General features: G+C 47.6%; 2 protein-coding genes across 3 annotated transcripts; one reads left to right on the forward strand and one right to left on the reverse strand.

Annotated features, from left to right (window-relative positions):
- The first annotated feature begins 22,021 nt into the window (after positions 1-22,021).
- LOC123149155 (disease resistance protein RGA4) lies at positions 22,022-27,067 on the forward strand. 2 transcript variants are annotated; one of them, XM_044568686.1, is made up of 3 exons: positions 22,022-22,298; positions 22,380-23,560; positions 24,612-27,067. In XM_044568686.1, the coding sequence occupies exons 2-3, from the start codon at positions 22,695-22,697 to the stop codon at positions 26,809-26,811; spliced, it is 3,066 nt and encodes a 1,021-aa protein (XP_044424621.1). In that variant the 5' UTR covers positions 22,022-22,298; positions 22,380-22,694; the 3' UTR covers positions 26,812-27,067. The 2 variants fall into 2 exon arrangements, with proteins under 2 accessions (XP_044424621.1, XP_044424622.1); XM_044568687.1 differs by lacking the exon at positions 22,022-22,298 and having other exon boundaries at positions 22,376-23,560.
- Positions 27,068-34,388: 7,321 nt separating this feature from the next.
- LOC123149154 (uncharacterized) lies at positions 34,389-43,815 on the reverse strand. The gene is made up of 9 exons (XM_044568685.1): positions 43,372-43,815; positions 39,520-43,066; positions 39,234-39,428; positions 38,850-39,041; positions 38,468-38,659; positions 38,075-38,275; positions 37,079-37,901; positions 34,957-36,995; positions 34,389-34,769 (listed from the first exon to the last, which is right to left on the reverse strand). Exons 2-8 carry the CDS (start codon positions 43,037-43,039, stop codon positions 35,030-35,032), a joined length of 7,089 nt encoding a protein of 2,362 aa, XP_044424620.1. The 5' UTR covers positions 43,040-43,066; positions 43,372-43,815; the 3' UTR covers positions 34,389-34,769; positions 34,957-35,029.
- Positions 43,816-72,089: the final 28,274 nt, after the last annotated feature.

Genomic DNA, 72,089 nt, shown 5'->3' on the forward strand with positions numbered 1-72,089 from the left:
ATTTAGTACCGTATAGGCGTATATTTGCTACTCACCAGATGATAATTCAGAAGTCATCAACCATGCAATAGAAACCACACATCAATGCTCGGGGTGATTCAGTATTAGAAAAAGGACATATGTTTCTCAACATTCCACTTTCTGCTAATTAATTCTTGGAATTGATTCCCTTGCATAAACACATAGCAAATCAAATTGACTTGCGAATTTTGGATTTATTATCATCACTGATTGGCCAGACCCAACTAAATCCAACATGTGATACTTACTTTAATCCTTGCGATCGCCCCAGTGCCTTCTCGATGACAGGTTTACTCATTACATGCAAGAAGGAGCAACAAAATGATGCACACCACTACCATGATTTGATTTTGATTAGTAAATGCCCCCATATATAAATGAACATTATGTACTACTTGACTATAAAGCAGAAATTTTATTTCCAATATTTATAAATTAATGTCGGGGCAGATTTTTTTTTGCAAGGAGAATCAAATAACACATCAATAGTTCACCTCATTAATTTTCAAATCTTTAGAAATTAATGCTAGATCAGAAAATCTCTGCGACAAGACTAGAATAGGAAGACATAAATGACTATGAGAGGAAGGAGGTGAGAAAACATCCATATAAATACAGTACACATCGTATGATAGACCGCCAACCAGATTAAGAAATAGCCATGGCTCGTAAGGCTTCCGTCCTTGTTGTGGCATCCATCCTCATATTGGCGCTCCTCATGTCTTGTGGTAATAAGAAGATAATGGTACCTTCTCTCCATATAAGAGTTTTGTACATTTAAATAGAATAAAACAATTTTCTTTTCGTTTGCAGACGTGGTTCAAAGCACATGCCATGACTATACCAGCAAGGTCCGTTGTGGTGACTCCCGAACTTGTTCTTGGTGGTGCAAGTACAACGGTGCTAGTGATGGTCGCTGCAATGAACGTTTATGTGTGTGCACGGACTGCGGGCGGCACGTGATGGGTTCTACTTGATTAGTTCCTTTGTATCCGAAAAGTTATTTGGTGATCAGGGGTCTCGTACTCTCAGAATAAATAGTATGTTATGATGAACCGAGCATAGCTTTCATGGTTAGTGAAGGTGGTTTCACCCTTGATAATCTAGGATTGAATGCTAGGTTTGATTATGGGGGTGGGGGCCATCTTAGTGAGTTTCACCTTATTTTTGTTATGTACCCCTTTAATCATGTGCCCCCCCCCCCCCCCCCCCCCCCCCCCCCCCCCCCCCCACCCCACCCCACCCCACCCACCCACACACACAAATATTTCTCAATCCCTTAACATCGGCCATGTTTTTATTCCATCCCACAAAGATTCACCATTCTTAATTACATAGCCTAGCAGTCCACTTATTCCTCCCTACCATAAAAGTTCTTTTTTGGCAGCAAATACTACCTCCATTCCGAAATATAAGATGTTTTGGTAGGGTAGTTTATCCTACCAAATCTTCTTATATTTTAGAACAGAGGTACTCCCTCTGTAAACAAATATAAGAGTGTTTAGATCATTAAAATAGATCCGTTCCCTTGCGTCGCCCTCTCGAGGGCGACTCGGGGGCGGCCAACCCCCCATTCGCCTTCTCCCCTTCTTGATTCCTGTCCTCGCCGCCGCCGGAGACGGGCGTCGGGTCCCCCGCGCGGCCGCTAATGAGGGTGGCGGCGAGGCCCTCGGCCGCGACGCCGCTCGGGCTCGGGCCTAGGGTTTGAGGCGGTGGCCTCTGCTGGTGACGGTGGCGTCGTCCTGGCGGCGGGCGACGCTCGCCGGAGTTGAGGGCCGCGTCTACTCGGCCGCGCGGGCGGCAAGTTGGCGGTGGACGTGGGTGCCGCGTGGAGGGATCCCCTGCTGCTCTCCTAAGCCAGATCTGAAGACGGCGCCCCCGTGCTGCTGCTTTCTCCTCGTCAGTCTGACCGGATCCGGTGGCGGACTGCGCGGATGTGGGGTTGGGAGCTCTGGATCGGAGTAATTTCTTGGCCGGTTGCGGCGGCCACGACGCCAGCGGCGCTCCAGGCGTTGTTTCCTTCTTGAAGGCGGCTTCGAGATCCAACTCTCTCTTCCTCGTCCTCCCCCTGCACCCGGGTGAAAACCCACAACTTTGGTTGGGCGGCGGCGGTGCCCAGCTCCGTCACCTTCTTAAAGGCGCCGCTTTGGGTCCGCGGGGAGGTGGGACAGCTGCAGCGCATTCTTGAAGTTCCTGATGGCGGCGGTTCTCTTTAGTGGTGTCGCTTCGCCATGGCGGTCGGCTGGTCTGGCTCTCGTGGTGATTGTGGTGCTCAACTCTTCGCCGTGTCTTCCTGGGGTGCTCCCGTCCCGTTCAGAGAGGTTGGAGGTGGAGCAGCTTCATCTTGCACGGAGCTTCGGTGGAGATGTCAAGTCATGCCTGACCGACAGGTGCTACGCTTTGTCATGCCTGGTCGGCAGGTGCTACGCACGACAGATCTTCCAAAGACTTCAAGTTGTGTCGGCTGGTGGTACTTGGCAGCATGGTGCTGAGGTGTATCAGTGGCGACCGCGACGTGCTCAGTTGTTTGAGCGCAGGGAGGAGGTGTCGTTGGGCGCCGTGGTGGCGTCGACGATAGCTGGACCGAGCAAGGTTGATGCATCAGTACAATTCTGAAGATGGAGCGGTGGCAGTTGGCGGCGGTGGCCTCTTTTTTTCGAAAAGGGGCGCTTTATTACTTAAAAGGTTTAAGCATTAGACCCAGCCTCTGCATAAGTAAGATGCACACAGCCACACAAAGTCCTCTGCAAAAACGAAAAATAGATAGGCGGAATACAAATATAGAGTCTGTATAACGCCTAAAGCGGAGGTGGGCCAATCCTATGATCATGTTGCCACCCATGTTGGATAAAAGTATCCCTCGCCGTATCCTCCAATCGTGTACACACCTCCGTAAATAGGTCTCGATTCTCCACGCGTTGTAGAAAGGACCATAAACGAAGAGTCCCGGTACATCTGTAGATAACCTGCATTAGAGAAGTACTTTTATCGTTAAAAACCTTATCATTTCTACATAGCCAAAGCGACCAAATAACGGCTAGCGCTCCCACCCTAAGAAGAGTTCTTAACCTGTGATCAATCCCATGTAACCAGTTGCCAAATACATTGGCAACACTACAAGGAGGATACAAGCCAGAAGCTATCTGGATGACTGACCATATAGACCGAGCCAATTTGCATTGGAAGAATAAATGTTTTTTTGTCTCATCATGATGGCAAAAAACACATCGCGGACTTCCATGCCAATTCCTCTTGATAAGGTTATCTTTAGTAAGAATGACTCCGACGAAGATACCATGCAAATATTTTATTCTTAAGAGGTATCTTCATCTTCCAGATCTTCTTATTATTATCAACTGGCACATCAGACTGGATTAACGCTCTATACATAGACTCCACTGAGAATTTTCCATTCTCATGTAGGTTCCATCGAAATACATCAGACCCATGTGACAATTGCACCGTGGACAACCGTTGAAGCAGGATGTACCACGATTGGAGTCTAGGTCCAATTAAATCTCTTCTGAACGTCACATTTGGCGGAAATGATTCCATTACAGTGGCAATAGTATCACCCTTGTGACGCACAATGTTGTATAGAGTCGGATATTGTTCCCGGAGTGTGGCATTTCCTAGCCACTTGTCCTCCCAGAATCTAATTTCCGAGCCGTCCTTAATCGAGAAGTATCCATAGGAGAAGAAATATTTCTTCGTAGCCATTAGACCCGCTCAAAAGTGAGAATCCCCAGGCTTCCAGTATACTTGGGATACCGCCTTGGAGCCCACATATTTCCTCCTCAGGAGGGTTTGCCATACACCATTTTCGGTCAGTAATTTAAACAACCATTTGCCGAGGAGGGCCCTATTCTTAACCTCAAGGTCATGAATGCCCAACCCGCCTTGGTCTTTGGGACGACAAACCACACTCCATTTAGCAAGTCGATATTTCTTTCGCTCGCTATCTCCTTGCCAAAAGAATCTTGATCGGAAATAATTCAATCTATGTAAAACTCCTTTTGGCAACTGGAAGAAGGAAATCATATATAGTACCATATTACTTAGTACTGAGTTTATGAGGACCAATCTTCCACCTAGAGACAACAATTTACCTTTCCAACTGCTAAGTCTTTTTTATAGCCTCTCCTTGACATGTTTCCATTCAGCATTTGTGAGTCTCCGATAATGTATCGGTATCCCCAAATACGTGATCGGAAACTGGCCCAACCCACATCCGAACAGTTCAGCATATAGGTGGGCCTCGTCTTGAGCCTCGCCAAAACAAAACAATTCACTTTTATGAAAGTTGATCTTCAGACCTGAGAGCTGCTCGAATGCTAATAAAATTAATTTCAGATTTCTCGAGGTCATGATCCATGAAGAGAATCGTATCGTCGGCATATTGAAGTATAGAGAGACCACCATCAACTAGATGACTTACTACTCCATCAATTTGGCCATCAACCTTGGCACGCTCAATCATGACCGCTAGCATATCCGCCACTATATTGAATAGCATGGGCGATACCGAGTCACCTTGTCGCAATCCCTTCTTTGTTTGGAAATAGTGTCCAACGTCATCATTGACCTTAATGGCAACACTACCTCCAGAAATGAAGCTATGGACCATAGCGCACCACTCTGCAGAAAATCCTTTCATTCTGAGAGTCTGTTGAAGAAATGGCCATTTGACTTTGTCATATGCTTTTTCAAAGTCTATTTTGAGTACCACCCCATTCAACTTTTTCCGACGTAATTCATGGACTGTTTCATGAAGGATAACAACTCCATCTAGGATGTTTCTTCCTTGCATAAAAGCAGTCTGTGAAGAACGAATCACATGTTCAGCAACCGAATTTAGCCTAATAGTCGCAACCTTCGTGAATATTTTAAAACTAACATTAAGGAGGCAAATAGGTCTATATTGTTGTATCCTTTCAGCCTCATTAACCTTACGTAATAAAATAATCTCACTGAAGTTTAAGCGAAACAATTCCAGATGGCCAGCATGTAGGTCGCTAAACAAAAGTAGGAGATCCGACTTGATGACTTCCCAGAAGTTCTGGTAGAACTCAGCGGGAAAACCATTTGGACCCGGGGCTTTGTTGTGCTCCATTAGGAAAACCGCCTTTCTAACTTCCTCCTCGGAGTATGGGGCTGTTAGAAGATCGTTTTCCTCATCAGAGACCTGGGGAATGTCATCCGTTCGGGACTCATCCATTGAGAAGTTACCTTCCTCTGGGGCTCCGAACAAATTTTTATAATAATTAGTGATATAAGATTTAAGTTGCTCATGTCCCTCAATCATGTCCTCATCCTGTTGTAGGGAATGAATAATTTTCTTCCGATGTCTGCCATTGGCAACTCCATGGAAAAATCTAGTATTCGAATCACCTTTCAGGATAAATTGAGAGTTACTATGTTGGTACCATTTGAGTTCCTCCTCACGCAGCATGCTAGCTATATGTGCATTCGAATGACTCTTGATCTCGATTTCATGCTCAGATAGTGGTCTAACCTCTGCCAAAGCTTCTAATTCATCAATGATAGACGAAAGACGAAGCTTCTCCTTTTTGAGGATACCCGCAGTGTGCCTAGCCCAACCACGAAGGAACTTACGTAATGCACGAATTTTGTTGTTCCATTTGTGTATTGGGGTAAGCCCGGCAACTGGTTTATCCCACACCTTCTTGACCATGTCATGGAATCCATCCCGATGCAACCAACCCAGTTCAAACTTGAACTTGCGTCTGTGCTGCGGTCGTGGCAATCTAGTAGTTAAAAGGATGGGTGCGTGGTCTGAGATAGCCTCTATACGAGGTAGAGCGCGTACAGAAACCATAGGGAATCTAGATTCCCAGTCGGTATCCATTAATACGCGATCTAGTTTCTCATATGTCGGTTCTGGAAGACTGTTCGCCCAAGTGAACTGTCTTCCAATCATGGAAACCTCTCGCAAATCTAGACTGTCTATGACAGCGTTGAAAAGGAAAGGCCAATGATTATCAAACCTACCTCGGCTTTTCTCATTTGGAAATCGTAGCAAATTAAAATCCCCATCGATAAGAATGGGGTAGGGATTCTCCTTCGCCAGATTAACCAATTCACGGAGAAAATCAGCCTTGAATTCATCCTGGGCTGCTCCATACACAGCGACGAGGGTCCATGTGAAGTTGTTGGCTTTGTTCCGGATATGGAGTTTAATGTGGAACTCATCATCCGAACTAGCCAACACATCAGTCCCCGTGTTTACGCCAAGTAAAATGCCCCCAGAACGACCTCGAGGTGGCCGAGAAATCCAAGTATAGTCTATCCCACCAGAAAGACGGTTAAGAAGACTTACTGAGAAATCACGTCTCCCCGTTTCAGATAAAGCCAAAAAGTCTAAATTGTGTTCCCTATTACATTCCGCAATGAATAGATGCTTAGCCAAGTCACCAAGACCTCTGCTATTAAAGAACATGCCATTCATGAGGAAACAATAAGAGATTTAGAAAATTTCGCCCTCTTAGAGGATTTACGACATTTTTTCGAACGGTCCGACTTGGATTTACGACCGGAAGCTGTAAGCTCAAGCAATGAGCTAAGCCGGGGTTCCTCCAAGCCCACGTCCGAAATCTCCCCTACTACATGAGCGAGTAGCTGACCATCTGATGTGGCATGCGGCTCCTCCTCATCTAGATGTGAGATAAAAGATTTGCGAGAAACTCGTGGAGTAACCTTCAATCGGTCATATTCCAAATGTTTCAAAGCATTTGTCGAAATAGAAATATCATTCCCATTATTTCCTAGACTAACACCCACATTATTCAACTTGGAAACGATGGATGTATTAGAAAAAGATAAAAATGATTTGAGTGATGATGAAGTACCTTGGTTGTCGAGGTTCTGCGCCGCTTTACGCCGCATAGCCTTGACCAAAGAGTCCTCGTCAGTGCCCATCCTTCCATCGTCGGCCACCGCATGACGGCCACTTCGGCGTGTAGGTGTCATTCTTGGTGAAGGGTGTCGCGCAAGCACCGCCGCTGAAGGGGGGAATGTGAGTGTAGTAGCAACCACCTCTCCGGCAGTCTCGGCCGCCGTAACACACGGCGGCACTTCCGAAGATGGCTCGACTGGAGGAGCGTGCATGGATGAGGCAGACACGTCCGGCTCCGCCTGAGACTGAGGAGCGGGCGCGGACTCGTCCGGCGCGGACAGAGACCGAAGGGCAGCCGCGGGTGCAGCTATGCACGGCTGCACACTTGGGGATAGCCCTTTACGTCCAGGTTCACTACATGCATGCATGGGTAGCTCCACTTCCCCAGTACGTGCATGCATGGGTATCTGCACATGAGCTGCATGCCAATTGGCCTCAACTGCGAATCGTAACGAGGACCAACCATTTAGTCCCGGTTGATGGCATGAACCGGGACTAACGGGGACCTATTGGTCCCGGTTCGTGCCACCAACCGGGACCAATGGTGGTGGGCCAGGAGCCAGGCCCATTGGTCCCGGTTCGTCCCACCAACCAGGACCAAAAGGTCCAGACGAATCGGGACCAATGGCCCACGTGGCCCGGGCGGCCCCCTGGGCTCACGAACCGGGTCCAATGCTCCCATTGGTCTCGGTTCTAGACTGAACCGGAACTAATGGGCTGACCCGGCCTGGACCGTTGCCCCCTTTTCTACTAGTGTAGTATGACGTAACCCAACTTTGCTCTTTTTTGCTGCTATATTATTATTTTCGTATTGATGTCCTATAGGCAGATCATAAGTGATGCTTCTTTATTTTGTATATCAGCCTTTCAAAAATAGATTCTTGGCATGTTGCTACATGACGTCATTTTACGCCATGGTCCAGTGGCAGTAATGGCCTACAAATAAATATTTCTTCCTTCTAAAATTATTGATTGTAAATACCTCCTACCAATAATTTACTATATTTATTTGCTTCTCAAATATTGCATTAATTCAAATGGTAAATGAATCCAATTTGTAGTGCTCCAAAACATCAATTTGCTTCTATATAAGTACTGCCAAAAGAGATCGTTGCAACCCACAGAAATTCAGAAGAACAACATAACATAGAGAAGGAAAAAAAGGACCTCATGGAAATATTCAAGAAGAACACAAGTGCCCAGTGCTTGTTGGCTCTTGTGCTCATGGCTACTATCATTTCGTCTTGTGGAGCGTTTGGCCCAGGTACATGCATCTGTGACCTAACTATAAGTCACTGTGTTTTGCTATGCAATGCTAATTTTCTATGTATTTCACAATATTGAGTTGTATGGATCTTACTGCATCTGGTCGATGGTGAAGCATAGCTTTGCCATGTTGTTGTCTGGGTATTCTTCTAAACAATATTGTTTTTGTCAACATGCAGAAGGAGGGTGGTGCTTCATGCCTTTCGTGAGATGCGATCTGGACTTGTGCAAGCGTAGCTGCAAAGGTCTATTTCCCTATTGTGAACAGATACATGGAGTTTCTTCCCAATGTTGTTGCTCTCCCAAGAAACTTAGTGCATCTATTGATAAGAATAGTCGTCCTTGAGATGAATTCCTAAATAGTAATTTATATGTCACTGGTCTTTGATGGATCCAATTCCGGCTGATTGAATAAAATTTATGACCATTATTGAAGAAATACCACTACAGAGATACCACTACAGAGATGTGAAACCGGGATGCTTCATTTGGATGTTCCTTTCAGACCTCGACATTGATATTGAAACCAATTCTGAAGCTTGCTTAGATGTTCATATTGTTGACTTGACACCTAGCCCACATGTCATACTCTGACCTCCACAGTTTTTCATGATTTGAACGTGGGAAGCCAGAAAGAAATGGGCTAGCAGAAAGGATGGGCTGTCGGACCAGTTTAGTGGAGACCATCGGCTTCTCCCTTGAATGAAGAAAGAAGAAGAAAAGACAGAGACACATGCCGTCGGCCTCCACCACCCGGATCCCCAAGCTCCACGCCGTCAGCGACGAATCTCTGCCATCTCCATATCCATCCTTCGCCCTGCGCGCCTCCCCGCTCTTCTCCATCCTCCTTCTCGCACATGGCTTCAGTAAACCGCGATTTTTCTTTCGCTGTAAGCAGGGGAGGGGAGAGGAGAGGAGAACCGGCAACGGCCAGAGTCAGCGATAAGCTGTCACAGTTCTTTCCACCAAGGCATAAAATCTTTGAATGATGTGGTGCGGCCTTCCAATGTGAATCAGAAGTCACTTCAATGAAATTATATTCTTTTTTTTAAAAAAAGTACATACTCTTCAGTCGATGTGCAGGCTGTTGAGTTATGAGAAACTGAAACTTGCCACATCACACTTGCATCATCGGGTAATTTCCCTAACATCTGCATCAATTTCATATACATGGTCCTAGTATCCAGAAGAAAAAATTAAAACTAATTTTGTTTCTCCAATCCCAGATATGGTGACCGGGAAGCGAGGATTGCAAGGCACAGCTTCGAGGGCACCTGATAAACCCTGCAGAAAGATTCTGAAACCTTCAGCTAATGCACAACAGTGTTCATTAGGGACATTGTGTAATTCATTAGGCTCTAAATTTTTGCGTGAGATTCACTCCAAGACTTTCATGCATGTAACATCCAACATTCAATACAGACAACAAAGGCAGGGCAAGAGTTCATTGTCAGTCAGTACAGACAACATTCAGTACAGATGTCTATGCCAGTCATATAGAGGCATTAATGGTTCCAATGATTGTGCCGGAGAACCACGGGCACACGGTCGGAGTACGGAGACGGGAGAATGGTTGCGGCCCAAAAGCAATCGAGGAGGTCTCCAAAGGACTACAAGTGGGCATAGTGATGACCTGTATAATTTACTCATTCCAGTTCTTTGCCTCAAGGTTGGAAATCCATAAAAGTATCCTTGTCCTGTTTTGGAAATTCAGAAGTGTGTTTTTCCCTCTTCAACTTGTTGAGTATCAGGCGTTCGGCAGTAGGAATGAACCCCAATCTGCAAATTTCATCACCCTGCAGTGCAGAACATATAACATAAATCGTAGAAATGCCCTTTCACTTTCAACAGCATCATAGAACCTTTCACACACACATGCGCGCACACGCGCGCGCGCACACACACACATGGTTTTTTTAGATGAACAACACACGTACACATGTCAGCGAAAAAAAAACGTGCACAATCGAAATGGGCCCAGAACACGAGAAGCCGTAGAGAAAAATGGTTTAGCGTGAACGATGGGCCGTCGGCCCACTGAGGGTACCTACGATGGGCTTCTCTCTCCCTCACTCGAAGAAAGGGGAAAATGACAGAGACCAAAGCCATCGCCCTCCACCACAGCTCCACGCCGCCGTCGACGAACCTCCGCCGCCGCTCTATCCATTCTTCTCCCTTCGCTCATCCCCGCCCTACTCCGTCCCCCTTCGCGCTGGGGGCTTCAGCGACCGCGGTTTCCTCTCCCCGTGAGCAGGGGAGGAGAGAGGAGCAACGGCGGCTCGGCCGCGGCCGGAGAAGAGGGATGTGGAGGTCCCGCGCGCATCGGCCATGGGGCTTAAGCCGTTACAGTTTGGTGCATTAAATACTCGAAACCCGATGCAAGTCTAAGGTTCTTCAACTGTGGTTTGGTTCAGAATGCGAACTCACTTCAGGCGAATCTCTTCGATACGAGTACGCTGTTTTGTTACCAGGCGAATCACATTCAGTAATTTCCTTTGACATCTTCATTGCTTCCGTATGAACTAATGTTCCTTTTTTCAGTAAAAGTGGAAGCTAATTTTCTTTCTGTAATACAGATATGTTGATCGGGAAGGGATGAACATTGTGGAGACTGACACCGGATTGTAACTCAGTCTTCTATTTGTGTATCCACCAGGGAAGGCAAGCATCAAGATGGAACATGCTTACAAGTTAGTAACCCATTCCTAACATCTTGGTAAGTATCATAACACTGTGTAACTCCAATTGTTCTGCAGGCAAGTGTGACAATATTCAGTCTTAACTCTTCTTCACATCACAGAACAAGGTACCTGAATTTCTGAATCATGGTGGTGCTACCCTGTCTGTGGTCTCATGGTAAGTCATACAACAATGTGCATGATTGTAGATGCGTCTGCTTTTAATGTTATCAAAAGTAAAAGGGGAGAGTTTTGAATCGCCCTTCCGCACATTGTCCACCTTTTGCACATTGTTTACATAAAAAAAATACATTGGTTACTACATACCCACAAAAAAAATTACACTGGTTACTACAACTCTGCTGAAGGGCTGTCTATGCTTAGAATCCATCTACGTTTTGTACCTTGGCCAGTCCTGTTGTTCCACACTTCCACTAGAACATCTCCCAATTACATGTTTCACACAAAATGGCGTATATGGCGATTTCACTACTGGTAAGAAAGGGGGTTCAGATATAAAATCCTAGATAGCTGGAGAGTGGACTTGGTAAATAAAATCCCAAAAGAAGCTTTCATTATCTCCCAAATATTGTTGCCACAAGATTATCTGCCTACTGGCTCCTATATGTTTGCAAGGGTGATTCTAGGCAGAAAATTTGGCCTGAAGCGAAAGCACGAGGGGAGGGAAATGAAAGCGGTTGGTGTGCGGCCGCCAGTTTTACATCTCCTGGAAATGGAGATGCAAATTTACATCTTCTGAAGTTGGAGGTAAATTTTTTTGCATCTACATCATCTGTTGAAGGTGAGTTTCGGATCTGAGAGATGTATAAGTTAGTTATTTTTGCATCTACATCATCTGTTGAAGATGCTCTTAGAGCATGTACAGCCGGGCACACCAAACCCTCCTCAAACGCTCGGGTTGACCGACACTCCTCATATTCAGCCAGACGCCTCAAACGGGTCTCTAACGTCTGAGCTGACCGGCACTCCTTATATCCAGCCCAAAATATGCGACGGATATGGGGGCGCTCGGACGCGCCCGCCATGCAGTACTGATGATGCGGTCCCACTCAACCTGGCAATCGGGTTAGGTATGGTCAGGATTGACCTCTACCAGACCCATGCCCAATAACACTACTGGGTCAATGCTACACCCATGACCCTACCCATGGGTTTGGCCATAAACCCACACCCGGACCCATCGGGTAACCCAACCCTATTGGGCACCCATCGGGTCTGACAAGGTTTAGTTTTATTTATATATTCTTTCTGTCCTAAAATAAGTGTCTCAACTTTATTCTGTAACGTAGGGAATATTTTATTTGACAGACGTGCAGGTGAAGAGGGGCGGACGCGGTACCCAGTGACGAACCAGCAGTCTCTACTTTATAGCCGGAGCTCCCCTTCCCTTGCTTGCATCACTTTTGTTAGGGCATCTCCAGCCGTGCCCCCAGGAAGGCCTCCCCAGGCGATTTTTTCGCGCCGGCGCCGAAAAAATGGCCCAATCGCGCCCCCAGGAGCCCGATTTTCGCCGGCTTGGGCCGAAAACAGCGCCGGCGGACCCAGGCCGAACCCGGCGCGCTGGGGGCGCCCGGGGGCGCCGGGGCGAGCTGTTTTGGCGCGAAAAAGACGCGGGCCAGCCGCGTCAGCGACTCGGCGCCTTGTCTTCCCCCAACGGCCTCGGTTCCCGCGGGGAATCAATGGCAAGGCTGCCGCCGGTCAGCCTTGCCATTGATTCCTCACGGGCGGCGCGTTCACGGGCCGGCGCGCCGACGCCTCCACTCCCTCGCACGCGTACACACGACACGGCCCGGCTATAAAAGCCGGCGGCCTCCGCTCACCTGCGCCCACACCAGCCCCGCCCCTTGCCGCCGTCCAGCCCTTCCTCTCTCCCCGAGCGCCGCCGCCCAGCCCCTCCCTCTACCTCTTCCGAGCCCGCCCAGCCCCGCCTTCGCCATGGCAGAGCGCTTCCCCGGAGATACGGCGGCGGCCAACGGCTTCGGCCGCCGTTCGCTGCGCAAACAAGAGTCGTGGCTCCTGTTCCAGGCGAACATCCCGGCGCCGCCGGACATGCGCGCCGGGCCGACGGGGTGGAGACTCAGCGCCGGGGGAGTGCCCATTCCCCCGGTGCCCGACGCCGCTGTGGACCCGAGGTACTTCGCCGAGGAGGTCGACATCGTGCACGCGTCCCTCACCGACGCTGAGCTCTCCCTCCCCCAGTACGCCGCCGACAACCACGCGGCCTGGGCGACGTATTTCGAGCGCCGCCAACAGCAGCGCTTGGCGTCCACCAACGGCGCGCCGGTGGTTGGCGGCAGCCGGCAGAACAGCGAGGGACGCTACCTCTGGTGGGGCGTCCCCGGCCGCACACTCGAGGGCGTGCTCACGCACCTCGAGGGCGGCAACAACCCGTCGTTGGCGTACCCCCCGGCGAGGGCGGCCGCCCCGACGCAGCACCGCCGCGCCGGGCCATGGGCTCCAAGAAGGTTCGGCGCATCCTCTTCTTCCTCCTCGTCGTCTCGTTCTTCTTCCCACTCCTCCGGCTCTCCGGCGCTGCTCGGCGTCAAGGCCGAGCCCGCGGCGGAGACGCCGCTCGGCCGGCGCACTCGACAGCGCCGGCATCGTCATCAACGAGGGTGGCCGGCGCGCCCCCTCGTCGAGGGCTCCTCCGCGCTTCGTCAAGCCGAAGACGGAGCCGGGGCTGGCGTCGGTGAAGACGGAGCCGGGTCTGGCGCCGGTGAAGATGGAGCCGGGTCTGGCGCCGGTGAAGGCCGAGTTCGCCGACGACGACGCCGCCCTCGAATGGGCGCGCCAGGACTCCATTGCGATGGAGAAGGCGCGGCGCGAGAAGGAGAAGGAGCGCCAGTGCGCCGCCCTACGCCGCTTCGAGGAGCGCCGACGCGGCCGCGAGGAAGGCGGGGTCGTCGTCCTATGCGACAGCAGCGACGACAACGACGCGCCGCCACCTGTTCGCCATGGCGACGCCGGGCAGGGGTCCAGCAGGGGCGCCCGCGTCAAGGAGGAGAAGGCCGACGACGACGATGGCGGTGACGGCGGCGACGACTTCCCCCTTTCTTTTTTTAGATTAGGTTAATGTAATGTTTGGATGAATTTCGCCGAAATTTGTAATGTTTGGCCGAAATTTAACTAGTTTTTATCATAACTTCGCCGAACGTTCTTTTTTTCTGTTTTCTAATATGCGCCTGGGGGCGGCCCTGGGGGCCGACGGCTGGGGGCCGACTCGCCCACAGGGCCATTTTTTGCACCGGCTCACCCTCAGGCGGCGTTTTTAGACGCCCCTGGGGGGCCAACGGCTGGAGATGCCCTTACCACACTGGTGATAGTTGTGCTCGCATGGACCAGAGTTGGTCCTCGTTCCTTTTTGAGTACTCTTCTTTTTAATGATTGGTGCTAGTGACACGCTACATGTTAGTGTATTTATATTAAAATACTTTAGATATAATGGAGAATAAATAATTTATTTAATTATTACTACTAGTCGGGTGTCAGATGACCCACCGGCATAAACTTAAACCCATACCTTACTCACGACTAATCGGGTTACCCATGGGTTGAAGTCAACAACTTATACTCTACCCTTTCGGGTCGGGTGCCCATTGGTCGGATTGCCATGTTGAGGTCCCACGCGGAATCGCCCGGAACCTGATGGTTCGACAGACGCCTCCCCCGTCGCCGCGGTGTGAACGCCGCGTGGTGCCGCTCCGGCTCGCTGCCCGAGGTCAAATCCAGCTATTTAAGCCGGTCGGCACCCCCAACCCTAGCCCATCCACCTCTCCCTCTCTGCGCCGCCACCCGAGCTTGTCCGCCTCCTCTTCCTCGCTCTCCCACGCTCTCCGGCATCGCCATGGTCCGGCGAAAGATCAGCACATATGCTATGCTCACATCGGAGCGCCGAAGGGAGATCACAGAGGAGATCCAAGCGAGGCGCGCTACCCGCATCGCTGCCGGGCTGCCTCCGGACTCGTCGGAGCCAAAGGAGGAGGCGGAGCACCAGCCGGAGGAGGAGGAGGAAGAGCAGCTACCGGAGCCAATGGAGGGGGTGGATCTGAAGGAGGACGAGGCGGGGCAGTCTACTCCGGGGTTCAACATGGAGGAGGCGGAGGCGGAGTTCGCCGTCGCCCAAGCCGCGGGGATGACGGAGCAATAGGCCATCCTGGAATCCATCCAGGAAGAGGTCTATGTGAAGGTCAACCGGCAGTTCCTTCGGTAGGAGCGGGCGGTGATCGACGCGCTCTTCGCCGAACTCGACACGGAGATAGACGAGGAAGCTAGAGCGGAGCAGCCAGAGGTGCCAGAAGGGCCGGAGTTGCACCTGCCGCCCATGTATCCGAAGCCGGACACGGAGATAGTCAACATCTCCGACGAGCAGTAGCTAAGTGATCCACGTGGTATGTAGTTTTTTTTGTTTGCATGCTTTTATATGGATTTGAGAATCTGGTATGAGGTGTTTGGATGCAGGTATTCTAATTTGATGAGTGCCCGAATGTGTCCGCGAGCATTTGAAGGGGTCATATTTGTCATGTGGATGCTCTTAGCACGTTATTATTTGTTTTGTTGGTTTGCAAGGGTAATTATAGACAGAAAATTTGGCCTGGAGTGAAAAGGAGAGAAAGGAAAATAAAAGCAGTTGGCGCGCAACCGTCAGTTTTACATCCTTTTAAGATGGAGGTGCAAATTTGCAATCTTCAGGTATTGTATTTTACATCTCCTGAAGTTGGAGATGTAAATATTTTTGCATCTACGTCATTTGTTGGAGGTGTGTTTTTTTTTTTGAGAGTATGCCAAAGGCATACCTTACTTTTATAGAAGGTAGAAAAGACATTTACAAGAACTTGTGTGGATGCGAACATCCCCACAAGGGTACAACCCACACCAACACCAACTAAGCTAGGCTACTCTCTCACAAATCTATGCAAAACACCTACACCATTCCTGCAAGTTTCCATTCCTTGATCTCGTCGAAAATGTGCAAGTGGAGTTGTGCGACCGTCTTGAATTGCTCCGTGCGATTGAACACACGTGCATTTCTTTGCTTCCAAAGAGCCCATGCAACAGCAATGACAAGGGTGTCAAAACCTCGCTTGTCAGCACCGTGAAAGCTTGCCCTGGCCCGTAGCCACCAGTCCAAAAGGGTGTCATCTCTCTCTGGGCGCTGGACAACAATGTTTAGGTCTGTAAGGCAGCGATGCCAGATATCCCTTGCATAGCAGCATTGCATGTGGATGTGCTCAGCGGTGTCCTCGTCTTGAAGGCAAAGATAGCACGGAGATGGAGCATCCTGAAGCCCATGTCTCGCGTGGCGATCCGATGTCTAGATTCTATGTTGTACCGTCGACCACATGTGGATTTTGCACTTCAACGACGCCCAGTTTCGCCAGATGCATACAGCGAACGGCACGCGCAGCGATCCTTGGCAAAGCCTCTCGTAAACTGAACGAGCCGTGTAAGCTCCCGAGGCGTCACACGGCCAGGAGAATTCATCATGTTCAGTCGTGTCTCTCTGAACCGAATGGATTGCCTGCTGAAGATGAAGAAACTGGATGTGGGCTGTGAAGGAGAGCTCACCCTGCACATCATGCGGCCAAGACATGTCACCGAGTGCTTGCAGTACTGTCCTTCTGTTCTTCGTACACTTGTTTACCATGTTGACCACCAGAGGGGCAATATCAGATGCCGCCAAACCATGGATCCATCGATCATGCCAGAACAAGACCCTCGAGCCATCTCCAACCTTAATCCTGACTAAGCTGTCGAACACTTGTCTAGCTTCCTTATCAACCACCATGGGGATTCCTTGCCAGGGTCTTTCAGAATCTACACGTCTTAGCCATTCCCATCTGACCCTAAGGGCGAGAGCTTGGGTTTGCAGGTTCCTGACCCCCAGGCCCCCAAAGCATACCGGTTTACAGATGTTGTTCCAGGCCACCATGCATTGACCACCATTAACTTTGTCCTTGGCAGTCCAAAAGAAAGCTCTCATCCACTTGTTTAGGTCTTCAAAGACCCAAAGGGGCGCATCCATCACAAGAAAGTGATGTATAGGCCTTGCCGACATTATGGATTTCACAAGGATGAGCCTTCCGGGTCTAGTGATCAGGCCCCTCTGCCAGGCTGGGACCAACTTCTTTGCACTGTCCAACATCGGCTGCCACTCGTTCTTGGTTAACTGCTTGATCGCCAACTGCAATCCCAGATATTTGCATGGGAAGTCTGTCATGTCACATTGCAGCATGGAAGCCACCCTATCTTTGTCCAGATCATCTCCTCTAATCAGGATGGTCGAAGATTTGTTGTAGTTGACTCTAAGCCCAGAGGCCTCTCCAAAAGCATGAAGCACGCCACGGATAAGGTGCAGATCTTCTGTCGAGGGCTTGATGAACAACGCAACATCATCCGCGTAAATGGAAATCCGTTGCACTGCTTTAATGCCATGAAAAGAGCTGACCACGTTCTCCTCGGTAGCCTTGATGAACATCCGAGTAAGCACATCCATAGCTATAACAAAGAGTAGTGGCGAAATTGGGTCCCCCTGCCTCATCCCACACTCATTTGCAAACACATCCCCAGGAGTCCCATTGACCAACACTCGCGTTGTTGCCGTTCTAAGCAAGATAGAAATCCACTCCATCCATTTTCTCCCAGAGCCTTTGGCTCCCAGCACCTCCAGCAGAAAAGGCCACGAAAGTGAGTCGAAAGCTTTTGCAATATCAAGCTTGAGGAGGAGTCCAGCCTCTCTGCGATTGTGGATCTTCCTAGCAACTTGTCTAACAAGCAAGAAGTTGTCATGCAAAGTCCTGGTCTTGATGAACGCGGACTGGTTGACCGCTACAACTTGGGTCATCTTCTTCCTTGCTCTGTTGGCTAACATCTTGGCAAAAAAAATTTCTGCACTATGTGTCAGGCTGATCGGCCTGAAATCATTGACATCCATAGCATCCGGCTTCTTTGGGATTAACACAATATGTGCGCGGTTGAGCTTCCCAAAACCACGTCCGTCCCCGACATATAACTTGAGCATCACTGCCATCAGGTCGTGCTTTATGATCGGCCAAGCTAGCTGGTAGAAAGCTCCGATGAACCCATCAGGTCCAGGCGCGCGGTCTGTCGGCATTTCCTTAATCGTGTTCCACACCTCCTCTTCTGTGAAGATAACTTCTAAATCCTGGAGATCATAGCTTTGGACACCAAGAAACTCCAGATCTAGAGTGCTCTCCCTTGGGATCGCCTTCCCAAGACGGTTCTTGAAGGCCTCGGTGAAGATCTCACCAATGCGAGCTTGATCAGTGACAATGCCGCTACCATCTCTAATGCGTGGGATGAAATTCTTTGAGCGTCGTCCGTTAGCCACAAGTTGGAATAGTTTCGTGTTAGCGTCGCCCTCCTTGATCCATCGGAGCTTGGACGCTGTCGTTCAATAGTGCGCTGAAGGGAAGACGGGCCCAGCAGCGCTAACTTGAGAGTCCTCCGCAGCCACAATTCCTGGATGGTGAGCTGACGGAACTCCTGCGCTCGGTCCAAGCGAAGGATCACGTAATTAGCCACTGATATTTGAATCTTGATGTTTCCCACCTTCCGTTGGCCCCATGCTTGGAGCGCACGAGCCGTGTTACGCAACATCTCATCCAGCCGCTTGAAAGGGTCAATGATATTGTCAGCACACCCCCAAGCCTCCCGAACCACATCTAGAAAACCATCAAGTTTTGTCCAAAAGAGCTCGAATCTAAACCTCTTCTTGGGGCAAAACGCTGCGGAGGTGGAAAGTAGCAATGGCGCATGATCTGACACATTGGTAGAAAGTGCCTGTAGTAGGACTCAGCTCCCCTGACGTACTGCAGGGTGCAGTTGGCTCATTGACAGGTGGGCCAACCTACTTCTGGGCCCACACGTCAGTGGCCCAACTGCTCCCTGCAGTACGTCAGAGGAGCCTCGTCCCCTGTAGTAAGCAGTCCGTGAAGTGTAACTCCCAATCCACAGAGACTAAGATTCTGTCAATCCTAGTCATGATTGGATTATCTCTCTCATTTGTCCAAGTGAAGTTTCTGCCGTGCATGTACAGCTCTTTAAGCTCATGAGTGTCCATGAAGTCCCGGAACTTACGCATCATAGCTCTGTTCAAGTTCGAGTTGCTCTTCTCAGACGCCCGAAGGATCATATTGAAATCTCCGAGAATCATCCATGGGCCTGTACAGCCAAGTCTTCTAGCTCGCAAATCTTCTAGGAACTGAGATTTGAGGTCATCTCCCTGTGGTCCATAAACGACCGAAATCCACCATGAGGCCCCATCTTTGTTGTGAACTAAACCTGTGAGGAAGTTGCTGTCCAGATGAATGCAATCAATGTCCATGATAGTGGAATCCCAAGCCAGGAGAATCCCCCCTCTAGTGTCAACCGAGGGCAAGTACGCGAAACCGTCGAACGATGGGCCTAAGCATTGCATCACACAGAAATTGTCAATTACATCCAGTTTGGTCTCTTGAAGACACACTAAGTTTACTCTAACAGACGAAACGAATTCTCTGACCGCCTTCTTCTTCGCCGGGTCATTCAGTCCACGCACATTCCAGCACAAGACTTGCGGATTGAGATCCATGAAACAAGAGAGAACTCCTTCCTCCTATTCTGCGCAGCAAGCGCCTCCTCCCAAGCTGCTTAGCGTGCCTCGATCTCCGTAGTCTGCTCCTCCAAGATGTCTCTACAGGCTGGCAGATCCTTGCCGAAGAGAGCAGCGATAATCTTGACATGTGGCTCTCGCAGGGGCGAGTCGAACAAGCCGTTGAGCTCCTCAATGCGGGCGTGGTCAACCTCCAAGTCCTCGGGTGCCAGACCGAGCGCACGCATTAGGACGTTTTCTGCCGGAGTCGCCCTTCCCTTCTGAGTTGAGGCTGCACGCCTGGTGGCTCTAGTCGTGCGTTTAGGGGTGAATGGTTCGGCTTCTGGTCGCAGCGAGGAGGCTTGGACTTCCATGAGAAGGGGCGGGGCAAGCTTCTTGACCAGTTTTGAGCAAAACTACTTCATCTTTTCAAAGGCAGCCGCTTCCTGGGGGGTCATGCCAGTGTTGCATGCAGTTTGGACGGTCTGCATGTTGCTGTTCATGTCCGGAGCTGCCTGAGATTGCAGCACAGGACTCTGAGTCGCCATGTGTCCAACACAAATCACGTCTTTGGAAGCTTGGGAGATTTTAGTTGGGATCTGCCTCGGGATCAGCGGTGGGCCTTCAGGAACAGGAGCGGAAGGGATCCTAGCAGGCACCAGCGCCAATGGCATCTCCGCGGCATGATCGCTCATTGACCCCCCACCACCGGTCGGCTCCACCCGAGCAGTAGTCGGGGCAGGCACGCGCAGATCAGCCGGATCTTCTGCGGAGCACAGCGACGCCCCCATCGAGTTGCCCACCAGACCATCCACGATCTCCTCTAGAACCGGGGCGGGCGAGGTACAGGGAGGATCCGATGAAGGCAGTGCAGGCCCCACCATCGGAGTCTGCGTCCCCCTCTGTGCCCGGTCCCGTGGCTCCCACCTTATCCACCGCCTGCACGGCTGTGCCGTTCCTGCCCTCACTTGGCCCCGCGCTAGGAGTCATTGATCCAGAGCGGGCCCCCTTGTCCTGTCCATGCCCATCCAATCCAGGCGCCGCATTAGCGTTTGCCAGCTGTCGGGTCGCAGCATTGGCGCGTTGCTGATTCGAAATCCCCCCAGCAGCCCTTGGACTGGCCGTTGTAGTGGAGCCCCGGCTGCTCGTCACCGCCGGAGGCTTGCCGGCCACCGCTCCGGCCCTGACCCTGCCCCAGCACGGTGCCGCTCCGGCTGTCCCTGACGCCAAACTGCCAAGGTCGGCGCCTCGAGGGAGCTCCGCCGCCACGCTCCATCTCATCTTCTTCCGGCAAGCCACTTTGCCCACTGTCTGAAGATCCACCATGAAAGAAAGGTTCTTCTGCTTCGGAGAAATCAGTGACTGAATCCAGGTGAATGAGGATCTTGTATTGCAGCAACTGCGGCTCGAAGACGTGCTCCGCAGGCTCCGGCACCGCAAGCCATCGCCGAGTTGGGATGGAATCGGGATCCGCAGTCCAGGCCACCAGCCGGAACGAAGACAGGTCAGAGCGCGTGCTGGTCTCCAGCCCGACGGAGTCGATGAGGCAAGCAGAGCCCAAGAGATCCTCCGCCACCCCACGATCCCAGGCATGCGGGGGATACCTTCCATGATGATCCTCACCTTGTACCTCATGATAGCATGAACGGCCTGCGCCTGCCTGTTCCATTGGCGGAAGAACAACCGGACGCCCCGGTGCTCCACCGACGGACGCAAACCCATCTGGTTACGATGATCCTGCCGCGCAAACACCACCAAGAAATCCTCGGGCCAGTAGGGGTGGACCGAGACCCATTCAGCAGATATGCCCATGTCTGCTTCCAGCGCATCAAGCACGAACCGCGGGGACACATCATGCCTGGCGCCGCCGACATAGGCGACCATGGCGTGCTGAAGGCGCCGCTCCAGGTCAGACATGGCGGCCGTGCGGCGGACGACACAGAGCTCCGCCGGCTCCATCTCCAGATCCTCTCTGGTCTGAAGCCTGGGAGCCGCAAGAAGCGGCCAGATTGGGCGCGCCGCCGAAGCAGAGGGCGGCGGCGGGGGAGGGGGGAGACCGAGTCGCCGGCAGGGGAGGTGACCGAACCACACCAGGCCAGACACGCGCGGCCGCAGCAGCTGAAGAGCCCGCAGCGTCCCGACCACCAGCCGAGGCCGAACGGCGAGCCACCTTGGCTACAGCCTCCCGCCGAAGCTCATCTTCAGAGGAAGGGCTGCGCGGCCGAGTGCAGCCTCTGGACTCATGGCCAGGCAGGCCGCAGCGGATGCAGACGACGTCGTTGGTGCAGTCCCACCGGAAGTGCCCCTTCTCCAAGCACCGAAAACACTTGTCGCGCATCTCAGGTGAGATCTCCTGACGGACGGGGGACGGGGGTGAGCGAGAGCGCGTGGCCGCCCCAGATTGCCGCGCGTCGAGCCGGCGCTTCCACAGGGTCTTCCTAGAAGGGGGGGCCTCCACCCAGGGGACCAGCCGGCGGCAGGGCTCCACCGCGAGCGCTGGCGCCGGCGCCGCCGCAGGCGCAGCCACCTCCCTTGATCCCTCCGAGGCCGAGGAGATGCCGAGGCCCGAAACGACGGGACGCTCGTGGTGCGGGAACGCGGAGGAGATGGAGCGCGGGCTCTCCGCCATGGACAGAACGAGCGAGCTCGAGGGGGAGGGTGAGGTGGCCGCCGTCGCCGGAGTGGCGGGCGACGAGAGGGTGGACGCCGGCGTCGGAGTGACGCACGGCGGAGAGCTCAGAATAGATGGTGCTCAGGTCGTCAACATGTTGTTCCACTTCAGATGACAATTTTAGTTGTAATGCAGGTGTGTTTTTCAGCCTGGAATGTACAAGTTAGTTATTTTTGCATTCAAGTTATTTAATTATTTTGTTGGTTTGTATGCTAGACGTCCCCCCGTTGACTCGCTGAGCTGCCCCCATATCCTCTTCTCCATCTTTCCCCTGTACCAGTGTTCTTCCCGAGCTCCTACAGGAAAGCCCATCCGGCTCCGGCCATCCGCCACTGCTCCGGCCACCGCCTCCTCCTCCTCCTCGCCACTGCCTCCTCTCCCGTCCAGCAGATCCAGCTGGCGAGCCGAGCTTGGCCTTCTCCACCAAATCCTCGCTGCGGCCCTTGACCTCAACCAGATCCGTGGTGGAGGAGCTGCTCCGGCGGCCTTGGTCGCAGCGGGCACCACGAGCTGGTCGGCCGTGGTGTGGGGATGGCAGTCGTGGTTGGCACTGTGGCCGGCAGCGTAGCCGGTAAGATCGTGCCCAAGCTCTTGGATTTCTTACTGGAGAAGCACAAGCTGCGGGGGGAGCTGGAGAATGAAATCAAGTACATCAAGAGCGAGTCCGCGATGATCTGCGCCGCCATCCGAGAGGACGGCGCTCACCCCCCGTGGAGCGGCGACGAGGTGCACAAGGAATGGATCCAGATGGTGCGCGACCTGGCGTACGCCATCGACGACTGCATCGACCGCTTCATGCACCGGGTGGCGCCGGTGGCCGGCGCGTCGTTCGTCCGCCGGAAGGCCCACAAGATGGAGACGGTGAAGGCCCGTAACGAGTTCGCCTCCGCCATCCGCCGTCTCAGGAAGACGTCGGAGGACGCGTCCGTGCTCCGAACAAAGTACACCACCGGCGTGTACGGACGCGGCGGTGGCGGTGGTGGTGCCTGGGAGTCAGGGCCAGCGGCACCTGAGACAGAGACAGACACCACCGTCTCAGCTGCTGGCCTGCCGGTGCCCGCCGTGGGAATGGACATGTCCCTGGATGAGCTCATGGAGCTGATAGGGGAAACCTCGGCGCAAGGCCAACAACCCAAGGAGCTCAAGGTGATCTCCATTGTAGGATTCGGTGGCATAGGGAAGACTCTGCTTGCCAGGTATGCATACAGCAACCCCGCCGTCGTTGGCCAATACCCAGCAAGGGCTTGGGTTCGTGCTGCCAAGAAAGGCGAAATGGATGTTCTCAATGACATACTCCGGCAACTTGGAATGGATCCCACCACCGTTTGTAGTGGTGATGGAAGTCAAGGCAGCGCCAAACTCTGCGCAACCATAAACGCTTACCTTCAAACCAAGAGGTGCGGCATTTTTTCTATGCTAGCTAATTTTCTATGTTTAAATTGGTATTCTTAACTCATTTTCCTTTCTATTAGTCCATAGAAAATAAGAATTGGCCCATTACACACCAACACTGCAGTTCATTGATGTAGCTAACAGAAGGCATCCTACCTCCTTTTATTTGTACTCCCTCCGTTCCTAAATATAAGTCTTTCTAGGATATCAATACAAACTACACACGGATGTGTATAGACATATTTTAGAGTGTAGATTCACTCAGTTTGCTCCGTATGTAGTCCGTAGTGAAATCTCTAAAAAGACTTATATTTAGGAACAGAGGAAGTAGATAACAAGAGGTTGCTTTAATTTCTTTCTTCATGCAAAAAGCAGAGCTCCTGCTTCCTTGTCCAAAAGCAGAGTAGCACAATTTGATTCCAGGAGCAATTAACTTATGTTCATTCACAACTTGGCTATTGCCATATGCTCTCAGAATTCAGATTAACAAGCTCATGAAAATGTAACAAGCTGAGCTTAAGCCTGGGTTGAAGCTCGTGACTTAATTGAGCCGAGCTCGAATAATTTACTAGAGCTTGATAGTTTTGCCGCAGCTCCTAAAACACCGTTGCCAACGCTAAAAATAATTAGGAGTACATCATAGCTGTAGTAAACATTCCACTAGCTGGAGCCACTCCAGTGTCTTCACACGAAAGATTCTACTAGCTATCGTTTTGGTAAAATCATAGTCTGTATGAAAACAATACCATTTCTCCATAAATAAGAGGGTCTAGTCGTCTAGTAGAATACAAGAATGGCACCAACAGTAGTAAGAGCGCATAGAGATGTAAGTACACTCTGTAACCAAGATCCAAAAATGTGTGATATGCTACATGGTGGGGTATTAAAAGCGAGATGCATTGCTCACCAAGCAATGTGTGTTCGCTTCAAAAACTAATTTCTGAAGTGACATTTTGTGTGAGAATGCTGAAGTCTGTCTTAATTGCTTTCTCTGAACTTTGAGTAGGGAATGTCTTGTGTTCTAAGATTCTAACTCCTTTGTACTATCGGTTATAGGTTCTTCATTGTAATCGATGACATGCAGACAGAGTTTTGGGGAGAAATAAAAGATGCTTTCCCTGTGGTCCCTAGGGAAGACAACAGAGTTATCGTTACGACGGTCAACCGGACCATAGCAAATAAGTGCAGCTCTCCTGCTGGTCATGTCTACTTAATGAGAACTCTTGCTGACAAACCCTCAAGAGAGTTGTTCTTCGAGAAAGCTTGTTTGGTGTGTCCAACACCAACCGGTGATACTGAGCTGGGTTCGGAAGTACTAAAGAAATGTGATGGCCTACCCCTTGCTCTTGTTTCCGCAGCCCAGTTGTTGCACGGTGACCCCACACGGGAACAGTGGGCACATCTGGGTGAAAACCTTGGCAGAGATCTGGCGACAAATGGCAACTTAGCAAGTATGAATCATGCGCTTGTCCGTAGCTACACCAGCTTAAGTAAGCAAGATGTCAAGATCTGCTTACTATATCTGGGAATTTACCCAAGTGGCCGTCCAATCAGGAGGGGAAGCCTTCTAAGGAGATGGTTAGCTGAAAAGTTAATCACAGAAGACCCTACATGCAGTGCCCTCAAGGTCGCTGTTGATAATTTCAATGAGCTGGTCAATAAAAGTATCATCCAGCCTATTACTTGTGCCAACAGCAGCAACAGCGCAGAGGCAAAGACATGCCAAACTCATGGTATGATGCTCGAGTTCATCCGGCACAACACTGAGAATTTTGTCACCTTGTTATACGATAATGCTCCGCTGCCCGGTAATGTCCGCTGGCTTTCTCTGCATAATGAAGTTGCTGTACGGTCCAACATAAATCCCAATGGTTTGCCTCTTCTCCGATCTCTAACAATCTTCGGTGAGGTGCGCAACTGTATGTTGGATTTTTCCAAGTATGAGCTGATGCGAGTTTTGGATCTAGATGAATGTGGTAACCAGTTGGAGGACAAGCACCTCAAGGTGATATGCAGCAACCTGTTGCTACTTAGGTACCTGAGCCTCAGGGGAGCTGCTGCAGTTACAGTTATTCCGAAAGAGATCAAGAAGCTTAAGCTTTTGGAGACACTGGATGTAAGAGGAACCAATATAAAGGTTCTACCAACACAAGTCATGAAGTTGCCATGCCTGATTCATCTGTTTGGAAAGTTCATTGTAGAAGACCGGAAAATGGGTAAGCTACAGACTTGGTTGGAAAAGAAGAGTAAATTGCAAACAGTAGCTGGATTTGTTGTAGACGAAAAGAGCCAAGGATTTGCACAGCTTACAGAGCATATGCATCAGTTGACGAAGGTGAAACTATGGTGCACGCGGTCAACTAATAAAAGTACCGATCCCATCGCCACCACTAGCAGCAACTTGAGTCACCTCTCAAAGGCCATTAAGGGGTTCATCATGAGAAGCACCCAGGTGAAAGAAGCTCACTCACTCTCACTGAATTTCAATGATGAATGGTTCCAAGGCTTGCTCGTGGACTTGTCCCTAGAAAAAGAAGCTCCCCCTTGCTACCTGAGCTCGCTCAAGCTACAAGGGGACAACATATGTAGCTTGCCTCCGTTTGTTACCATGCTGCGTGGTCTCACTAAGTTGTGCCTTTCATCCCCAAATCAACAGCTTCAGCTGGGTGAGGAGATTCTTGCTGCCCTGAGCAAAGTGTGTGGCCTGGAATACCTGAAGATCATTGCAACTCAACTAGCTGATCTCATCATCGGACCAGTAACACTTGGAAGCTTGCGGCGCCTATGCATCGTTGTGGAAGCCATGACAGAGCTGGAAATCCAGCAGGGAGCTTTGCCGCGTCTAGAATCGCTTCAGTTGCTATGTAAGAATCTTGATGGCTTTTGCCACGCGGCGGAGATCCAGTCCCTGCCACGTCTCAGTGAGGTTGCTCTCCATAATGGTGTGAACAGTGGAACAAAACAAAAGTGGAAAGAGGCAGCAAAAAGCCACCCCAGGCGTCCCAAGCTCTTGTTTGTTAAGTCGACCGAAGAGGTTGATGTGGAAAGTGAACCTGCGACGCCAACTACTGGTGCGACGTTGCCATTGAAAGGACCACACGGTGCCATTTCTACCAGGCAGTCTGGTAATCAAGGGTTGTGCATTATATTATGCTTAATCGCCACATTGGTTATTGTCATTGGCTGGTTTTCAGAAACGCGGCCTGCAAAAGAAACAGCACCTGGGCTCTCAGTAGCTGTCACTAATGGAAAATAAGGTTTTTCCATCAAAGAAGTGGATGCGGGCGATTGATTCTACATGGGTGTACCAGCTTCTCCTTTCAATTTGTACTTGTACTGCAACATGAGTTTACTTTCATGCATGTCGATTTGGTGGCTTTCTGCTGTAAGGGAGTCACTAGATATGCTGTAAGGATATATATTTGGTCCAAGGTCGATTTTGAAATTCATTTTACAGAACATTATAGTTATATTTCATTCAGTTACTCAAGATAATATTGCATTCGGTTACAGCACCTTATTTTTTTTATTTTTCTTACAATAATATATGTGTTGCATTTTGCGGAGAGCTTTTGTTTTAATAATTTGATTTCCCATGCTAGTATATGATCATTAGCATGGAAACTGTCAATTTTGCTTCCTCATTAATAATTTGGTTGTCATGTTGATACATGATAATTAGCATGGAAACTAAGGCAAGAACAAAAAGTGGAAGGGTTCAAGAATAAACAGATTGGTTCAAGTTTGTGCTGAGGATACCTACTCGGAGGAGGGTGCCCTACGGGTGTATCCGAACCAAATTACTCGGAAAAGTATATAGGGCCTCCTGGGTCCTATGCCCAATAATAAAGATTCAAAAGCAGAATGCTTTTGTTTTTTCTCCTAATTTTGAGCTCGACGCAGATTTAGGAGAGGACGGCACGTATAATTCTGGGGATCCCATCAGGTGCATTTTCGTGTGCATTTAGCTTTTGGGTAGAAGTCGGGCTGCTGGTAAGCTTGTGAATCAGAGCACAGCCCTTCAGGCCGAAGCGGAAGACTGTCAAAACCTGCACCGAGCTATCTCTTCTACTCCACTTTGCAAGATCGTGGTCCCCTTGGTGTCCTGTTCCGTGAAATCAAATTCCTCCTAGAGATAGGTTTTAGTCAATACAAGATTATGTACTGCCCGCGTGCTTGTAATACCCCAGCGCATGTGCTAGCGGCTGTTGGATCGTGTGGAGAACCGGATAGCCAGAATGTTTGGCAGTCAGACTTCCCAGTGGATGTAATCCGTGCTGTGACCACTGATTATGTTGGTCCGTCGTAATTTGGAATGCAAGGTGTTCCAGCTCAAAAAAAAAGGTTGGGCGGTTGAAGTGTTTTCTATGGTTAGTAGGGCGCTTTACAAAGCCTGGTTCACTGCTTTCCCCTCACATCTCTCTTGGCAACGGCAGCGGTGCATCAAAAGCGGTGGCACAACAACGGCAGCAGCCAGACCTTGCAGCTCTGTCAATCTCGCTCAACAACACAATGTTCTTCCCACCATGCCTTTCCCCTGTCGGCTATGGGAGGAAGAAGAAAAAAACAGAGAAGAACAAACCTGCACGAAAGCTTCTAAAATCAGTCTGAATATGTCCATAGAAGCTTCCCAACACCGTTCTAGAAAGCTATAGTATAGGCTGACCCGTTCGTGAAGCGCCAAGGGTGAGACGAGGGTACGTATCGGTGTGCGACTATGTGTCACCAATTGCGAGGTGCACAACTGCCTCGCCTATATAGGGCGACGACGGTGGGTCGGCCCAGTAGGACATAGCTTGTCCTGCTGACACACCTGACTTTCTTTTTTCCTCTTTTTACTTTATGTATATTTTAACTTAAATGAATATGCTTCAAAAAACAAAATTTAATTAACAAATTTAGAATAACGAATTTGAAGAAAAAATATAGTACAAAAAAAATGTTAGCACAGTTTTTAAAACTATTGATAACTTTCAGAAAAATGTTTGTGACACTGAAAAAATGTTCCCGAGTTTCAAAAAATATATGTTATTTTAGTAAAAAAAATAAATGTGCATACAATGTAAAAAATGGTTCGTGCCATCAAAGTAATGTACGTCACATTTGATGGAAATATTCCCGCGTTTAAAAAAATGTATGTGACAGTTAAAAAAATGTTGTAAATAAATTTTTCCCTAGGTTAATAATTTTTTTTATTTCTATCAAAAAATAATTGTGAATTTAAAGAAAGATTCACGTGTTTCAAAAAATGTCTGTGACAAATAAAAAATGCTTATACAATGTAAGAAAATGCTTATTTGCCATTTTAAAATATGTACGTGTATTTTTTTTTGTGTATCTGCAAATATGTTACCATATATTCCAAAAAGTGTTCAGCAGATTTTTTTTTAAATGTACATCATGTATTTGAAAATGTCTAAAATGTATCAGAAAAATGGCTCATGTGTGTTCCCAAAATGTACATTGTGTACTCAGAGGGCAAGGCTTGGCTTTCGACAGGTTTACTATGTGGAGATTTGGGGGGCTTTCTTTGCAGCGTTGAGTGGGCTGTCACTTAGATCAGTGCAAATCAATTTCTCAAAAAAAAAAGATCAGTGTAAATCGCGTTTTGACCTAGGGTGGGTTTACACGTACGGATATGTATTTGCAGTGGATGTAGTTGGCCACTCCCCCTCCCCTCTTTAGTACACTATGTGCTCACAGAAAGTAGATATGTGTTGAAAAAAAAACGATACGTGAACAAAAGAAAACCAAACAAAAAAGAATAAAACCAAAAATGAAGCAAAAGTATAACGAAAAAATAAAAAAAGAAGGAAACTGAAATTTTTAATTATAAAGAAAAAGAAAAAGGAAAAACTGGTGAAAAAACAAAAAAGCCGAAGAGAACCTGATTGCATTGATGAGATTCACTCGCCCATAGGCGATTCCTAATAGGAATCTACAGGCAAGACATGAACTCCTATTCCGTGCAGTGCATACCGAGGAGACGCAAAACGTGTACCCCTGCTCCCCCGTGCACCCTCTTGGGTAGACCCATGTGCGGAGCAGGACGACCCCTGTTTTTTAGCATCCGTTTAGTTTTTGTTTTTTTATTATTATATGTCTTTACTTTCGTCTTCAAAATAATTTGGGATTTCAAAAAAGTTCTAGATTTAAAAATTGTGAATTTTCAAATAAATAATTGAGAAATGATAAACGATTGTCAATTAAAAAGATGTTCCTGAATTTTGAAAAATGTTTGGGTAATCACAAATTGTCTGTTGATCAAAAAGCACCAGTAGTCCTAGAACTTGCTCTCAATGTGATGCTTTAATCCTACAACTTGAAATTTGACCCTACCCAGTCCCTCAACTTGCATAAAATGTGCAAATTTGGTCCTGACGAATCAGAGAGCGCCATGTGGACGTGTAGGTGCATACCCGGTCAATGCGTGCTCTTTTGCAAAAAGGCCCCTGGCGTTGCTGTGAATCAACCCGCACAGATGAGCACTTTGGGGTGTACAGATCAAGGCGTTACATTTGTAGAATAGCCACAGATAATTCTGTATACTCCTCTTTTTTGGATGTAGATACCCTGATTAATTTTACACTCTTTGGGGTGTTCATAATAATGCAAAAGATCTTTACATTCAGACTAGCTTGTTTGTAAACTAAAAAAAAGCTTGTTTGTAGCTTGGATGATGCTGGTTAGCGAGAAGTCGAGATTAAGCAGGCCGTTAGTGGGGAAATAACTAAGTGGTAAAGTCACTCAAAACAGGTCATGAGGAGTACAGATCAAAATGATGATTTATAAGCTCGCACACAAGAAGGGGTAAATCCTCTGAATGTTTCAGGCACAGAAGCTAACGGGAGCAGGATCCGAGTGCTCTGACGGCGCATAGAAGGTGGGTTTCAGGGCATCTGCCCGCCGCCGGCGCCCTGCTCGTCGCCGCCCCCCGGCCCTGCGGCCTCCCAGAGCCCTAGTATTTCGACGCGCCGGTTGGTCCGCTTCCTGATCTTGATGGCCACGTCCTGCGGGCTGAAGGCGCCCCAGACGCTCACCCGGCCATTCTTCCGGTCGATCAGGTGGCTCTCCAGCTCTGCCAATTTTGTTTCAGACAACGCAGAGCAAGACACAGAGCAACTTCAGAGAACGTAGGACGTACTACGTACCTTGCATCTGGAGCAGCGCCCTCCTGATCTTCTGGCAGTGGTAGCACCTGTTGCAGTTCTGTCAAGCTTCCCCCAACCCTATCAATGGCGGCCATCTTGGGAACGGCGAGAGCGAGGGCGACGGCGGCATCGCCGGCGGGGCTGACGGCGAGGCTTGAGTACACCGGGGACGCCGCGCTCCAGCCACCCGCCTCCCCCGGCTCGCCGTCGCCGAGGCAGCCGTACTTGAGCAAGCAGAGCACGAACAGCTGCCTCTTCCTCGCGTGCAGGCGGGATCAGTGCAAGCTCACATGATGGCCGTCATCTCCGGCGGCGAGGCCGGCGCCGGGGCCGTGGGACGAGGCTGCCCCGAGCAGCGTGAAGGTGGTGGCCATGCTTGATTTTATTTATCTTCCTGCTCTTTCTGCTTCTGTGTTCGGGTCATACACTCTCCCCCCTTCAAGATTTCTACTGATTCTTTTGACTGGCTTTAATTGTTTTGGCCCTGATGGGCGTTATTTTCCTGCACACACGTGAGAAAAACATGATGCACAACAGATCTTTTGGGCTGGAAAAAAAATCCATAATTCTTACGAATAGTATGAGTCAAAGTCAGTACTTGTAGAAAAAATTCTGATCAAATAGCAGAAGAGACTTGGTGGCTGTTTGGGAAAAAACAAGAGCTGTCTTGATCTATTATTTTGTTAGCAAACCAAGTTAGGGCCGCAGAAGTTGGCAACAGCTCACCGGGGTTACAAGGGGTTATCAGCAACGCCAGGGGCCTCTTTACAAAAGAGCACGCGCTGACCGGGTATACACCCACACGTCCACATAGCGCTCTCTGATTCGTTAGGACCAAATTTGCACATTTTATGCAAGTTGAAGGACTGGGTAGGGTCAAATTTCAAGTTATAGGACTAAAGCATCACATTGAGAGCAAGTTCTAGGACTCCGGATGCTTTTAATTTGCAATTTGTGACTATCTCGAGCAATGTTTCGAATATTCATTGAAATTTGTGACAACGTACATTGATGTTGTGTCAAGACACTAATTTGTTTCCGGATTTTTTCAAACATTTTTGAATGTACAACGGGCGACCGGTGCACCGGTAGCACAAATTGCCCCGGTGCACCAGATACATCCCCTTGAGCTCCTATTAGCTGGATGCATTGTCCTGTTTATTGGATATTGACCAATGACTTTTTGAGAAAATTTTACAGATTTTTCGAAAGCTCTCTATTACAAAAAAACAAATTCGAAAAATGATCATTTTTAATAAACAACTTTATATATTTGAAAGCAATTCACATATTTGAAAAAAAATCATGATTTCAAAAAAGAAGTACGAACTTAGAAAACACTCATTAAAAAAAGTGCACTAATTTGGGAAAAGCTCATTAATTTGAAAGAAGTACAAGAATTTTAGAAAAAATCATGAATTTTAAAAATTAAAGGATTTGCGAAAAAGTTCATAAATTTGAAAAAGTGGATTTAAGAAAATTCACAAATTTTGGAAAAAGTTCACCACGTTTAAAAAGTTGATGCATTTTAAAATACGTTCATGGACTTGAAAAAGTTCATGAATTGTGAAAGTTCACCAATTTAAAAAAGTTCATGAATTTGAAAAAAAAAGTTCAGAAATCTTGGAAAATGTTGAGAAATTTAACAAAATTCATGAATTTGGCAAAAAATTCACGCCCTTGAAAATGTTCACTAGTTAGAAAATAAAAAGGGGAAATAAAACAAAAATAAAAATGAAAATGAAAAAAGGGATAAAAACTAGTGGGAAAATCCTACCGGAATATTGACGCAACAAGCGGTAGATAGGATTCAGGGACAACAGTATTATCACTCCACTAGAGCGAAGCCCACTAGCTTGAACTCTACTAGACCTAGATAGCTAGCATATGAACTAAACTGATTCACGACGATCATACAAGGTCCCACATTTTGTCATCCATGAGATGCACATTTTTCTTCTCATGGAGACACAGATTTGCTTCCGTGAGGAAGAAAATAACGATTTTTGTTCTGCACTTATTTTCTTAGAACCGCAAAAATAATTCCTGCATTTTTTGTGTGCTTCCACTAGAAGCACACGTTTGCATCTTGTGGAAGCACAGATATGTTTTTCTCAAAAAGGAAAAAAAATCATGCTTTCGGCTTCAGATTTTTTGTTTTTTTAACCTTCATCAAAACTTATTACATGCGATCTAGTTTTAAAGATCTCGACGCAACAAATCCAACTGTGAAAATGGTTCGAGATTTGCATGCACGGTTCAAGAGATAAATATTTTAAAATATAAATCTAGGTAAAAAGTAACTTTTTAAGGGGTACCCCATAACTTGTGATTTCGTGTTTATAGCGAGACCAAAGGACGCGCCTATACCTCACGCAACGCGAATGGGAGGCTTGCCCCACATCGCCTCCAACGTCAAGCTAGCTAGCTTGTTTCTTTCTTGTTTTTTCATAATTATTTTTGTTTTCCTTACGTTTGTCTATTTCTGAATTCTAAATATTTGTATTTCAAAAAATATTAATTCTGCCATTGAACAAAATGTGCTACGTGTATAGAAAAATATTAAACCTATATACCAAAACATTTAGATGTATAACAAAAATAAATAATGTATATGAAAAATGTTAAACAGGTATTAGAAAAATGTTCATGACCTATACAAAAAATTTAAAAGTATACGACAAAATAGACATGAAAACATATATTTAAAAAATGTTAAACCTGTATAAAACAAACATCTATATGTATAACAAAAATGTATGATGTGCATGAGAACAATAGGCATGAAAATATCTATTTCAAAATGCTAAACATGAATTAAAAAATATTCTTGATGTATACAAAAATTGTACGACGTGAAAAGAAAATGTAAAGATGAGTTGAAAAACTATAAAGTAAAAACGAACAAAAAGAAATGAAGTGAAAGACAAAGAAAACACTAACCGTTAGGAAATCACACAGAAAAGGAAAGTAAAGAAGCTAACCATTGAAAACCGTGAGGAAAAGCACAGAAAAAAACATAGGAAAAACAACAATGAAACCAAAAAACCATAAAAAAATATAAACAGCAAACCAAAGAAAAGACAAAAAAAATATAAACAGCAAACCAAAAAACCAAAAAACCAAAGAAAACTATAAACAAAGAACACAAAAAGAAAGAATCTAAATAGTGGCGCCGCACCGTGTCCTTCCCATGCTGCGGGCGCAGCACGCTGCGATTCGTGTGCGCGCACGTCGGGTTTGTGTGTGTGTGTTGGACTACAGCATGTGTGATGTGTCACTGTCGGACCCCTAAAAAAAAGACCACAGTGGTCACGCAACACACTTGATCTGTGTCACTGTGTGCTACAACGCCAGCATTTTCGCTAAACTGCTAAAGTAACTGAAGTAACTGCATTATTTAACAATGACTAACTAGTTTGCCCATTGTACCTTTTGCTACGGTAGGTCATCAGCTATATTTCTTTTTCCGCTGATTTGTTGCGCATCTACATACATCTCAAAGGTGGATTTCTCATCATCTATAACCACACATGCACGACTCACCAAAACCTTAGAAAAAACAGATTTCTTATCTTATGTTGACAGAGACGTCTTAGCATGGACAAAATTCAAACACGTTGTGATTGTGTGACAATTGAGGCCACCAGGTAAGTGACAACACAAATGAAATGCCATGTGGTAAAAGAAAAGACATGAACCTATTAGGGTCTTGATTCATAATTATTAGGTTCGGAGAGTGATATTTTTTTTCTCCCGTTACAATGCACGGGCTTTTTTGCTAGTTGAGATCATAATGCAATAAAGAAACATCAACACTTAATGGTATCCAAACTACAAGCAACTTAAAAGCCGGATATTTCTTCGGGGACTCTCTTGAGCTCATTCGTGTCTTTTGTGTAGTCACCAACTGCATGAACTCCGGACTTTAGAATCACTTAATGGTGCAGAAACTGTTACAAAAGCCTCACGATCAGCACGATGGCAACATAAGCTTCTCCAACGGTGATCTTGAGCCGCCTCAACCATGGTAACGACCTGTGGTTAGTTGCAGCCATACAATCTGGTAGCAACATAACTAGTCAATCAATGCATGAAGATAAATAGATAATTAAAATCCAAATCACCTAGCTAATCACTTACTAATCACGATAAAAAAAGTAGTTTTCCAGAATTAAATCAGGTTGAAGAATCCAAGTCGAAGTAAAGGAGGGCATATTTCCTTCTTTGGAAAGAAACATGAGCAGTACCTTTTATCGGCTGATCTTTCCAAGGAGCAATCCCACAATCTCATCCGGTTCTTGTTTCTGCTTTGTGCTTTCGTCACCATAGAAACTGCAGTTCGTTTTCATGACCATAGAAACTGTAATCCACCAATTGGACGTTGATCTTCGGATTGCTCTGATGATTACTAACGACGGTCCTCAAGGCAGAGACTGCATCAGTATTAGCAGTTGCTCCTCCAATTTTTGCAGAGATCTCTTTAAGACCTGGCATACGCTCAATGGTGATAACTGCATTAGCATGTCGATGTTGATCCATTTGGGGGATGACATTGAAACCTAACATGAGCTTCTCAAGATTAGGCATTGCAGCTGACTCAAATTTGAGCCAAGGTGCACTGCACCTGAACTTGAAGTACTTGAGAACTGAGAACCCAGCATTGCCAAAGATGATCTTGTCAACGGGCTCTGTCTCCACATACAGAGACAGAGCAGTGAGGGCAGGCAATCCTCTGAGAATATCAACACAATTTAACTGCAGTTCCCTCACTGTAATCTTCAAGATACATAGGTTGCCAAGTTCTTTAACCCACTGCGGAACTTGGGAAAATGTGATGCAGCTGTGCGGCGAGAATTCGAATCTCTGGAGAAGAGGGGGAGGTGCCAAACCGTCCCAGCTAATGATTACTCTTGAAGCATCTTTATGCCAAGATCCATCATCATGAGTCAGAGCTAGAGTTTTCAGGTAGCCATGTCCTCCCAGTAAAGTTCCCAGGGCTTCCATGCTATGGTCCAATGATGGCGGTGTAGTAGAAGAAGAGGTGAGATGAAGATTGTGCAGGTTGTTCAGCTTGCCAGTGCTCCACAGACTGCTGACAGAGTCACCCATGCTGCCAATCAAATCCAGCAGGTTTCTCTCAACAGGAAGAGTCAGGTTGAACAAGTGTGGGAGATGTATAATATCCCATGGAATAGCAGTGACTCTTGTTGCAGCCATGATATCCAGTGTTTCCAAATGTTGCAGCCCTTGCATACGGTTTGGTAGTATTATGCAGGCATCACTTGCAATCTTCAAATATCTCAGCAGAAACAGTTCTGAAATCCCAGTAAGGTCTAAGGGGTCGTGGTCGCCAGGATGGCCGGATAGATTGAGATTTAGAACACGGAGAAGCTTGAACTCTCTAATACAAGGCATGCACTCAAATAATCCAGAAAATCTAAGTGACCGAATTTGTGACCTGCTCATGTTCGTCGGTGTCTTGGCATATCTTGCATTGCCAAAGAGGAGAGACAGTCGACGGACAATATGAGAAAATGATACATTCTTTCGGCTGTGGTCTATTGCCACAATGAAATTCTCTTCTACAGACTTGCGCACAATGAAATCATGTATGGCGTCATGAACTGCACAGGAAACCACCTCACTGTTGTAACTGATACATATAGGTTGGATGAATCTTCTACCAATAAGTTGATCGAGATAGCTTTCTGCAACTCTATCAATGTCTTGCCCTTCTGTTGTGTAAACAAAATCTTGAGCCACCCACTGATTGAGCAAATCATACTTGAAGAATTCATAGCCCTCTGGACACATACTAAGAGATAGCAAACATGACTTCAGATAATGAGGAAGGTTATTGAAGCTCAGATTCAGTGCTTGTCTCGTTCTTTCTGATGCCGAGAAACAAGAGCTTAACGACCGATGGATGTGCGTCAAAAGATCAATTGACATGACAGGTTGGCTTGCTAAAAGACCAGCTATGCTGATTGTTGCTAGCGGCAGACCACCACATATTTGAACAATTTTGTTTAAAGCCTCTTTCAACTGTTCAGGGCAATTGCTGTCAGAGCCAAAAAGTGTGTTGAAGAATAACTTTCTTGAGTGATCATCATCTAGGGGCTTCATCTGAAAAACATACTCTGATTGATAGCAGCAACATGTTAATGCAACATCTTCGATCTGTGTAGTTGTTATTATTCTGCTGCCATGACTACCCTTCGGAAAAGCATGATTAATAATGTCCCATACTGATGCATCCCATACATCATCAAGAATAATTAAGTACCTGCATGCCAATAATTAGCACATATTAGTGTATGGAGAACATGCAAGTTTAAGTCTAATATATATGAAGAAAAACAGTACTACCTTTTGTCTTGTAGATGGGTCTTGATATTGTCAATGAGGCCAGTCTCCTTACAATCTGGTGTGGGGTGCTGCCGCTGGAGTTGAGAGAGCATGTCATGGAAAATTCTCTTCGTGTCAGGCTGTTCGGACACCCGAATGAAAGCTCGACACTGGAAGCTCTTACCAACTTTGTTGTACAAAGCTCTAGCGAGTGTAGTCTTACCAAGACCAGAAGATCCATGAACAGACATGACCTTGAACTGCTTGCCCTCATCATTTTCCATTGAGTTGATAAACTCGTTCATCCGGCCATCAATTACTATGTGGGTGGTTTCTTCACCATACTGCATTGGGAGCATAGGGCCAAGGGATACAAACCTACGCCTCAAGTTACTGCAAGAATGGAGATCATACCTCTGGTGTCGTTCAATCGCCTTCTGGACGAACAAGCTGAACTGTGACACCCTTCCCGCAGTCCCCTCGTGTCGTGGCTTGAGCCTCTTGGAAGTCTTGGCATGACCGGACAATTTGAGTCGGGATCTGGTGCCCTTGATGTTGTTTGAGGATTCTGCAGGCTGCACAAATAATAAGCTGTCGATGTAATCCTCTATGTCGTATGACAGGTCGTGCGCCTCATTCATCCAGCACTTGGCTGTCGGGGGAGGCTCCTCCAGCTCTGACAGTTCATCTAGGTAGGAGCTTATCTCTTCAATATCTTCTCTTAGGAGTTGCATCCCATCCTTGACACTCTTGGAGCAGCATCCCTGAGGAGGAGCTAGCAGCAGCATGTCCAGCTTCGCACCAAGAGCTCTCATGGCGCTAAGAGACACACTCACCGAACCATCTAGTTAATCAAGCGCGCACAAGAGTCAAGACAGAGAAGACAGAGGTACGGAATTAATTAATTAAGGAATTAACATTTGCATGCATAGATCAATGAAGTACTGTACTCGACCTGATAGAGACAGAAATAAAGAGAAATCGAGACAAGAGATGGATCAATCAAGCAACACTCACCAAGCAACGTCGAGATATTAGATGATGTCAATATGCGAGCTTCCTCAAGGACGGTATTGTTTCTGTCTCGCTCTAGAGTACCAGATTGCTCCACTGCACATCCGGTGCTTGCTTCAATAATAAGTGGTCTCTTGGCGCCCCGCGAAGCACTTATCAGCCCCCCCGTCTCCCTGACTTTGCCTACGTCCTCGATCGAAACATCTAAACACACGTAAACAAGTATACAATTAAACTAATGGTTGTGTCCATTTGGTGGTCGACGGAAGTCGAAATGGGCATCAGTCAAATTTTAATAATTAATTAATAGATGTCAAGAGAAATCTAGACAAAGCTAGCTGGAGTGAGTCCCAAGAGAAAAAAGCTAGGTGTAGAGATGGATCAAACAACACTCACCAAACAACGTCAAGATGTTAGATGATGTTGTTTCCTCAAGGACAATGTTGTTCCCATCTCGATTTTGACCACCAGATTGCTTGGCTGCAAATTCGGCGCTTGCTTCAGTAATAATTGGTCTCTTGGCGTCCAGCGAAGCACTTATCGGCCCCCCTGTCTCCCTGAGATCAACTATGTCCTCGATCGAAACATCTAAACACAAATAAAGATACAATTAAACTAAGGGGAGTGCCTTGATTTGCGGTGGATGGAAGTCGAATTGGGCATCAGACAGATTTTCAGATTTAAATAATACTAGATGGAAACAGAAACCAAGAGAAAGTTAGCTGAGGAGATTCCCATGAAAAAAGTTAGCTGGGGAGATGGATCAAGCAACACTCACCAAACAGCGTCGAGATGTTAGGTGATGTTGTTTCCTCAAGGACAATGTTGTTCCCATCTCGCTCTTGACCACCAGATTGCTTGGCTGCAGATTCGGCGCTTGCTTCAGTAATAAGTGGTCTCTTGGCATCCAACAAAGCACTTACCGGGCCCCCTGTCTCCCTGACTTCACCTACATCCTCGATTGAAACATCTAAACACATGCAAATAAAGATACAATTAAACTAAGGGGATTGCCTTTATTTGCGGTGGATGGAAGTCAAATTGGGCATCAGACAGATTTTCATATGTAAACAATAGATGTCAACAAAAATCAAGAGAAAGTTAGCTGAGGAGATTCCCACGAAAAAAAGCTAGCTAGGGAGATGGAAAAAGGAACACTCACCAAACAACCTCGAGACGTTAGATGATGTTGTTTCCTCAAGGACAATGTTGTTTCCGTCTTGCTCTTGAGAACCAGATTGCTTGACTGCATACTCAGTGCTTGCTTCAGTAATAAGTGGTCTCTTGGAGTTGAGGCCTCCTCTTACTGTTCGATCGTTGCCTCCTTCATACCGTGGAGGCTTTCGGATATACTGACCTGCAGATATGCCAAATCATCACGTTAGCATCGCATGTTATCATCAAATTTGATGTGAGAACATTAGACATAGGGGAGATTGATTATTTACCAAGGCGCTCCTGCGTATACCGAGTTACTTCGCAGCTTGGATTTTCATGACTGTCGTCATCAAAAATTATAAGTGGGACAGAGGAGACCAAGTGGAAATACTCTCCACCTTCTCTGCATCGTCTTTTCAACTCTGGGCATGCAAATATGCCCAAGTGTTCAAGGGCTGGCAACCGCTCCAGAAGACCATGAGGGAATTTCTCCATAGCTGGACAATCAACAATCACTAATTCCCTAAGAGAAGTGAGGCCACCCATTCCATCAGGCAGCCCTTTCAAGCCACGACAGCCAATCACATCCAGACTCCTCAGCTTGGCCAGATTTCCAAGGTTCGAAGGCAGCTTGGCCACACTGTTGCAGTCTGAAATCGTCAAATACTCCAGGGATAGCGGAAGGGTCTCCTCAAACGATGAAGTGTTCCCCTCCAGGTTTTCACATCTACTGATATACAGAGAGCGGAGGCGATTCAAGCACCGGAGCCCCTCTGTTGGCCAGCGGACAAGATTGCTGCATCTCTGAATTGCCAACTCTTCCACGAACGGAAAACATTTCCAAGGCATAAGGTGTGATCTAGACAAATCGGAGCTTGTGACCAAGCTGCTGGGGCCTTCCAGAGCCAAGTGCTTAAGTTTTTCAAGAGATCTTTGACTTTGGCTTTGCTGCGCATCTAGAGGCAACATGGGTATTTCTTCCGGAGACCCAAGAGTTAAACTGATGAGAAATGGCCAAGAACCCAAACGGATGTTCATAAAAACTAAACCGACTATAGTACTGTGAACTCCAACTATAGTCAACTCGCTGACAATGGGGGTCACTGGAATACTGGCAAGCTTGGGGCAGTTTTCGATCCTTAGCTCTTCAACCATCGGGAACATTACCAGGCTATCATCAGGCTCTCCCACACTGTTTTCTGCCCATATCTCCAGGCTTCGTAGCTCAATCAACATCATCCTCTTCAACCTTGGGAAAATCTGCACAGGGGTAATGCCTCCAGATACCACATAAAGGCTATTACATAATGTTGTCAGGTTATCCATCTTCTGTAAGGACAACATTTCTAGAGATACTGAGAGCCATACTACAGGTATACTCTTGCATCTTGGGCAGTTGGAAATTTTGAGTTCTCTCAAGTAGTTAAACATATGAGGCTTTCTCATCCATTGTGATATTTCTAGGCCACCATATCCATGTATCTCCAACTTTTGGATATTACTATGAGGTTCTAAGCACTGAAGCACTTCTTCCACATTATAGGCCATATTTTTAGGCCCATCATCTATTTCTTCGTCCCAAGAGAACAACAACTCACTTAAATTCTGCTTCTGATTGAGATTGGCTTCTTTTGCATTTTCCCCACTCTTTATCTTCTTCAAATTCAATAGCTCCAACCTATTGCTAAGGTGTTGCAAGCCTTTGAGCTGCTCTATACCAAGGCCATCTCCAGTATCCACAACAAATGTTGTTAATATGTAAAGGCTGTTCAGTAGACCAAAGTTTGGAGACATACTTTCGAGACGGTCACAACCAGAAAGGTACAAATGCATGAGCTTTCTTAGTCCTGCCATATCTTTTGATAACTGCCGCAACTCCTTGCAATCTATGAGCCTCAATGTTTGCAAGTTATACAACACACATATTGAATCTGGCAACGCAACAATGTCAGACCCAGAGAGGTCAAGATACCGTAAATGTTTTGCATGTATGGCCTTGCAAATGACAATTGAAGAAGGGGAGCAATGCAGCGCTCTTAGTGATGCTGATTCTTGAAGCAAGTCTTTTACATCCTTGTGTAATCTGCTCCAAAAATTATAGCGATCCTCGTATGATTCTGAAGGAACTAACAAAGTGCGGAGGTTTGTTCTGCCTTTGCATAACACACGGATTTGTTCCAATTCGGCCTTTGACATTTGCATGTGACAAACATCTTTTAACAATGTTTTCTGTTGAGTCAGTTCTTCTATACTTGAACATTCATCTGTAACATCTTTTGCTAGATCATGCATTAAGTCATGCATTTTACATACTATTGTCTCATATTGTGTGTTATCCCCATAGACAGTATAGACAGCAGATTTGACTACCACTTTCTTATCTTGGAGGAAGGACATCAAAACCAGCTGATTGAAAATGAATTCTCCTTTCTGTGTTAAATCCATTGTTCCCTCTTCTTGAATAAGGCCATTTGCCATCCATAGTTGGATCAACCTATCCTTCTCAATCTCATAATCCTTGGGGAAAACTGCACAGAATGCAAAACATTGCTTCATTTCAGATGACAAGTGTCTGTAGCTTAACTTTAGTATGTGCATGACCTCATTGCCTCCATGACTATCCCAAATGTTACTTTTTTCTATGGCCTTCCATTCCTGTACTTGTTGCTTTGAACTCAGCAATCCACCCATTGTCTTGAGAGCAAGAGGTAACCCCCCGCATTTATTGACAATACGCCTTCCGATGCTGACCAACTCTGCTTGCTCCTCAACACCATGGCTAAATGCTTTGTTCGAAAACAATTCCCATGAATCTTCTTGACTGAGAAATACTACCTCATGGGGCTCAACGGTGCACATTATAGAGGCCACTTGCTTGCTTCGACATGTGACAACTATAACACTTCCTGGTCCTCCAACAGAACACAATAGTGGCTTCAATGCATCCTCCCACATCCTCTTGTCTTCATTCCATACATCATCGAGAACAAGTAAAAATCTAATCCGGCCAATGACTTGCTCAAGTCGCTCTTGCAATGGTTCAATGCTGTCAGGCAGATCGCAACTTCTGTTTGTAGCCAACTCAATGATGGATTTCACAAGAGCAATGGCATCAAAGTTGTCTGACACGCAGTGCCACATCTTCAACTGGAAGTGTTGTTGGACCTGCTGGTCATTATACACCATCTTAGCAAGAGTCGTCTTGCCAATACCTCCCATCCCAACGATGGGCAGCACCCGCACCTTCTGTTGATCCTGCTGGTCCAGCAGCAGCTTCACCAACACCTCCTTATCATCGTCTCTTCCAAAGATTTTGGTAGAGTTGTCCAGATTGAAGTGCATCTGCCGCCAAGGAAGTTGCTGCTCCACCCTATGGACAGAACTCTCCAGTCCAAACTTGTTCATCTCCACAACCAACTTATTGATCTTCTTGAGGACGTTCTTGAGCTTCTTGCTCATTTCAAGACGGAAGAACAGTGGGATGCGGTGCGTGATGTAGCTGAGTAACTTACGGGAAGTGGATCCGCTGATCTTAGACTGGCGGAGCAGCGCCTCGTACTGGAAATCGTCGAGAACGTCACTGGCCTCATAGGTGACGGACTTGAGATCTTTCATCCAGCTCTTGACATAGGCGTTTGTCTCGCTCCTCTCCTCAGTGTTCGCCAGCTTGCACTCTATGGCTAGCAGATGGCGCTCCAGCAATTGGCGGTCGTCGTCGAGGCCACACATGCTGGTCATGTTCACGACGAGTGCGTCTGCGGCCTTGCCGGCCACGCGGTGCACCAGAGGGAGAAGCAGCGACTCTGACATTATCTTGCAGCTCGGAGGAATAAGAAACTGCAGCATATATATATGAAAGAAGAGAAGAGGTTAAGCTGACAGAACACGGACAACCTTGTAATCTTACTATGAAGGCAGGAAACATTATGATCCTAGCTTCAAAGCATGGCTTACCCCCTTCTAATCCTCCTTATATTTTACTTTATTTCTTAGATCCACAATAGCTTAGCTTGTATAGCTCTTGTACATACTTTTTGATATACATACATTAAAAAAGTCATGTTCCGTACAGCTAAAAAACGACAGAACATGGAGAACCGATGAAGAGCAAAACAAGGCAAGGATTGAGGGAGAGCAATCACCTCAACGACGCCCAAATTTGATCTTTGGTGAAAGAGCGACGATGGTGCTGCTCGTTCGTCGCCGCCCCTGTGCAGATCTCTCACGCGTCAAGGGATTGTGTGGTTGCTGACTCCGTCTTGCAGCTTGTACTAATCCGCGAGGAGGCCGCCGAGCTTCAGGAGAAGGCTGCCCATGCCCCCCGACGCCGCGTCCATGGCTCGCGCGGCTGGTTGCGCCAAGGTCGCCGGGGTCGGAGCGGCAGAGCCGGCGTTTGGAGGCCACGGGATGACGCTGCTATGGCCAGGGCCGAAGTGGCCGGCGTTTGGAGGTGGAGGGAGAACGGCGAGGCGGTGCTATGGCCGGCGGTGGCGGGGTCGGGGCGGCCGGCGGCCCTGGGGTCGGAGCGGCAGAACTGGCGGTGGCGGGATCTGGGGTGAGGAAAGTGTGTAGAGCAGAATGAGAGATTCGGCTGCCGGAATTTTGACTTTGGAGTAAACCTACAGCACATGGGAACAGTTCTCAATCGGCCGACCGGCTGAGCTCTCGCGTCGGTCGCGTCGGCTGTGTGACACGCATCCAGCGGAACCCACGCATGGACCAACGAAACGCTAACGGTGTGTAGAAACCATTGTTTTTTAGCTAGTCACACGTAACTTATAGACTAGTAACATATGTTAGAGCATCTCCAGCCGCGCCCCCAACAGGCCCTCCTCAGGCATTTTTGCCGCGCCGGCGCCGAAAAAACGGCCCAGTCGCGCCTCCATAAGCCCGTTTTTCATCGGCTCGGACCAAAACTGGTGCCGGCGGACCCAGGCCGAACCCGGCGCCCTGGGGGGCGCCTGGGGAGCCGGCACAAGTGAAAAGGGCGCGTGGGTCCGCCCTGTCGGCGAGTCGAGCGCCTCTTCCCGCTTTTTCCCCACTTCCCTCCCGCTCGCCTTCCTCCCGCCATTCTCTTCCTTCCTCCCGCCAAACTCCCTTCCGCTCGCCTTCCAGTCGGCCGCCATGCCACCGAAGAAGTACGTCGTCCCACGTGCGGCGGCAACCACGACTGGCACCGTCGCCTAGCCGAAGTAGAGGAAGCCGAGGGCGCCACCGTCCAAGCCACCGGGCATGCCAAATGCCGAGTGGAGGGCGGAAGTTCAGCGAGGGGAGGCTGTCACCGCCGACCGGCGGAACAGGGCCATCGCCAAGAAGGCCCGCGACAACGCGGCGCGCGCGGGTGCGGCTGCCTCATCGGCGGACCAGACGGGGATGATGAATCCACCCGGGCCACGCCCAGTACGCGCCCTGGGGACAACAAGGCGTCGGTTCTCCGCAGCCATGGGGATCGCCCTCGCCGGGCTACGCCGACGGGGACGCGCACGGTGGGTTCAACCCAAACGTGACCTTCCCCCATGGACATCCAGCCCAGCGCACACCCTCGCCCGCCTTCTTCGGCGTGCAGTACCCTCCAAACAACTACTCGCCTCCCGCCTACGCGTCCTCACCGACGCCCCCTTTCCGCCGTGGCCCGCTGCCCTTCTCGCACCTCGGCGACACCGACGAGACCGAAGCCGACATGGACGACATCATCGCGGCAGGTTCGGCCGCGGCCGCCGCGTCTCCCGGGTTCGTCACCCAGGACGAGACGGTGGATCTCAGCGGCAGCATGGACGGCGAGCTTGGCTACGTCTACGGCGTGGACGAGCAGGAGGCGCAGGAGCCGGAGGAGGACGAGGAGGAGGAGGAGGAGGAGGAGCCGGCGCCTGTTCCGGCGAAGGGGCGCAAGAAGAAGAAGCGGGCGGCCAGGCCAGGCGAGCCGCACATCAAGTGGGCGTCCAAGGAGGAGGAATGCCTCGCCGAAGCATGGAAAGTCGTCTGCCTCGACCCGACCACCGGCACGAACCAGAGCTTCGAGACGTACTGGGACCGCATCAAGGCCGAGTCCGACGAGCGAAAGCTCATCGACCCCTACTTCAAAGGCGTCTACATACAGCGCGGCTCCAAGGCGATGGCGAACCATTGGGGGCGTATCCAGGGCGTGCAACAAATTGCATGGGGTCGTCGAGGAGGTCGCGGCTCGCCCGGAGAGCGGCGCCAGCGTTGAGGATCAGGTATGCCACGCCGGTCTCCCGCCTCTCTTCATCGTCTACGCCCGCCAACTGTTTGTTCCTCCGCGTAGTTGCTGCGCATGTTCGCCCTGTATCGGCAGAGCAACCGCGACGCCGAATTCAAGTACCTCCATGTTTACAAGCGCATTGACAAGTGCGAGAAGTGGGCGGAAGTCCGGCGCACCCTCGACAAGGCCAAGGAGACATACAAGCCGGACGCACCGACTCCGGGTGCGTCAGAGGGGCGGCCGGACGGCAACAAAGGGGCCAAGAAGGGGAAACACCCCAACGCGGCTACCGCGCGAGTGTAGGAGTCCATCGAGCATTGCCTCGCCGACGCAATGGCCCGGTCCATCCTACGTGAAGAGAAAACCGCGGCGCGGTGGTCGTCGTTGCTGATGAACAGCGCCATCAAGCTCGACCTGCTCCGGACCAACGTCGCCGCGAAGAAGAGGAACACCGACCTGGCTTTTCTGATGGGCGGGGCAGACATGCTCCAGAGCACCGACGAGAAGCTCAACACGTGGTACATGGCGGAGCGCGGCCTCATCCTGAACCAGCCGCCGACGACGTCGACGCAACTCCCGCGCCCACGCCGACGCCGACGCCAAGCCCGAGTGATGACGCCTCCACGATGCCGCCCAGCAGCACCGAAGCCGCGCCGACACCGCCCAGCACCGAAGCAGCTCCGACACCGCCGAGCCCGCGCACACCGACTCCGCCGACGCCTGAAGCTGACCCCGCCGAGTTATGCGTTGCGCACGTGAACTTGTGGCGCTCTGTTTTTTGTATGCCAGACTACATCCGATCGCCGAACTGTGACTTGTGATCGTCGGACTTGTGGCGTCTTTTGTGATGAGCGGGAATGACCAAGTTCGAATTTTCCGCATCCTGGGGCCGGCGCCTGGGGGCGTGACTGGGAGCTAGGTCGCCCCCAGGGGCCGAGCTAGCGCCGGTTCGCCCACAGGCCGCTCTTTTTAGGCGCTCTGGGGGGCCGAACGGCTGGAGATGCTCTTACTACCTTCATAACGGGAAGTGTCGTGGTTTTGTCACGGCAGATGTCCTTGTGAAAGGGCTTAGTCGTGGAGCCATCACTACGGGTTAGCTTGAAGAGGTTAAAGCGGACAAGGGACGCAAGAGAGTTTATACTAGTTCGGCCCCTTCGATGAAGGTAAAAGCCTACGTCTAGTTGTGATGGAATTGATGGGGTTTCGATGACCAGGGAGCGAACACGCTTTGCCTGAGTCTCGAGTTGTTGTCTGTTGTCCTTGAACCGCCGCCGGGTTGTCCCCTTATATACATGGGTTGATGCCCGTCGGTTTACAGAATCCCGAGGCCGGCTCATAAACGTGTCCGGCTCGGTCTCCGTTCTTTCTACCTTACAATGCAAGTTACATATCAATGTCGGTTTATATCTACAGGCCTTAAACCGGTTCTGGGCCCTGGGCCTTCATCCAGCGTCACCGTCTGTCTTCATGGGCTTCGAGTATAATGAACTACTGATGGAGTTAACCCGGCCCCTCCTGGCCGGTTTACACCTAGTAGTAATATCCCCAACATTAAGCCCCAGATTGATTTGAACAGGTTCATGTCAATCCTCAGTACTTAATAAAACTTCGCCTTCAACATCTTCTTATAATTTCGTAAACCGCCGTGATGTCATCTTCCCGGACCGTGGTAAACAGCCGTGACATCATCTATTATTAAAAACTATGCATAACCCATCTTCATTAATGGGCCTCCGACAATCGAGGCGACAGCTCCGCCTTATTTCCAAATTTCTGGCTCCTCGGTTTTCGCACCTGACACTTATCCCTTGCCTTTATAAATAGGGCTGAGGCGCTCAACCTCCGGAGCTCCGCCACCACCGTCTATCGTCGCCTCTGCTTCAACTCTGGCCGCTGCATCACCCTGAACGCACCAGAGAGCTGCGGTGCTTCTCCATTCTCTCATCAGCACTGGTATGTTCTCTGTTCTTCCACCATAGATCTGTTCTAGGGTTTCGGTGTTCGTCGGTGCTAATTGCTTGTATAATAGGGTTTTGATCCAGACCTTGATATTCATCATGTTCAATGATAGTTGTAGCCCTTCTTTTCCATCTAATGCACCTCGTTAAAATAGAAGATCCCATCTGAACCTTCATCCACTGTTTTGGTACTACTTCTTAGGTCTGAATATATTTTCCTTTTCTGATATACGGCAGATCCAAAATTATAATGCCCACTTGTGAAACCTATTTTTCCTTCACTTACACATATGTAGACTTGCATCTTCAATGTCAGACTAGGCGGTTTAACTTTTAGAAAAAATGACGACCCGGTATATACCATTAGTCCCCTTGTTGAACCGCCAATGTACTTCAACTTATAGCCTTTTTTTAGTAAATTCTGGTTTATGATTAACCAACTTCGGTTTAACAACATGCTTACATCCTTGTACCACCGCATAGTTGTCCACTATAATCTTAAACCGGTAATTATCATGTTGTAGATCATTCATTGCCATGGCCAAGCAAATGTATGAATGCAATTGGGTCCCTTCTCGAGTGACTGAAGAACAGTTAAACAACCTTGTCAAAACGGGTGCTTTAACCAAGAAAGATGCCATTCACTGGAGGGTCCCTGGCCCGGAATGTCCTCCTACACCCAAGGATGGAGAGGTTGTTGTATTTGCTGATCACTTAGGCCGGGGTTTCAACCCTCCTGGTTCAAAAAATTTCCGGGATGTACTGGCCAGCTTTCAACTGCGCCCACAAGACATCGGTCCTAACTCTGTGACCAACATCTGCCACTTCCAAGTTTTTTGTGAGGTTTACCTTCAAGAGGAACCTTCAGTAGAACTGTTCAGGGATTTCTTTCACCTAAACCGTCGCACACAATTCAAAGACGGACCCAACACAGAATTGGGCGGAATGGCGGTTCAGAAAAGAAAATAAGTCACCTTTCCTCACCCCAGTCTCCACAGTCATCCCAAAGAGTGGAACCAGACCTGGTTTTATTGCAAGGACACGTCTCCAGCTGACGAAAACCCCCTGCCGGGTTACCGTCCGGAATGTCTGAGCAACACACATCCTCTTCCTCAAAGGCTGACCTCCAAAGAAAGGGCCAAATATGCTCCTCAACTATCAAAGCTCAGGGCCTTTATGGCAAACGGTTTGACAGGAATTGATCTTGCGCGCTGCTGGATAAGCTGGAGCGTTTTGCCCTTAAGATGGCGCCCCGGTTTGATGTGTGAGTATACTGGGAATTTGAAGGATGCTCAGCGGCACATTGACATTCAGCTTACAGATGACGAAGTCACTGAAGCTGTAAAAAAGATGTTGAACGAACCGGAGGCTGTCTGTGCTCAAACCGGACTACTCCCTTTCTGCACCACCAACAAACCGCCAGCTGTAAGAATCATATAAACTGTTTATCTGCAATTGCTTCTGTCCCAATATTCTCTGAAAGTGTGATTATTTTCTTGACAGGGCGATGATCCATTCTGGAACAAGAAACCCCCGCAAGACAAACCGGTGAAGCCAACCCGTCAAAAAACCAAAGTTTTGAAGAAACCTGCCAACATGAAGAGGACCACTGCATCTTCCGATCCACCAGCTGATGATGATGTGGGTAACCTGGAACTAGAGGTAGAACTTGACTCACTTGGTTCATTTTTCGTTCACCTTATTGATGATGATTATTGTCAGGACGACGCTGAGACCAGCCAAGCCGAAGCTGTAGAGGTAATTACTCTTTCCTCCGATTCAGATCCTCTGCCAACACAAAAAATCCATCGAGCAAACCGGAAAGTTAAATTTTCTCATCCTCTTGCTTACTTGGATCCGAACTTTCTTGTGAAGACACAACAACACGAGGCTCGCCGCACAACCCTGCATAGCGGCCAGGTAGTTACCTCCGCCGGTTTACCGAACAGTGCAGTTCGGAAACGCCGATCAGAGGCCTCTTATTCCCTTGACATTTCACGCCCCAAAGCGGGTTGTTTTCGTCAACCTCTTAATCCTTCTGACTCAAATTATCAGGGCACTTCTCATTCATCCTCTGGCGAGTCGTCTGCCACAAAACTTCCACTACTTAAAATAGTGCTTGGGTGAGCCATACTCTTACTTATATCCTTGATATGTTACTTAATATATACTGTATTGATCCTTATTTTTATTTTTCTCAGGGCCAAGCCCAGACCCAGCAAGAAGGCTCGTCTGAATAAACCGATAGAGGAGAACACAGCTACTGAACCGGAGAAAACTCCAGATCCTGAAGAGGCCAACATTGATGATATGTTGAATGATTCACCGCCTCAAGATCATGACTTCGTTGCTGAGCAGGCAGAAGTTGATGCCACCAGCCATGCCGACCAGCCAACAAGCCCTATCCGGACTGACAAGCCGGCCAGTCCAATAAAAAATACTGACAAACCGGCAAGTCCAGTACGAGCTGTTGAGGAGAAGGGTGATGACGTTCTGATTACTGGCATTGGCCATACAGACCCAGGAAATCATGTCGCTTTGTCAAGGCATACCGCCAAATAGGAATTCTCTGCAATTGGCAAAGGCAAATGGAATGCCGATCTGTCCACTTACGCCCATCTGAATGCTCAAGACTTTCATTCCGGCTACGTGAACCGTCTATATACTAGTCGTGACTATGAAGCCGGCTTGGTAAATATGATGAAGGAACGATATGAGGTAACTCCACAAGTGTTTTTCCCTTACGTTTAATTTCAGTTTATCAACTCCAGTAGCCCCCAAGCAAATATCCATTAGCCCCCAAGTACCAAGTTGAATACTTGTATTATGCTTGGGACTTGTAGAAAATGTATGATGAAGAGCAAATATGCATTAGCCCCCAAGTATCAAGGGCATAACTTGTTATGTGCTTGGTACTTCAAATATGTACTGTCACCTCATCATATAACTGTCTCTTTGTAGGCTGAGCTGAGCAAGAAAGAGAGCCAAACCGCTGATCTGCAGGAGAACCTTAAATCGCAACAAGCTGAAACCTCCAAGGCGAAGGAAGAATTGACCAGCGCTCTAGGCGCTATGGAGAAACTGAAAGAAAGCTTCAACAAGGAGCGGACGGATTGGGAGAGTGAAAAATCCGATTTGATCAGAAGGGCTGAGAAAGCAGAGGCCGCTCTTAAACCGGTGGTTGATGAACTGACCAACGTAAAGCGACAGGTTCATGCCATGACTGCAGCTATGTTTGGTAAGCATCCTTGACTCCTGATTTTAACATATCCTTTCATGTATTTGCCGGTTTACTAATCCTTGCAATGATACAGGAACTCGTATTAGCCACTTAGGATCTGATGTTCAAAAGAAGTTAAAAGCGGCCTACACGCTGATAGAGCAGCTGTATACCGGCGCATAGCGGATCATCTACACTGCTTCCCACAATAATCCGCCTCCCACTTTGATCAAGGATACCATAGAAAGGTTATCTATGCTTCCTGCCCGGGTAGACGAGCTAAAAAAGTCTGCCGCTAGAACGGGCGCTTTGGCCGCACTAATCCGGGCAAAAGCATGGGTGCCTGACTTTGATCCTGTTGAAGCAGCCCAAGGCTGTCCCAGTTTGAAGGAAGACAGAACAGAATTTAGCGAAGATGATCTCCGAATCATAAACCGGGAAGTGCGCCCACCGGCTTGTCAACTGGTTGAAGAAGCGGATCTTTCACACTATCAGGCAAACTATGACGACAAGAACAAACGGGTTGCTGCGCTGATTCCTGAAGCTCAAAATGTTATCTCGCCAATCCGTAAGCACACTTATGCCCCTGACATTGAACCGTCCATGCTTATAAGTGATGAGGCTGTTTTCCAAGCTTTAACTGGAATCAACTGGGTGACTGCTGACTTCCAGCCGCTGGGTAGAGAGGAGGAAGTTGAACCGGCGCGAGATGATCTGCAACCGTCAGGCCAAGCTGGTGACCAACCATGAACCGGAGGCCGGTTTAATCTTCCACATGCTGCAACATGTATTTGAGAAAACAATTATCCTTTTGGGTGCTGGAAAGCCTTGTAATAGGCTTAGTTAAAATACTTGTTCTGATATGCCTGCGCGCATATTTATCTGCAATTGATGCTTGTTTGATTCGACATACGTAAGATATGATATCCATATTCATTTATTCAAGTTGTTCCTGCAGACAAGAAGCTTAAAGCGCCCTGGCGGTTTACCGCCGGGTGGGTCATGATACCCATATATATATATGACCAAGGATTATAACCTAGGTTGTGAAATATAACCAAATATGGAAATATATAATACCTGCAACCTTTAGGCATGATGTTGGCTGACCAACCCAACTCTTGGAGGAGAAATAACTCCTGTTTATATAAGGCCGGTTTATAGTAAAACCGTTCCGGGTTATGATAAACACCGGTTTACTCCATACTAGGACTTCGATTCAAAACCAGACCGGGCTGATAGTCTCCGGATTATGATTTGATCGTGTACTGTCGATTTGTAATTGGTAGTCTAACCGGGTTGATAACACCGGTTTAAAAAACATCATAAATCTTATAAAAAAGAGAGCGAAACTCAATCAAAGGCAAATAAAACCGTTGTAGTCGAGGCTTTTCACGGGCTGCCAGGCCCCAAATTCGAGGCTTTTCATGGGCTGCCAGGCCACTGAGTTAAACCATTTTTGCAAAGCCTTTTAAGATGGTCCGCAATCCTTAACCAATCATCGTTTTAACTTGACAAGTTCAGGGTCTGTATTTTAGAGTAACTTTTCAAAGTTCGAAGGGTCATACCAGGTTTACCTGGGTGGCATGACTTACTTAAATAGGCAGGTTAACCCGGGATTTTAGGTGTATACACCAGGCTTCCAAGCCATGGCTTGATAGCCCAATTACAAGCATTGATTCTAAGTTCGTTGCGATAGCAAAGAATCCCCAAGTAACGTTTTGAGCAGTGCTCAGTGCGTGCCTATGTTTGAGTTGTTGTTTTGATAATACTCTCTTTGGCCCCGGATTGATTTGGCTTTAAGCCAATCAAGAGGTGTGATTGTGGTTCAGATACAACCAAGCCCCCAAGTGATGCTGTGGCATTACGCCGATCAAGAGGTGTAGCTATGGTTCGAATACGACCAAGCCCCCAAGTGATGTGATATAAAGCTTTAAAAAGCTAAATCAAGGGGTAAACCGGACGCCGTTTTAGAAACAGAAGCTCCATGTAACCACACATGATGGAAGAAAACAACGGATACCCTACTTTAACTGAGGTTCCGGTTTATTGTATTGATCATAATATATACATTGTCATAATATGTACATAAGCAGAGCCTATAGCTCAAGTATAGTAGGGCCGAAGATGAGCAATATTCCACGGCCGGTTGGTCTCTTCCTCTGATTTACGTGAGTCTTTGCACTCTCGAACATCGATTAGGTAGTACGACCCGTTGTGCAGATTCTTGCTGACCACAAAAGGTCCTTCCCAAGGGGGGGATAACTTGTGCATATCCGTCTGATCCTCGATGAGTCGAAGCACCAATTCTCCTTCTTGAAAGGTTCTGGTTCTAACCCGGCGGCTATGATAGCGACGCAGATCTTGCTGATAAATCGCCGAACGGGCTGCCGCTATGTCACGCTCCTCATCTAACAGGTCAAGAGCCTCTTGCCATGCCTTCTCGTTGTCGGCTTCAACATATGCTGCTACACGAGGTGAGTCATGACGTAGGTCACTAGGAAGAACCGCCTCTGCTCCATAAACCATGAAGAATGGCGTGTATCCTGTCGATCTGTTGGGTGTGGTGCTGATGCTCCATAACACATAAGGTAGCTCGTCGACCCAACAACCCGGCATCCGGTGCAAAGGAACCATAAGCCGGGGTTTGATGCCTCTCAAGATCTCTTGATTGGCCCTCTCCGCTTGACCATTGGACTGTGGGTGAGCCACTGATGACACGTCAAGCCGGATGTGCTCAAGTTGACAGAACTCCTTCATGGCACCCTTTGACAGATTGGTACCATTGTCTGTTATAATGCTATGTGGAAAACCAAACCGGAAGATCACTTTTTTGATGAATTGAACCGCCGTGGCTGCATCACACTTGCTAACTGGCTCTGCCTCCACCCACTTTGTGAACCTGTCAACCGCCACCAAAAGGTGGGTCTTCTTGTCCTTGGACCTGTTGAAAGGCCCAACCATATCCAGCCCCCAAGTCGCAAACGGCCAAGTGATTGGAATCATCCTCAATTCTTGAGCCGGTACATGAGTGCGCCTTGAGAATTTCTGACAGCCATCACATCATCTGACCAAGTCCACGGCATCAGCATGAGCTTCCAACCAATAGAAACCGTGATGAAACGCCTTGGCCACCAAAGATTTTGAACCGGTGTGGTGACCACAGTCTCCTTCGTGGATTTCACGCAAAATTTCACAGCCTTCTTCAGGAGACACACAACGTTGAAATGCCCCTGTCACACTGCAATGATGCAACTCTCCATTGATAATGGTCATGGACTTGGACCACCGGATTATCTGCCTGGCCAGAGTCTCATCCTCTGGTAACTTGCCCCGGTTCATATACGCCAGATAAGGAACCGTCCAATCCGGGATAACGTGAAGAGCCACCACCAACTGAACTTCCGGATCAGGAATAGCCAGATCCTCTTCACCAGGGAGCTTGACGGACGGATTATGTAGAACATCCAAGAAGACATTAGGCGGAACCGGTTTACATTGGGAACCTAGGCGGCTTAAAGCATCCGCCGCTTCGTTCTTCCACCGGTCCACATGATCCACCTGATAACCTTTAAAGTGACCTGCAACAATATCCACCTCACGATGATATGCTGCCATGAGTGGGTCTTTGGAATCCCAAGTGCCAGATACTTGTTGAGCTACCAGGTCCGAGTCACTGAAGCACTTAACTCAGCTGAGGTTCATCTCCTTAGCCATCCGAAGACCATGGAGTAAGGCCTCATACTCATCTGCATTGTTAGTGCAAGGGAACATTAAATGGAGAACATAACAAAACTTATCACCTCACGGGGAAGTTAATACGACTCCAGCCCCAGAGCCCTCCAATTGCCTGGACCCATCAAAATGAATAGTCCAATAAGTGTGATCCGGCTTCTCTTCTGGTGCTTGTAGTTTCGTCCAATCATTGATGAAATCCACAAGTTCCTGAGATTTGATCGCCGTTTGGGGTATGTATTTCAACCCATGAGGCCCGAGCTCGATAGCCCACTTGGCAATCCATCCAGTTGCTTCCCTGTTCTGGATTATATCTCCCAAAGGAGCAGAACCGACCACCGTGATAGGATGGCCCTGGAAATATTGGTTAAGCTTCCGGCTGGCCATGAAAACTCCATATATCAATTTCTGCCAGTGCGGGTACCTCTGCTTAGACTCGATAAGCACCTCACTGATATAATAAACCGGACGTTGAACCGGATATTCCTTTCCTGCTTCCTTGCGCTCCACCACAATAGCCACACTCACTGCTCGCGCATTAGCCGCCACATATAGCAACAATGGCTCTTTGTTAACCGGAGCAGCAAGAACCGGCGGGTTAGCCAGCTGCCGCTTTAAATCCTCAAATATTTTATCCGCGGCATCACTCCAGACGAAGTTATCCGTTTTCTTCAGCATCTGATACAAAGGGATGGCCTTCTCGCCCAGGCGGCTGATAAACCGACTCAACGCGGCAATCCGGCCTACCAGGCATTGAACATTATTGATACACTTCGGTTTGGCCAAGGAGGTAATAGCCTTGATCTTTTCCAGATTAGCTTCAATGCCCCTGTTAGACACCAAAAAGCCCAAGAGCTTGCCTGCCGGTACACCAAAAACGCACTTGGCCGGATTAAGCATCATCTTGTAAACCCGCAGGTTATCAAAGGTTTCCTTCAAGTCATCAATCAATAGCCTTGCATCTTTCTTCATTGAACCGGCGGAGAAACTGCTTGACCGATTTATACTTAGGATCAACATTAAGAGTGTGCTCAGCGAGTTCTCTCGGTACACCTGGCATGTCAGAAGGCTTCCACGCAAAAATGTCCCGATTCTCACGGATGAACTCGGTGAGCGCGCTTTCCTATTTCGGATCCAAGTTAGCGCTGATGCTGAACTCACTACAAAAAAAATACACTTCCGTGATGATACGTGTTTGTCACAGTAGGTCGCTTTTTTGTCATGCATGTACATCCGTGACAAATTTACAGAATCAAGATAGTCATACCTGTGCTGTCGTAGAAGTGTTCCATGACATTACCAAAATTATCATCACAGAAGTGTCCACTTCCATGACGATAAATCGCGCGTCACAGAAGTGTTTTCGTCAAGGGTGACCGACACGTGGCATCCACCGTAACGGAACGCCATTAAGCTATCGGGTCGGGTTTTGGATCCGATAACCCGTTAACAACCCCGACCAATGGGAAATTTCCATGTGTAGAATTCTTATTGGCCCGACGAAACACGTGTCAGCTCGTCAGTGGGTCAGATAGGCGCCTATGATACGTCAACACGTGGCACGACCCAACAGAGGCCCATTCCTGTGAAAAGGCCGCCTCGTTTGACTTGGTCAAAAGGTGGCGGGCTGGCCCATGGAAAGCCTGTTAACGGCCTATTCGTGTATAGCCCATTTACAGCCCGCTAACACAAGGCTCGTTACACCCTATCCGAATTAGGCCGAGTAGCGTCATCTGGGCCATCCAATATGATTCCAGCCCGTTTTCACTTCTGGCCCATGTATGGCCCATGACGTCTTTCGGCCCATATGAGGCCCTATGTATCTCTTGGCCTACTAACGGCCCGTGGTGAAACTGGCCCGTAATGAACAGTGTATCACTTTACACCCATTAACGGCCCGTGGTGAAACTGGCCCGTAATGAACAGTGTATCACTTTATACCCATTAACGGCCCGTTACTCCGTTGGGCTGTTTCCAGCCCATGTTATCTTTCGGCCTTCTCAGAGCCCATTTATTCTTGGGCTCATTTCCAGCATTCGTTTACTTACGGCTCGTTACTGTCATTTTCTGCTTGTGGGCCAAATTCAGCTCGTAGTTATAGTCGGCCCGTTTGTGGTCTGTTAATACGTTGGGCCGATTTCATAGCATCATCAAATACGGCCTATTAACGATGGCCCGTTATGGTCGGCCTATGAACGGACGATTCCAACTCTAGCCCGTTTACGGCCATAATGCGGTCTGTTTGGCCCATGTTTAGCCAATCGATTATACGGCCCGTATAAGGCCCATTGATAATACGGCCCGCAGAAGGCCCATTGTTTCTATGGCCCGTAGAAGGCCCACTGTTTCTACGGCCAGTAGGAGGCCCAGTGTCACTACAGTAAATATTACCCATGGCTATTGTGGCCTAGTTTTAGAAAATAGGTTATTGCAGCCACTAGCTAACCGCGGAAAAAGAACTGCAATGACTACAAGCAAACAAATAAACAAGACAACAAGGAAATAAATAAGCAAGCAACTAACGCTAGGCTATCACGGCTATTACACATATTACATCCACTGGGCATCAAAGTTCGCCACCAGTGCAAATATAGGGAACAAAGCAGCATATCATATACACTGGTTGTCAACGTTGGCGACCAGCGCAAATAAACGCCACAGCCAAACAAATCCAGAACTGAAACCACTTCAGAAGATCTCAAGAAACAATATCCTGGGTACCCATAATGCCGGCAAGATGCTTAGCAAGCTTATTAATTTTCTCTTGTTTGGCGCTTAAATCCTCCAGCGCTTGCTGTTGCACCAGAAAATATGCATCTGAATTCTGCAGGGACTTCCTCAGTCCTTAAGCTTCCTGTCGCAGCACATCTGATCGATGTCTTTCAACTTGAAGTTGAGACTCAAGAAGACGAACTGATTCAGGCAGCGAGTTCGAAGAGCTTGTGCCAGTAGTAGTGGCCAGTAACTCGAACACTACATCAAGACAGGACTTTTGGGTTCCCTCACTGTCGTCAAGATAGTTTTTATCAGCTTTCTTGGAGACCAACAGGGATGTCTCACTATCTTGAACCTTATCTGCATTACTTCCTTTACTATTGGATAATGCGGTACTGTTCTCCAATATTTTGTCTGCATTCTAAAAGAGAAACAAGCAGACACATCACATGTTTACCATGTTGTATATGAAACTCATTTTGGTAAATGAGTTCAGTAGTAAAGTGGACAGGATAATAGCATGAAACAAACATATATCTATGTACCATGGTCACTTTATGGTCTATATCATTCTAGTTTTTGTTGCCAAATCAAGATAGAGACACATTTCAAATAATATTTGTTCAAGACAAAGCAGAATAGACAGAATATAAGTGTGGGTAACTATAGAGCAATAACAACACTTGTAATGTGCATGACATGAGAACATAACTGTTTATTCAATTGAAACTGAAATCAACATAGAGCAGGTTACAACAGCAAACCAGTTAAAGAAACAGGTTTAAAACATACCTGTTGCACCATTGGAGTTTCAATTCCATCCTTCAAATTTGAAAATAGTTGGTATGAGTAAATACAGTCATGCAAGAGCAAAGGAGTATGAACCATAGCTACAGAACCTGACCTGAGAACAAATCTTCTTCTCCTTTAAGCATTGAGTTGGGATTCGGAGTGGTGGTCCTCGTGCTTTGGGCACTGCAGTTCCCTTGCTAACTGCTCGTGTTTGGGTGCTCTGTGGTGGAGACGGTGTTGTGTCAACTGGAACTGGGTTACTATCTGCCAGGGTTCGGGTTAGATGGGGTGTAGCTGGTTCTCTGTCCAACTGGGTAGGGGTACAATCTGCGAGAGTCTGGGTTATGTGTGGTGGATCTGGTCCTTGGCAAGTGCAACCGTGGTTCTATCTACATCAACTGGTAGCACTATCTTTTCTGAATACCGTGTTGTTACTCCCTTAGATACTGCCATCACGCTCTCCAATTCAAATGGCTGATAAACAAGAAAAGTAATTGAAAGTATAGACATTGTATGATAGACAGGTGCAATGGATAGTGGGGAATAAAAGAGGGCATGAAATAATTCAGATTTATGTTGTCTAACCAAACATGATAGCATGACACAATTTCACATATATGATGGCTAACTAAACAGGATAGCATGACACAATTTCACATTATGATGGCTAACTAAAAAAGATGGAAAGACATAGTTCAAAATATGAGACTATGTAAATAGGATGACATGACATAACTATATAATGTGTTTATTAAATAGGTTGGCATGCCATAATTCACATACATTCACGGATAGAATGCCATAATTCAAAATATGATGACTATAAACACTAAACAGGATGAGATGATATAACTATATGATGTCTTTATTAAATGGGTTGCCATGCCATAATTCAGATAGATGATGTGTATGTACTATGTAAACATGATGGCATGATATAATTCAAATATATGATTTATATAGTAAGCAAGTAAGCAGATGGCAATCCATATATGATGTAAAAACTTAGCAATGCAAGACAACATGCATGACATGGGTAATATAACCCTGCCAAGTTTGAGCATAGACCTCAGGGGGAAAATAGGACTGGTCATCAGTCTCTGAATCCTCCTCTGAGGAGCTCTCTGTAACCAGCAAGATGTCTGCTTCAGCAGGTAGCATTATCTGCTCGGAATACCTTGTTTTCACTCCAGATACTTCCATCACCGCTTCAAATGGCTGATGCACAGGAAGAGTAGTTGAATATACAAACGTTGTCGACAAATGGAACACGTAATACAAAAAAATGATAGCATGATATAATTCCCATACATGATGATTTTCTAAACAACATGACATTGCATAATTCACATATATAATGCCTTTGCAACAAGATAGCATTGTATAATTCACATATATAATGTCTTGCAACAAGATGGCAATGCATAATTCACATATATGGTAATTAGACACTGAACAGGTGGCATTCACACAAAGCATGTCTAAACTAATCAAATGACATAGCAATGCGAGACACCATACGCACGATATGAGCAACATAACCCTGCCAAGTTAGAGCATACACCTCGGGGAGGGGGGATAGGACTGGTCATCTGTCTCTGAATCCTCCTCTGAGGAGCTATCCGTAACCAGCGAGATATGCGCTTCGTCAGATAGCATAGTCTGCTCTGAAGACCTTGTTTTCACTCCAGAATTTTCCATCACTGTGTCAAATGGCTGATGCACACGAAGAGCAGTTGAATGTAATAACATTGTTGAAAAATGTAATATGTAACGAAAAAAAGGATGGCCTCATATAATTTACATATAAGATGACTGGCTAAGCAGGATGGCATTGCAAAATTCACATATATGATACCTGGCTAAACAAGATGGTGTTGCATAATACACATAAACGATGAATAAACTAAACAGATGGCATTCGCACAAAGGATGTCTAAACTAAGCAGATGACATATTTGATGTATAAAGTAAGCAATGCAAGACACCATATGCATGATATAACCAACATCAGCATGCCAAGTTAGAGCGAAGACCTCAGGGGGTAAATAGGAGTTGTCTTCTCCTTCTGAATCCCCCTCAGAACAGATATCTTCCTCTCGATTACAATCCGAAATGCGTGGAGGGGGGCTGCCTTTGCGCCTACCATGGAGCGACATCTGCATGAAATTTTATTGCCACGCACTAGTAGAAAAGGGGGCAAAGGTTCATGCCGGGTAAGCCCATTAGTCCCGGTTCAGTCCAGAACCGGGACCAATGGATGCATTGGACCCGGTTCGTGAGCCCAGGGGGCCGCCCGGGCCACGTGGGCCATTGGTCCTAGTTGGAGGGACGAACCGGGACCAATGGGCCTCGCTCCTGGCCCACCACCATTGGTCCCGGTTGATGGCATGAACCGGGACCAAAGGCTGCCCTTTAGTCCCGGTTCATGCCACCAACCGGGACCAATGGTGGTGCCTATATATACCCCTCGCGCAAGAGCAGAGCAAACTGCTCTGTTTTTTCTGGCCGAGGGGGAGAGGGCTTGGTGGTGCTCCAGCTCACCACCTATGCACACAAGGTGTTCGACGGAATGCCCGAGCCACACTACTTAAGCTTTCTCCTCTCCAAGCTCGACCTCCAAGCTCCATTTTCCTCAATATTTGTCTAGGTTTAGCGGTCCGTCACGCCACGCCCCCATCTTCACCGCCGTCGATCACCCGTGCCGATCTCATCACCGGCACCACCGTGGTAGCCTCTTGTTCTTATCTTCTTTATGAAAGGAAAAATATTCTTACTTGTATGTTTAGATAGATACTTGTATCATTTTCTTACTTTTATTATTGCATCTTATATAGTGCGATGGTTTTGGTATCCGCCCCCGTCGGCCCTCGTCCTGTCTATGATTCGGATGTGGTATATATTATCTTTATAACTGTTAGTTCATTTATTGTTTATGAAAATTATGCCGACCAACATGGCATAGATTTTATTTATCTAGGAGGTATGTGAACCGAAAATTCCAACCGACCCTATTGTTGAGAGGTTAAATTTAGTTGAAGAAGAAAACAATTTCTTGAAGGAAAAAATAAAAAAATTGAGGAGGAGAAGATGATATTGGAGTTGCATGTTGCGTATGTCGTCGATGGTCACAAGATCAAGATGGATGCAATGCGCTTGAAGATTAGAAAGATTAGAAAATATGCCGTTCATACCGAGGCTTGGTATCATTATGCCGTTGGATCAATTCTTACCTTGGTTGCGATTATGATCGCGTTTGTTTTCGCATTGAAATGTTTTACATAGTTTCAATGTATGGTTTAATTAATTAGATGCTCTGGAGAGCTATATGTTGTTAGATGAGAACTATGTATGTACTTTGGTTTTAATGTGATGATGAACTTCTATTAATTTGGTCACTTAATTATCTATCCATGATGTTCTGTAATGGTTTTTGACACACTTAATTATATATAACGCACGTTGATGAACCGGCAATGGATGTACGGTGACAGACACACCTCCGAGTACATTAAGGGCATGCATGAATTTCTCAAAGCGGCTGAGGCAAACAAGCAGAATGGTTTTATGTGTTGTCCATGCCCTAATTGTGGGAATACGAAGTCTTAGTCTGATCGGAAAATCCTTCACACCCACCTGCTTTACAAGGGTTTCATGCCACACTATAATGTTTGGACAAGGCACAGAGAAATAGGGGTTATGATGGAAGACGGCGAAGAAGAAGAGTACGATGACAACTATGTGCCCCCTGAATACGGTGATGCTGCAACGGGGGGAGCTGGTGAAGATCAAGAGGAACCAGACGATGTGCCCAATGATGCTGCAACGGGTGAAGCTGCTGAAGATCAAGAGGAACTAGATGATGTGCCCGATGATGATGATCTCTGCCGGGTCTTTGTCGATGCAAGGACGCAATGCGAAAGTCAAAAGGAAAAGCTGAAGTTCGATCGCATGTTAGAGGATCACAAAAAAGGGTTGTACCCCAATTGCGAAGATGGCAACACAAATCTCGGTACCGTACTGGAATTGATGCAGTGGAAGGCAGAGAATGCTGTGCTTGACAAAGGATTTGAGAAGCTACTGAAAATATTGAAGAAGAAGCTTCCAAAGGATAATGAATTGCCCGACAGTACATACGCAGCAAAGAAGGTCGTATGCCCTCTAGGATTGGAGGTGCAGAAGATACATGCATGCCCTAATGACTGCATCCTCTACCGCGGTGCATACAAGGATCTGAACGCATGCCCGGTATGCGGTGCATTGTGGTATAAGATCAGACGAGATGACCCTGGTGATGTTGACGGCGAGCCCCCCAGGAAGAGGGTTCCTGCGAAGGTGATGTGGTATGCTCCTATAATACCACAGTTGAAACGTCTGTTCAGAAACGAAGAGCATGCAAGTTGATGCGATGGCACAGTGAGGACCGTAAGAAAGACGGGAAGTTGAGAGCACCCGCTGACGGGTCGCAGTGGAGAAAAATCGAGAGAAAGTACTGGGATGAGTTTGCAAAGGACCGAAGGAACGTATGGTTTGCTTTAAGCGCGGATGGCATTAATCCTTTCGGGGAGCAGAGCAGCAATCACAGCACCTGGCCCGTGACTCTATGTATGTATAACCTTCCTCCTTGGATGTGCATGAAGCGGAAGTTCATTATGATGTCAGTTCTCATCCAAGGCCCTAAGCAACCCGACAACGACATTGATGTGTACCTAAGGCCATTAGTTGAAGAACTTTTATAGCTGTGGAATGGAAATGGTGTACGTACGTGGGATGAGCACAAACAAGAGGAATTTAACCTAAAGGCGTTGCTGTTCGTGACCATCAACGATTGGCCCGCTCTCAGTAACCTTTCAGGACAGACAAACAAGGGATACCACGCATGCACACACTGTTTGGATGACACCGAAAGTATATACCTGGACAGATGCAGGAAGAATGTGTACCTGGGCCATCGTCGATTTCTCCTGACCAACCATCAATGTCGAAAGAAAGGCAAGCATTTCAAAGGCGAGGCAGATCACCGGAAGAAGTGCGTACCGGTGATCATGTACTTGCTATGGTCAATGATTTACACGTAATCTTTGGAAAGGGTCCCGGCGGACTAGCTGTTCCGAATGACGCTGAGGGACGCGCACCCATGTGGAAGAAGAAATCTATATTCTTCGACCTACCCTACTAGAAAGAGCTAGAGGTCTGCTCTTCAATCAACGTGATGCACGTGACGAAGAACCTTTGCGTTAACCTGTTAGGCTTCTTGGGCATGTATGAGAAGACAAAAGATACACCTGAGGCACGGGAGGACCTGCAATGTTTGCACGAAAAAGATGGCATGCCTCCGAAGCAGTATGAAGGTCCTGCCAGCTACGCTCTTACGAAAGAAGAGAAAGAAATGTTCTTTGAATGCCTGCTCAGTATGAAGGTCCCGACTGGCTTCTCGTCGAATATAAAGGGAATAATAAATATGCCAGAGAAAAAGTTCCAGAACCTAAAGTCTCATGACTGCCATGTGATTATGACGTAACTGCTTCCAGTTGCATTGAGGGGGCTTCTACCGGAAAACGTCCGATTAGCCATTGTGAAGCTATGTGCATTCCTCAATGCAATCTCTCAGAAGGTGATCGATCCAGAAATCATACCAAGGCTAAGGAGTGATGTGGCGCAATGTCTTGTCAGTTTTGAGCTGGTGTTCCCACCATCCTTCTTCAATATCATGACGCACGTCCTAGTTCATCTAGTCGACGAGATTGTCATTCTGGGGCCCGTATTTCTACACAATATGTTCCCCTTTGAGAGGTTAATGGGAGTCCTAAAGAAATATGTCCGTAACCGCGCTAGGCCAGAAGGAAGCATCTCCATGGGCCATCAAACAGAGGATGTCATCGGGTTTTGTGTTGACTTCATTCCTGGCCTTAAGAAGATAGGTCTCCCTAAATCGCGGTATGACGGGAGACTGACTGGAAAAGGCACGCTAGGAGCGGACTCAATAATATGTAGGGACGAGCATTCTTGGTCTAAAGCACACTACACAGTTTTACAGAACTCTACCTTGGTGACCCCATATGTCGATGAACACAAGAATAGTCTGCGCTCCAAACACCCGGAGTAGTGCGACAACTGGATTACATGTGAACACATCAGGACTTTCAGCAGTTGGTTGGAAACACGTCTCAGAGGTGACAACACTGTTTGTGATGATCTGTACTTGTTGTCCAGGGGACCATCCTTGACTGTATTGATTTACAAAGGATACGAGATAAATGGGAATACATTTTACACGATTGAACAAGATCAAAAGAGCACCAACCAAAACAGCGGTGTCCGCTTTGATGCAACAACCAAGAAGGGAAAGGACACATATTATGGTTACATAGTGGACATATGAGAACTTGACTACGGACATGATTTTAAGGTCCCTTTGTTTAAGTGCAAATGGGTCAATCTGTCAGGAGGCGGGGTACAGGTAGACCCACAGTACGGAATGACAACAGTGGATCTGAAAAATCTTGGTTACACTGACGAACCGTTCGTCCTAGCCAATGATGTGGCACAGGTTATCTATGTGAAGGACATGTCTACCAGACCGAGAAAAATAAAAGATAAGGAAGCGAATACATCATACGATGAGCCAAAGCGCCACATAGTTCTTTCAGGAAAAAGGGACATCGTGGGAGTGGAGGGCAAGACAGACATGTGTGAAGATTATGAAAAGTTTCACGAAATTCCTCCCTTCAAAGTCAAGGCTGACCCAAGCATCCTAATAAACGATGAAGATTATCCATGGTTACGGCGCAATAAGCAAATGACACAAGCGAAGAAAAAGTGAAGACTTTCTCCCGCAACTATTATGATGATACCATTCTCCGTTTTGTACATGCACATGCTATGCCAACTTTTTCAGAGTTCATTTCAAATGCTTTAATGTCTTATGGTTTGGCCCTCGTAATACCATTAATCCCGGTTCGCTCCTTGTCAACAATGTTCTCACCAAGAACACTCTCAAGAGGGCAACAAACTTGTGATTCACACAAATTTCAAAGAATTCAAATTTTAACTATTCTAATTTGAAAACTAATGGCACTAACAGAAAGTTTATAATTTTTCTAAAACTGAAAGCAAAAAGAATTAAAAAATAAAGCAAAAAACAAAAGAAAATAAATAATGCAGAAAACAAAACAAAAAAACTGAAAAGAAAATAAAAATAGCAATAATAAGTATTTTGTTGTAACTAGAAACAAAATAAAATAAATAAAGCAACAAAGAAAAAAAAGTGTTTTCAAATTTGAAAACTAATGGCATTAACAAAAAGTTTATAATTTTTCTAAAACTAAAAGCATAAGGAATTAAAAAATAAAGCAAAAAACAAAAGAAAATAAAATAAATAAAGCAACAAAAAACAAAAAAAGTGCCACCTACTGGGCCCCCACGGCCTGAATACGACTAGAAACCCATCCATGGGCCAGGATTGAGGCCCGCAGGAGGCCCAGTAGGCCCACATGCATAGCAGTGACAATTAGGCCCGTAAGCCTGCAATGGAGAGAAGCTCGAGAGGAGTGCGGCAGTGGGGCTTATAAACCAATGCGCACCCCTCTCAACTAGCGAGGTGGGACTAAACTTACGACGCAGGCACAGCAGCACAAGGCCTTTGGTCCCGGTTGGTGGCACCAACCTAGACTAAAGGAGGGCATTGGTACCGGTTCGTGGCAACAACCGGGACCAATGCCCCCCTTTAGTCCCGGTTGGTGGCACCAACCGGGACCAAAGGCCGCCGCTTCCCGCCCTTTGGGCTGCTGAAAAGTGGCCTTTGGTCCCGGTTGGTGGCACCAACCGGGACTAATGCCCACCTTTAGTCCCGGTTGCTGCCACGAACCGTTACTAAAGGCTTTGCTATATAAGTTAACACTTAGGAAATTTTCACTCTCATCTTGCAGTTGCCGCCCCCGACGACGGCGACGCCGCTCGCCCCGGCTCGCCCCCGTCGTCGCCGTCGCCCGTGCCCCTGCCCCGACGCGCGCCGCCCCGGCCCGCCCCCGTCGCCGTCGCCCGCGCCCCTGCCCCGACACGCGCCGCCCCGGCCCGCCCTCGCCGTCGCCCGCGCCGGCCCATTCCCCGACGCGCGCCGCCCCAGCCCGCCCTCGCCGTCACCCGTGCGCCTACCCCGAGCGCGCGCCCACTGCCCCGTCACCATCCTTGCCGCCGACCCCGCGGTCCTCCTGGTCCGGCCGGCGCCCTCCCTTGCTAGCATTTTTTTCATATATATGCTTTTTTTCATATATATGCTTGTTTTTATATATATGTATATATGTTGTCTGTGTATATATATGTTCATGTATATATGCAAAAGATAGTTTTTTAGAAAAATTAGAATTTTTTTTGTTCATAGATTTTTTTGGTGATATTAATTATTGTAAATATGCAAATGTTTGTATATTCATATGAATAATGAATTAGGCAATACTACTTCATGTATTTTTAAGAAGGAAGAATAAGAAAAAGAATGAGAGGAAAAAGGAAATAAGAAGAGGAAGAAAGGAGAAGAAGAGGGGAGAGGAAGAAGAGGAGAAATAAATAAGAAGAAGAAAAAAGAAGAAAAAGAAGAGGAGAAGAAGAAAGGAATAGAGGAGAAGAAGAGAAAATAAAATATACTCTATTTTCTCTTCTTCTCCTCTATTCCTTTCTTCTTCTCCTCTTTTTTTTCTTCTTTTTTTCTTCAATCTTCTCCTCTAGCTATTCCTTTCTTCTTCTCCTCTTTTTATTTCTTCTTCGTTTTCTTATGTTTTATCGGGTCTGTCGTCGTCGATATACCCCTCCCGGTAACTTCAACACGCGGGGGGTCGATATACCCCCTCCCCGATATTATTATTTTCCCATGTATGTATGTCGTCGTTGTCGATATAAACCCCTCCCGATAACTTCAACACGTGGGGGGGGGTCGATATACCCGCTCTCCCCGATAACATTATTTTCCCGTGTATGTACCTCATCGTTGTCGATATTACCCCCTCCCGGTAACTTCAACACGAGGGGGGGTCGATATACCCCCTCCCGATAACTTCAACACATGGGGGGGGGTCGATATACCCCCTCCCCGATAATATTATTTTCCCATGTACGTATGTCGTCGTTGTCGATATAAACCCCTCCCGATAACTTCAACACGTGGGGGGGGGGTCGATATACCCGCTCCCCGATAACATTATTTTCCCGTGTATGTATCTCATCGTTGTCGATATTACCCCCTCTCGGTAACTTCAACATGAGGGGGGGTCGATATACCCCCTCCCGATAACTTCAACACGTGGGGGAGGGGTTGATATACCCCCTCCCCGATAATATTATTTTCCCATGTACGTATGTCGTCGTTGTCGATATAAACCCCTCCTGATAACTTCAACACGTGGGAGGGGGGGTCGATATACCCGCTCCCCGATAACATTATTTTCCTGTGTATGTATCTCATCGTTGTCGATATTACCCCCTCCCGGATAACTTCGACAGTGAAAACTCTCGAGGAGTACACCCAAACTAATATATCCACGTGCTGTCATGCTTGTGTAATAATTGCCATGTTGTAATATATATTTGCAGAAACAATGGAGCACGGACGAGACGAGCAAGCAGAAGAGACATTGCGGGACATAATCTTAGACGGAGGTGATGTCATGTCGTGTTATCTTAACGACAATGATGGTCTGGAAGAACAGCAGGGTGAAGAAGCAGGTCCGGAAGAACAGCAGGGTGAAGAAGCAAGTCCGGAAGAACAGGGTGACGGCTCTAGTGACCGAACAGAGTCCGGCCAGGTAAATATATTAGTGAAGCCTGTGCTGAGACTAGCTAATTGATGCATTCATTGTTTTGGTATGTACACATATTAATTAACTCTCGTCTTTCTTATTTTTTCTAGCCCTCCGGATCGAGCACAACTTCGGTAAAGAGACGAGGCCCGAAGAAAAAGTTGCGCGAGGATGAAAGGTTTGAGATCACAGCAATCGCGCGCGACAGCCTACCGATTGAACCCATCCGGACGAAGGATGCATTTACTGCTCAGTGCGGGGTTCTTGTTAGGGACAAGATCCCGATCAGCATCCACCAATGGTTTAAGCCGGCTAAAGAAGACCCTGAGGTGTCTTATGTCAATGATATGCAGAAAGATAATCTTTGGAATGAGCTGAAGGAAAATTTCACCCTACCGCCAGAGGAGGATCCGGAGAAGCCGGTTATGGAGCAATTAATTAAGTCTTCTGCTCTTAAGAAGATGGCAGAGCTATCCAGGAGGTGGAAGAATGAGCTGAAAAGGTTTGTCGACAAAGAAGAGACACCACAATTCATCGGCAAATATGAGAAGATCAGAGATCAATGGCCTGAATTTGTGGCCCACAAGACATCGGATAAGAGTAAGAAGATGTCGGAGACAAACAAGAAAAATGCTGCGAAGAAGAAGCTTCACCATCGCACGGGGTCAGGTGGCTACCTCAAAGGCCGGCCTAAGTGCGGAAAGGCTGAGACTGATCTGCTTGATAAAGGGATCGAACCAGAGAAAATGAACTGGCCAGACCGTTGCCGGACTTGGTTCTTCGGGGCTGGCGGATCCTTGGACCCTGTAACAGGGAAGTGCGTTTGGACGGACAAGCAACTTGACATACCCTTCAAGAACCTTCGGTACTATATCGATGCAGCGCAGAAAGGGACGTTCCTTCCAGACAGAGAGAACGACGAGCTCACAAAGGCCCTCGGAAATCCTGAGCACCCTGGATGGACACGAGGCACGCCAGGCTCCATTCCATGGAAGGCTGGGTTTCCGGACGCAGGCGGTTACAAATGCCACGAGAGGAGGAAGAAAGTGCAGCAGACCGAACTGCAGGCGCTGCACGCAAGGGTACAAGCGATAGAGGAACGAGAAGCAAATCGCAGCAAACGACTTGCCGAAGCTTCCCCTGAAGCTACCCTGCCATCTCAGCGGAGAAGCAGCATGGCTTCCACCGAGCTGCTTCAGCCGGAGCATGTCTTGACGGTTCCTGCCAGCTATCCCGTGGATGCTATCACGGAGTCTCAAAATTGCCACCTTATGACGCAATGGATTAATATGAAGGTCAAGGCGGCTGTTGGCTCTGTTTTTCCTAATGAACCCGGCGCAACTTTTCATTGCCGGCCGATTCCAGAAGGATATGCTAAGGTGATGGTGGATGAAATAACGGAGGGATTTGAGGACCTCCCGCTTGACCACCCTACCGGAGAAGGGGAGACTCGGATGGGTTCTTCTCTGAAGACTCCATGCCTATGGCGCAAGGAGCTCATCAACCTTCCGAACTGGACGCCTCCGCCTCCTCCTCCTCCTCCGGCGAGTCAAGGCACTCCGCGTCCTCCACCGCCTCCTCCTCCGGCGAGTGATGATCAGGGCACTCAGCCGGCTCCTTCTCTGGCGTGTGGCGGCACTCCGCCTCCTTCTCCGCCTGCGCCCGAGCAGCCAGCCTCCTCCTTCTCCACCTCGTCAGCAAGGGCGGAAGAGACCCGCCGCCGCTCCGGCAGCTGCTCCGGCATGTCGTAGTCCTTCTCCTCCGCCTCGTAAGCAAGTAAAGAAGACAGACGCTCCGTCTGCTCAGCCGGCGTCTAGCAGTACAGCCAGAGGCGGGAGGACATACAGATTCGGTCCTTCTATGAAGACTCCAGAGAAGTTACCATATGAGAGGACCCCGGAGGAGAACGCGAAGATCGCGCGAACCGAAGTGGATGACTGGTTTCAAGGGTTGAAAGCAAAGAGACATCCACCTCCGGAGGAGAAGGTAGATCCGGTGAAAGCGAAGCGCACTCTGGCTGCCCTGGCAAAGTCTCCGCCGAAAGGCAACTATGAGCACATTATTGGAAAGACATGGGCCGGAGCGGAGCGGTCGGGAAGTACAGTCAGTGATCAAAGGATGAAAGAACGACGAGCAGCTGGGAAACAAATTTCCCAGCTCGGCGAACAAGGGAACCGATCGTGCCCCCCGCTCAAGGTGCCGAGCGACATCGTCGATCCGAGGATGGTGCCCGGTTATAGCAATCTTGGAGATTACCTGCCCGACGATATACATTATGATTTTATGGACGTGCAGATACACAGATACGAGTATGGGAAGCCTCTCGTCAAAGATGAAAGATCTCTATCAACGATGATGCGAAGATTGCATGATTGGTACTTGAAAATCTGCAGAGAGTCTGGGGGAGGAGTACTTTGTACGTGAGAGTTAAAAAGGAGCATGACATCGTTGGAATTGATCTATTGCCTATTCCATTTGAGGAGTTCTATCAGTTTTTCAATCAATTGGCCCTCGATAAAGCAACGGTCACCTGCTACTGTCTGTAAGTACTACTACTTTTGTCATTAAGTCTCTCTATATAGCTCAGCTCTTTCATTGCATGTATTTATAATTATCCTCACTATATTATGCAGATTGAAGATCGCCGAAGTGAAGAAAAGACAAGTCGGTGATATTGGGTTCATTAACACATATCTCATAGATGCAACTGAGGTTAAATTTTATGCCGGAGATACCGAGGCCAACTTGCTACGATCATTCAAAATAAATGAAAACAAAGATATAATACTCTTTCCTTACAACTTCAAGTGAGTGTTACTGTCTTGTGCATATTCGGTTTCCCTTATATATTAGTCCAGGTTATAGTAATGTAATTGATGAGTTATGCATGCGTGCGCAGGTACCACTATATTCTCCTAGAGATTAGGCTTGAGCAGGGAGTAGTAACTGTCTTGGACTCTAAATGAAAAGATCCCCAGGAGTATGCGGACATGACTGAAATCCTCGAGAAGTAAGTTAAATCGATCATTATCCACCATATCAGCAACTTTGTTCATTTCCTAATATCAAGTAATTGTTTCTTTTGTCTGGCAGGGTTTGGAGAAAATTCACCAGAAAATCTCCGGGACTGCCGAAGGAGCTGCAATTTAGACACACGAAAGTAAGTACTATAGTAGCATGTTCCGCGCGTCTCCTAGCTATTGATTCAAGCGCTAGTTTCATCAATACCATTTGGCATGCTTGCTTATCTGTTTGATTGACCTCTATTTCTTGTAAAGTGGTTGTGGCAGGAACAAGGGAATGATTTCTGTGGATACTACGTTTGCGAGTCCATCCGCCACACGACCTGTGAGCGGGGCTACTCTGACGAACAATATGAAGTGCGTAAATAACAATATTCACAATTTTATTTTATTACCATCATTTGTGTTGAGTTTCATTCATTCATATATATATGTATTGCCCCCCTTCTTCAAATTAGATGTTCCGGATGCGGGATGAACTCCTAGCACCAGATCGCATGTGAGCAATTCAAGAGGAATTGGCGGCATTCTTTCTTGACCACGTGATCGCTGAAGACGGAGAATACTATGTGGACCATGCGTCCATAGTTTAGGAGATTATATTTGTAAGAGATAATTATTGTATATATGTAGCCGGTAGTGTCGGATAGATATACGAGAACTTGTTGTTCGACCAATCTCTCGGAGAAGGAGAGGTGGTCGATAACACTTCTCTGTGTATGCATATATGTTATGACGATCTTCTATTTCCTTCGTTTGCTTACTAGCTAGCTAGCGTGTCTAGTCCTCTCTATATGTATGTATAGTACGTAGCGTCGACCAAGCACGGACATAAGAGAGGACACTTCTCTCTATTAATTAGCTATCTAACACAATATACAAAATCCCTAAATTAACCCCCCAAAACCCCCACCCCCCTTTAAAAAAAACAAAAACCCCAGGCACAGAAATGCTGACGCGTGGATGCCTATTGGTCCCGGTTGGTGCCACCAACCGGGACCAAAGGCCCTCCTGCCTGTGCTCAGCGCGCAGGCCACGTGGAGGCCCATCTGTCCCAGTTCTGGTTTGAACCGGGACTAAAGGGTTAGGGCATTAGTAACGACCCTTTAGTCCCGGTTCTGGAACCGGGACAATAGGCCCGTTTTCTACTAGTGATGCAAGGCTCGTCTCTTTTGCTCTACATGTTCAGTTCCATTGTTTACAATAACTGTCATGCATAGGAATAAAACATAGTGAGATTATGTAAGGAGTGCATGCAGAAATCCAGAGTGATGGTAGCAGCCTGTGGATAGACCCAAAACCAATAATAGCAGGCAGATAATGACTTTAGTTAAAAAATACAGATAATGGCTTCTTTACTGTTTGTTTCCCACCCAACATAAAACTCATAGTAGACACCGGAGATT

This window comes from Triticum aestivum, chromosome 7A (genome assembly GCF_018294505.1).
Source record: "Triticum aestivum cultivar Chinese Spring chromosome 7A, IWGSC CS RefSeq v2.1, whole genome shotgun sequence".
Taxonomy (NCBI): Eukaryota; Viridiplantae; Streptophyta; class Magnoliopsida; order Poales; family Poaceae; genus Triticum; species Triticum aestivum.

Excerpts from the sequence above, each read along its gene's own strand:
- LOC123149155 (XM_044568686.1), top strand. The coding sequence starts at position 22,695 with ATGGCAGTCGTGGTTGGCACTGTGGCCGGCAGCGTAGCCGGTAAGATC. Across the intron at positions 23,561-24,611 it reads GCTTACCTTCAAACCAAGAG|GTTCTTCATTGTAATCGATG; the intron begins GTGCGGCATTTT and ends TATCGGTTATAG.
- LOC123149154 (XM_044568685.1), bottom strand. The coding sequence starts at position 43,039 with ATGTCAGAGTCGCTGCTTCTCCCTCTGGTGCACCGCGTGGCCGGCAAG. Across the intron at positions 39,429-39,519 it reads GTATACGCAGGAGCGCCTTG|GTCAGTATATCCGAAAGCCT; the intron begins GTAAATAATCAA and ends GCATATCTGCAG. Across the intron at positions 37,902-38,074 it reads TAATATCTCGACGTTGCTTG|ATGGTTCGGTGAGTGTGTCT; the intron begins GTGAGTGTTGCT and ends TTGATTAACTAG.